Source organism: Aegilops tauschii, chromosome 3 (assembly GCF_002575655.3).
Source record: "Aegilops tauschii subsp. strangulata cultivar AL8/78 chromosome 3, Aet v6.0, whole genome shotgun sequence".
NCBI lineage: Eukaryota > Viridiplantae > Streptophyta > Magnoliopsida > Poales > Poaceae > Aegilops > Aegilops tauschii.
Window position 1 is genome coordinate 415,524,150 of NC_053037.3, and position 72,089 is coordinate 415,596,238.

The following is a 72,089-nucleotide window of genomic DNA, read 5'->3' on the forward strand; positions in this document are numbered from 1 at the left end:
TAGAAGAGAGTAGATGGTAAGTTCACCAAGTATCATCGCATAGCATAATCCTACCCGACGATCCTCCCCTCGTCGCCCTGTGTGAGAGCGATCACCGGGTTATATATGGCACTTGGAAGGGTGTGTTTTATTAAGTATCCGGTTCTAGTTGTCATAAGGTCAAGGTACAACTTCGGGTCATCCTGTTACCGAAGATCACGGCTCTTCGAATAACTTCCCTGCAGGGGTGCACCACATTGCCCAATACGCTCGATCCCTCTGGCCGGACACACTTTCCTGGGTCATGCCCGACCTCGGAAGATCAACACGTCGCAGCCCTACCTAGGCACAACAGAGAGGTCAGCACGCTGGTCTAAATCCTATGCACGTAGGGGTCTGGGCCCATCGCCCATTGCACACCTGCACGTTCCGAGGGCGGCCGGTGAGCAGACCTAGCAACCTCCATTACAAAGGAAGTTGCGTTATGCGGTCCAACACGGCGCGCGCCACTCAGTCGCTGACGTCAAGAAGGCATCGGCTGATACCACGACGTCGAGTGCCCATAACTGTTCCCGCATAGTTGGTTAGTGCGTATAGGCCAGTTGCCAGACTCAGATCAAATACCAAGATCTCGTTAAGCGTGTTATTTTGAAGTAACCGCCGACGCCGACCAGGGCCAGGCCCACCTCTCTCCTAGGTGGTCTCAACCTGCCCTGTCGCTCCGCCACAAAGTAATAGTCGGGGGCCGTCGGGAACTCTGGCCCACCACTACCTGGATGGAGCCACCTGTCCTTTCAGCCCCCACATCGGTATCACATGCGGGTACTCTACGAGCTGACCCGACTTTAGTCACCACCTGTATAGTATGTATGTATGTAAAAACCCGAGATCACCTCCCGAGTGATCACGACCCGATAGTATAGCATGGCAGACAGACAAGAATGTAGGGCCACTGATGAAATACTAGCTTCCTATACTAAGCATTTAGGATTGTAGGTAAAGGTAACAACAGTAGTGGCGAAGACAGGCTATGCAGAAGAATAGGATTAACCGAAAGCAATAACATGCTACACTACTCTAATGCAAGCAGTAGAGAGAAGAATAGGCGATATCGGGTCGATCAAGGGGGGGGGGGCTTGCATGGTTGTTGTGGCAAGAAGGAGGGTCGTCGATGACGTAGTCGTACTCAGTGGCATCAGCGCCGATCACGGGGTCTACCGGAGAAAAAGAGGGGGAAGGAAATAGTAAATATATGGAGCAAACATAGCATCACAAAATATAACAAGGCAATACGCGGTGCTAGAGGTGACCTAACGCAGTAGGAGGTGATACCGGCGAAGGGGGGAAACATTCGGGAAAGTATCCCCGGTGTTTCGCGTTTTCGAACAGACGGACCGGAAGGGGGAAGTTGCATGTTCGCTATGCTCGGGATGTGTGGTGGACGAACGGACTACGTATCCGGATTCGTCTCATTGTTCTAAGCAACTTTCATGTACAAAGTATTTTCATCCGAGTTACGGTTTATTTTATATTAATTTAAAAAGGATTTAATCATTTTCAGGAATTAACAAATTTAATTTAATTCAAAAATAGGTCTACTGCATCAGCATGACGTCAGCGGTCAACTGTGACCGTTGATTGGTCAAACTTACAGGTGGGGCCCGTTCGTCATGGACAGAGTTCAACTAAACATGATTAATTAGCTTAACTAGGTGATTAGGTTAATTAAACAGAATTAATTAGGTTAATTAATTCTCTTAGTTAATTAATTAACTAATTTAATTATTATATATCTTTATTCTTTTGTTTTCTTTTGTTCTTGGGGCTGGGTCCCACTGTCATAGGCAAAGGGGGCCTAACGGAGCGGTGGTTAGCGGGTGCGGTGCTCGGCCATAGCCCGGCGTGTCAGGGCGCCGGCGGCCGCGATGCTTGAGACGGGGAGGCATGGGAGGAGCGGCCAGGCACAGGTGGGGCGCCAAGGGCGCGACCAGTGCGGGTGGAAGTGGTGCTCGTAGGCCACGGCGGCAACGCCCGCAGCATTTGAACTAACGCGAGATTAACAACAATAACCGAGCTGACATGGCATCATTATCAAAGGTTTACTGTAGCTTAATTACCCGGGCGTCACATGTAAACATCTTGGCATGATATAATTCAAATATATGATTTATATTCTAAGCAAGTGAGCAGAGGGCAATCGCATATATGATGTGTCAACTAAGGAGATGGCATTCAATATTGTGTATATGATGTAAAAGCTAAGCATTGCAATACAACATATGCATGATATGAGTAATATAACCCTGCCAAGTTTGAGCATACACCTCAGGGGGATAATAGGACTGGTCATCTGCCTCTGAATCCTCCTCTGAAGAGCTATTTGTAACCAGCAAGATATCTGCTTCAGCAGGTAGCATTGTCTGCTCTGAAGACCTTGTTTTCACTCCAGATTTCTCCATCATGGCTGATGCACAGGAAGAGCAGTTGAATATACAAACATTATCGACAAATGCAATGAGAAATACAAAAAAAGGACGGCATGATATAATTCACATATATGACGCTTGGCTAAACAACATGGCATTGCATAATTCACATATATAATGCCTTGCAACAAGATAGCATTGCATAATTCACATATATAATGTCTTGCAAAAAGATGGCATCGCATAATTCACATATATGGTAATTAGACACTAAACAGGTGGCATTCACACAAAGCATGTCTAAACTAAGCAAATGGCATAGCAATGCAAGATATCATATGCACGATATGAGCAACATAACCCTGCCAAGTTAGAGCATGCACCTCGGGGGGGGGGGGGATATGACTGGTCATATGTCTCTGAATCCTCCTCCGAGGAGCTATCCTAACCAGCAAGACATGCGCTTCGTCAGATAGCATTGTCTGCTCTGAAGACCTTGTTTCCACTTCAGATTTTTCCATGACCGTGCCGAATGGTTGATGCACAGGAAGAGTAATTGAATGTACTAAAATTGTTGACAAATGTAACACGTAATAAAAAAAATGATGGCATGATATAATTCACATATAAGATGACTGGCTAACCAGGGTGGTATTGCAAAATTCACATATATGATGCTTGGCTAAACAAGATGGCATTGCATGATTCACATATACGATAAAGAAACTAAACAGATGGCATTGACACAAAGCATGTCTAAACTAAGCAGATGACATATTTGATGTATACAGTAAGCAATGCAAGGCACCATATGCATGATATTACCAACATCAGCATGCCAAGTTAGAGCGAAGACCTCAGGGGGTAAATAGGAGTGGTCTTCTCCTTCTGAATCCCCCTCAGAACAGTTATCTTCCTCTTGATTACGATCCGAAATGGGTGGAGGGGGGCTGCCTTTGCGCCCACCATGGAGCGACATCTGCATGAAATTTTATTGCCACGCAAGGCTCGTCTCTTTTGCTCTACATGTTCAGTTCCATTGTGTACAATAACTGACATACATAGGAATAAAACATAGTGAGATTATGTAAGGAGTGCATGCACAAATCCAGAGTGATGGTAGCAAACTATGGATAGACCCAAAACCAATGATAGCAGGCAGATAATAGCTTTAGTTAAAAAATACAGATAATGGCTCCTTTAATGTTTGTTTGCACCCAACATAAAACTCATAGTAGACACCCGAGATTAACCAGATAGTAGACAGATAGTACTGATTGCTGCCCCAATATGTACCCCACAACCATTTAAAAACTCAAGTTTCAACATTAGTTTGGACCTGACTCGGAGTCTAATAGGTGAACACGACGATAAAGTAGCATGTCATCATATTAAGCGATGCATAACGTAAGCAGACACGGAAGAGTGCGACCTCTCTTGCGGACCCGTGTAGTCCTCAAGGTCATCTGCTCAGTTGATGATGGTAATGCAGTTGTCGTGGCTGCCGACGGCGGGGAAGAAGATCTGAGGCGGCTAAAGACAGTCTGGAGAGCGGATCCCTGCTGTGGTGAACCCTTCCATCGTTGGAGCAGCTGAGCTAGGGTGGAACACAGTGCAGCAGGAGCAGGACAAACCACACAAGGTTTTCTTTGACACATATCTGTAACAGAAGTAATTGTGTAAGGGCTTGTTTGAATTTGAGGATTCTAACAATGCAGGGAGAGGAAATAGACAGGGATAGGATAGGAATGCACGTGCAAAATAGAGAATTAGAAAACACAGGATTTCTGCCAATCTGGGTGTTTGATTCACAAGAATTGGAAGATCACAGGATGCAAAGAAGCATGGTGAGATTAAGTCAAACCACAAGAAAATGTACGGTTACAATGCTATTATGCTACTATCTCTTAGTCTTGTGCTTCATGAATAGAAATTTGAAAAGGAGGACAAGTGGAAATTAAAATTCCTACGGTTTTTCTTTCAAGGAGACACTAAAGGAACAAATCCTGCAGTTTTCCTTTGCTCAATTCCTTTGAACCAAATTCATGAATAGTAGTACCATAGGAAACATTCCAATTCCTATGTTTTTCCTTCACTTTTCCTTTCAAGCACAGGCGATTCTAGTAGGCAGTCTTGAGCAAGGAAAAGCCTGCACTCAAAAACTGTTTTTGTGCTACTTCTATTACTTTGGACCAAGGCCACTGCCCTACTAGGTCAACTCCCAGGCCCATCGACAAATGCACAGCTCAAATGCGCAGAGATAAATAATGATGGTGTTCAAGAGAGTCCATCACGGATAGCTAAGTTGCCTGGTACCTCACTGCTTGTCATATAGTAGGATAAAATAATCATATTTCACGTTACTACATGTGGTTAGTGGACAATATATATAACATGTAGAGTAAAAAAGAGATGCAACAAGTGTACAACCTCTTTGGCGAAGCCATGTCGATCTCAACGTGATCGGGTTGGTCGGTGAGGATGCTCCGGCGGACTTGGCTGTCGGAGGAGGGGAAGAAGATCTTAGGCGTCTGGAGATGGAGCCCGGGGTACTGCTCCGCTGTGATGGAGGGTTTCATCGTTGGAGCAGCTCCAGTGAGTTGTACGACGCCGAGGCTGAAGCAGGACAAGAGAGACAACGTTAACCTGAGTGGAATTCTAATAGCATCTCCAATAGATGATGTAAAATACATAACCACAAAGTGCTAGATGTAAAATACATTAGCCGCTCATCTCTGAACTTAACTGTCGAAACTGAATTTAACTGTCGAAACTGAACTTAACTGTCGAAACTGAATTTTGCTGTCGAAACTAATTTTACTGTCGAAACGGAACACACTAGTAGCAAAAAAGCCGAAGCAACATTAGCAGCAGCGTGTGCGAGAGCCGGGGCAGCTGGTCGTGTAGCAGCATCAGGTGAGGCTACACGCCAGTTGACTGAATTTTTCATCTTTGGTCAGTCGATTTTTCAGCCGTTGGATACGAAATCAAGGACCCGCAGTTCATCTTCAACCTCCACCCCCTGAGCTGGCAGCTACCACAGACCAAACCGCCGCCCTCCGCTGCCCGCGGTCGGCGGTGCGCCGCCCCGCCCGCCGCGAAACCACTCCCCACCGCCGGTCCGCCGCCGCCCCGGCCTTTCCTCTAGGCCCCCCCGTGCTGAGCTTTTTCTTCGACGATCCCCACGCCACCGCTCCACCACCGCCGGCGACCATCGCCCCCACCCTGAACCCTAAGATAGATAGTGGGGTACCTCTCCGGCAAGCCCCCCTCCCCATTGTGGCTGGTTCTTCCTTAACTCCGGTGAGCCCCCCCACCCCCTAAAAATGGACTGACCAAAAAGTCGATTCAATCGACTGAAGTGTAGCTAAATCGGAGCAGCATCGCAAGCAAGAGCAAGAGCGAGAGCAGCAGCGCGAGCAAGAGGACGAGCAATAGCAAGAGGAGACCATGCAGGGGACCGAGAGCAAGAGCAGAGCAGCAGCGCGAGCGAGAGCTAAAGCAGCAGCAGCTCCTACTGATGTGGGCGTCGCCGCCGAGGGAGCGGCGCCGTGGAGGAAGTGGCCGGCGATGCCGCCATGGATGGAGCCGCGCCGTGTCGGCTCGGGACTGAGTGTCGGTAGCACCGTGAGATCGAATCAAGAAGAAAATTCAGCGATTAGTGTACAACCTCTTTGGTGGCGCCGATTAGGCCTCAACTTCATCTGAGGAAACGGTGATGATGATGCTCTTCCGGTGGTGCAGGTGAAGACGGCGGTGTGGGAATGGAGGTGGCACGAAAGACAAGGGGAACATCGGGGCAGCTTCTTGGAGGTGGAGGACGGGGTGGCTGAATCGGCGGGACGACGAGATCGATGACGGATCCTCAGTCGGTACGATGGATGTGGGACATCGAGGTGTTGCTGTGGACGACATCGTCGGGGAAGAGGCTCCGGCTGGGTGGCGGACGGAGGAGGGTGTGGGGCTTCGTGGGTTTTCGCAGCCTCGGTGTACGAATGGGTGGGTGGATGGCATGGGAGTGGGGAACCATGGCTTAGGGACACGCTTGTCTGAAATGTGGGGTAAGTTACAAAAGTACCCCCACCGATTTGACCTAGGTGGCTCTTTCGGTTCAGGGGTATCACGGGCATTTCGCGTGTCGGGATTTCACAGGAGGTGGGAGTTTTCGCGCGCGTTGTAATTTTGGAATAGCAAGGCGCGGGTTGAGATGGAGGGAGTTGTCGGAGCACAACGAGACAAAGATATATCTTAAATATTTCGGGGTAACATGGCGCAGGTTGAAGAGGCGGGAGTTTCGCAGCACGATAGACAGAGACGCTAGCTTGAAATTTTGGCATAACAAGGCACGACTTGAAATTTCGGGAGAACAAGGTTAACGTGTATCCAAAAAAAGACAATTCGCACCTCATCACTAGAGAGAGCCATGTCCTGTTTTACTATATTACTAGAAATGCCTTCAAATACAACAAAAAAAACTAAAAAAATCGGGACAACAAACATAATGTGTACAGTACCAAAACAATTTGCACTTCCCTCAACAATAAAAAAACAATGTGTGTTGTCTAGAATATGGACTAAATTTGAGTACATTTTCCCTGTTTGAATGGGATTGTACTCGGGTTAGTTATACAACCATCTAAATATTATCTTCACAACACATGACATGAATATAGGAGAGGTAAATTCCTGTATAAATATGAACTACATGTACATAAGATCTCAAATTCAAATATATGTATCCATTTTATGTTGAATTCAAATCATAGTACATGTATGCTCTAGCTAGATGTTCAGAATCTAAACCATGTATGATATACTACGTACAATGTGTTTAACAAGCACAACACACACAAAAACACCATTTAGACTAGTAAGGCACACGTGCATTGCACACATGAGATTTGGCAACCAAATTATCAATAAATACCACATTATAGCATATAAGCTTTGAGTCATATATGCATGATGTAGATGTTCGTTTAATTCTTATAGTTCATTTCATTCAAAATCATCTAGTTTTTATAAGAAAGCTAATCTATTTTAATATTCATGGAATTGTGCATTGTAAGGCATAAAGTAAAAACAAACAATGGCAAATCATGTAGAAAAACATTTGGGCAATTCTGATACGGAAGATTCTAGAACAAAGAAGAAGTGCTTGTGTTTTGAGGTTTGTGCATTATGCTTAAGTTCAACCATGGAGTCTTCTAGATTGTACATGTGGCAAAATCTGGTGGAATCTAGATGATATCCAACGGCCAGTAGTGCTCAAATTTGCCATCTCTGCACCATCGGATTGGCCTCATCCAACGACCATCTTTCAAAATTAAAGTTATCCGCACACTACATAAATAATATAAAATATAATATATAGGGGTACATATAGATATGTGATGCGAAAGCCACCCATCATCTTCAATTAGAATAGTGTGTCCATGCGCGGATGCAATGTGGCCAAACGATGTCTGCCATCGATATCTCAAATTCAAATCAGTCTGACCTTGTTCAATGTGTACATAGTACAACATGCTCGTTTCCGAACCACACCGCGCATATCTCAGTTATATTCATGCATGCATGGGTTTCAAACACCATGATCTCTTATTCAAACATTTGAATTCAACTTTACATTGATTATGACCTCACCTAGTCTTTTACACCCACACAGTCGTCTTCTCTTTATAATTTTACCACCAACTTTCTCTTGTGCATGCATGCACACACACTACCAGTCGGCATTATCCATCGCACACATGCAATCTTTTTCTTCAGGTCGGTCTCCCATGCATGCACACACACACACACCTCCCCCTCTCCATCATATCGGGCATTCTTTATCTCTCACGTGCATGTGCAACGATCGATGTTCCTCTATGTGTGTGTATATATAGCTAGGTGTTTCATAGTTTTGCACACAAACCGATCAATCTATATATCTAGTGAGGTCTCACCCTATTTTCCACGTCCACATCGATCAATCTATACCTCTCTATATAGGATTACACAGCTAATACACCCACATTAATTACATATCCAACATCCCCTCTCATCATCCATGCCTTCCGCTTCATCTCTCAGATGCGCGCACAGACATCACTATATATCGAGGCTAATATGAATGTGATCATTAGACAATTTCTGGTAAAATGGTTTAAATAATTTCTGGTAAAATGGTTTAAATTGATGAATTGGCCCTCCTCGTAAAGGATTAGCAATGCTTGGCCCCCTAGCTCATTTATTTTTCATGGCTCCGCCACTGCGCGCAACAACGCACGTTCTCACCCCCTCTCTTTAAATATCGATCTCGCACTTGTGCACTCCTTCATAGTCTCCCTCCACTTGGCCCCTTGCACCATCTTCTAGCCCCCCACCTGATTTTGCCACATGTACAATCTAGTAGACTCCATGGTTGAACTTAAGCATAATGCACAAACCTCAAAACACAAGTGCTTCTCCTTTCTTCTAGAATATTTCGTATCATAACTGCCCAAACTTTTTTTCTAGTTGAATTGCCATTATTTGTTTTTACTTTATGCTTTACAACGCACAATTCCATGAATCATAAAATAGATTAAGGGCTTCTTTGATTCAAAGGATTCTCAAAGGAATTTTGGAGGATTCTATCCTTAGGAATTTTTCCTATCTTGGTTGTTTGATTCATAGGATTGTAAACCATAGGAATTTTTCCATACGATTCATTTGCACTAGATTTCATAGGAAACATCCCATCCACTCAAACCTCTTTGAAAGAATTCTGTGTTTTTTCTATGCACAATCAAACACTCGTACAATCCTGTAGGATTCAAGACGACATTCCACTCTAATCCCATGTTTTTCCTATTCCCGTGTTTTGGAAACCCTATGAATCAAAGAGGCCCTAGCTTCTTTTTATAAAAACTAATTTATTTTGAATGAGATGAACTATAAGAATTAAACGAAGGTCTACATCAGGCATATATGACTCAGAGCTTACATGCTATAGTGTGGTATTTATTCATAATTTGGTTGCCAAATCTGATGCGTGCAATGCACTTGTACCTTACTAGTACTTGGAGTATGTGCAAACCACGTAAATTAGAATTCCAATGACACGCTACACAATGTCTCTCTTATAGTTCATGAAGCCCCGTGGCACATGTGTAGGCGTTGTCGCGACCTCCTTGTGTGGATTGATCACAGTGACGTGCTGCTGGTTCCAGAAGAATGTACTCGTCCTCTCTGAGCCACACTGGCGGTACATGCACAAAGCGAAGATGTGCACGCACTCCTCGCACGCACTCATTCCCTCGCACGCACACACGGGTACACGGGGGGGGGGGGGACACATTTTTGTACGAAGATCCATCTCATGTGATAGTTTGACGCGTGTAAAGTCCTTCACTTCATTGATGGTCAATTAATACAGCACATGCAAATTGAGGGGACGTGAGGGCGGAAGAAAGACATTACTACTCCACTGCGCGCTTGCGAGTAGTTAAACCATGGGTTGCTAGTACTTCCATTGGTCTCCTTTGTATTTTGTGCCAATTTTTGACCATATTTGTAAGTAACATAATATTTATGCATGTCATAAAAAGTGGCACAAAAAAGGGGGCCAATAAACCAGGACACATGCAGCATGATCAGTTTTTGCCAGGGCTACTGTTGGTGGCCTTTGTATTTAAATATGGACGGAGTGGAGTAGTACTATCTTTATCTTAGCCTCATAGGGCTCTCCTAGCGCCTAGGCTCGCCTCCCTGCCTCGCCCACCGGATCCCGCCATGGAGGATCCCGCCATGGATAATCCCTTAGATCCCAGGATCCCGCGGGCTACCCTCTCGCTGCGGCCCGCAGCACTGTCGCCTTTGAGCAAAACACACACGTGTATTAGAGGGGATCCATTGCTCTGGAATCACAGATCGGTGGTGCCAGAGGACATGCTAGGGCTGCATTTCTGGTGGTGGGCAGCAAGGGCAAATCAGATCGAGGAAGCATCACATCGATTGGAGAGAAGTTCCAAGGAGCTGCACCTGGCGCAGCACAAGGCGGAGGCGCAAGTCGATCTCAGGGGAGAGATACTGAGGGATGTCAGCATCTAGCAGCGTCGCGTTGATTCCGAGCTAGGGCTAATGGCAGAGATCATATTCACTGAGTCGACTGCGAAGGAAAGAACGCGCATGCATGCACAATGGCATGAGCAGCCGGTGCAACTGTTCAAATGGGCGGTAGGAGAAGCCAAATCCAGGGACCAGTTGCGGCGGCGCCGCTGGGCATGCATCATAGGTGAGGTGATCTACCCTCCTTCCCCGCTAGCGATGCAGTGACCTAGCCGGTTGCTGCTGAAGTGAACTTGCAACGCCATGTCGGTTTGCAACCTTGACAATCACTCCATCTATATGTATTGTATTCCTGTGAAAATACTTGGTCGTTTGGAAAAAGATGGTAATTGATTTATCACTAGTTTTAGAATGCTTGGTTGTGACAATCAACCCAAGCCACAACCAGAAGTCTCCATCGCGTAATACTTTACGGTCGGTCACACCAACAGACGGTCAGTCGCACCTGCGTCTCAGCGAAGGGACACGCAACGGCTTGGTCTGACATGTACGACGAGTTACATCACTGACTTGTGCGACCGCATTTGAGCAGTGTAGTACTCCCTCTATCTCAGTTTACAATTCTTGCACGTGTACCTAGGTCGTTAATTTGACCAACTTAATAAGAGGCATACATTACAAAAAATATATCATTACAAACTTCAAATATTCTATTTTTTAATGATATGTTTTTTATGTTAAACAATTTATTTTATATAAGTTACATTGACGACCTAGATACACGTGCAAGCCTTGTAAACTGAGATGGAGGGAGTACTTGAAATTTATGTTCCACTAAACTCATCGGGAGCCGTTTCGGGCCTCGAAACCAAAACCATCAATTAATCTTTACCTTGTTCCAATCACATTCCAAAGTATTAGTGCTAAATTAAGTGCAAGCCTGCTCACACCTACTAGTATGTACCAAACCTGAACGTGTTCCCACTATGCAGGTTTTAGTACTAGTGCTAGTACTTAGGTTATAAAAAGGGGAACTACCTTACCGAAAATTACTCTACCTTCCTCCTCATAAGTCCTTCTTCGTCCGTCCTTGCCATGGCCGGTGTGCAGAGCTCTAGGTCGAGAACTACTCATAACAAGGGAGCGGCAACCAAGGCTGTGGAAAAAAAGGGCTCGCCGCCACGCAGAGACCTCAAAAGATCTCTCACGGGCAGGCGATGGCTCCCAGGAGCACCCTAGCCGCGGAGGCGAACTTGCCGAGCTGGCGGCGCTGGAGTCGTTATCCCTCGATGGCATGCCTGATCAGCTCAATAAGCAGAAGGAGTTCATCCACGGCTTGGTGGAGCTGCTGAAGGAGAGCCTCGACGACATGCCCGCTGAGCTCAATGCGCAGGGGGAGTTGACCGCCGGCTTGGTGCTGCTGCTAAAGAAGAGCATTGCCTCGGAGAAGAAGGCGACCGGCGAAATCCTGCAACTTCAGGAGGACAAGGTGAAGCTCTGCCACGAGCTCGACCTGCTGAAGGAGGAGAACGCCGGCTGGAAGAAGCTACATGAGAATAGTAGTTCCTCGATGAAGATGCTGCAGGCCCTTGTCATGGAACAGAAGGAGGAGTTGGCGAAACTCTGCATCGAGCACCCGGCTACTGTCAAGGTATGTAATGCGGCCGTGGAACCGATGATGAAGGCTCGCGTCGAGAAATCCTGCGTCATGGACAGAATGAAGGAGATGGCAGAGGAGACGCGCAAGGAGATGGAGGTTGTGGAGGTGATGAAGAAGCAGTTACGACTCCGCGGCCAGCAACCCTTCATGTAGTGAGAGCCGCGCCCCAGACTTGTGTGTGCATCTTCCTTCTTTTTTGGGGTGATTATTTTCCTTCTTATTTTGCTCCTGTGTTTCTTCTTTTGCTTCGGGTGTTTCGCTGCATGTGTCACGTTCTTTGCGAGGCATGAATAGAACAATGCTAACAATTAGATGACTAGCAAATTAGATCATTTTTTATTGCCACTAGCAAGATGCCCGTGCATTGCACGGAACATCAAGATGCATTTTTTTACAAAACACCTGTTGTGATTGACCCATGCAAGAGTAATCCCATGTGTAAAAACTAATGATATCTCGAGAATTTTATCAGAAAAATGGTATCTCGAGAATTTCATCGAAAAAATGATATCTCGAGAAAGATGAGAGATAAGGTGAGGAAGAGTGGGGCGTGGTGGTGACTGGTGGTCGGACTGCGCGGAGGCATGGGGATGGACGGCGCCGGCAGGCGGCAGCGGCCACCATGCTAGATTGTTCCAGAGACTTCCTTTTTTAATTGCTCAGCAATGAGGTTGTGGGCGATAAGGATGAACGAGGCAAGGCCTTATCTGTAAATGTGGAGAGAGGTGCGGGTATCTTCTGCAAAATTGTCATAGTTTGCGTCCTATCCGTCATATATAGATCGGACGGTCTATATTACAAGATGGCAGGCACACCTCATCACCAACTTGGTTTTTATAATCCCTACTCTTATAAAAACCGAGTTGGTGATGATGGTGTGCGTGTCATCCTGCAATATAGACCGTCCGATCTATATCTGATGGATAGAAAGCAAACTATGACAATTTTGCAAAAAGATACCCGCACCCCTCTCCACATTTGCAGATAAGGACTTCCCTTGTTCATCTTCGTCTCCCACGAGATAAACAACTCGTATAAATGCATCTTGATTTTCCATGCAACGCATGAGCCTCTTGCTAGTAATATATAATAAGAGTAGAGAGTAGAGATATGGCACTGGGCTGCCGTGTTTCGTGCTCCTCCGTCGTACTCCAGTGGAAAACTTGAGTATACCGCACGGTTCTTTGCTCCTCCTCAGGTCGTCAGCACATTTATACGAGCAGTCAAATCACAAGGCCCCGCCTTCCAGCAGTAATGAGCCGTCAAATCACAAAGGCCCTCGCCTCTCTTGAAACTGACCTAGCTAGACTGCCCCGCCCTCTAGCAGTAATGAGTCGTCAAATCACAAAGGCCCTCGCCTATCTTGAAACCGGCCTAGCTAGACTGCCCCGCCCTCTAGCCTTTTAAAAAATGTATACTTTTGTGCAGTAGTAGGATTGATGGATTGCGCCATGGAGCAAAACTAACAAGATGAAATTAAAGAAAAAGGTGGTACATATAGAGAGCGCTCGTCGCCAAATTATGCATATAGTACTATTAAAAAAATCTAGTACGTGCTTAAATGGGGTGCTAAATTCTATTAAAGAAATTATCATACCTATTTTTTCTTGGGTTCTTATTATTTATGCCACTAGTTGTGTATCACTACTCAGTTTTGCCATTAGAAGTTACAACTACTCAAAAATGCCAATGATCCGTGAGATGCCTGCTCAAAAATGCAATTAGATATCTCAAAAATTCCATCGTTAAGTTAGATGTTTGCTCAAAAATGCCATTAGACATTGTGATTTTCACGTCAAATCCATTGAACATGTTACGTGACAAAAATAAGCCAATTCTCACAATGATAAGTGTGGCCCCGCTTGTCAAGAGTAACCAAGCGAACAATTTTACAGGAAAATAAGAACATTATTGGGATCAAGTAGGCTCCACACTTTATTTTACTGTAGTGAGATAGAGGGAGAGCTGGTATGTTGGTCCATCGGTATTTATGTCATTATAACATGGAAAAAGAGATTTGATTCACAATAATGGTGTCCAGCACAACACACCCCTCAAATAAAACTAAGCACCCTGAAATTCTTTGACAAAACTAAGCACCCTGAATTTTTTTGACAACTAAACTGCTGGCTATATGATGTTGGCCATATATATTGTACGTATATAATGTGAAGAAACGAGTGGTAGTACTATACCAACTAAAAGATGAACTGTAAGAAATACTAGTATGTATGTACTGAAGAGTTAAAGTAACGAAAAGAAACATAACATAGTTCTGCTGGGGGCTCAGCACAACACACCCCTCAAATAAAACTAAGCACACCTGAAATTAAACTAAGCAACTAATCCGGTAGACACTGCATTAGAACCACCATGAGCAACGACACTGCCACCTTACTCGGAGTGCTCATCCACGTCCTCGACTTCATCCTTGTCCCTCTTCCTCTTGGCCGATACTTCTTTGCTTGAACCGCACACTTGGCTCTTTCTCTTCATCCAACCCTAGTAGATATTGAAACAAAGGTAACCATCCATTGCAGCGTAGTGGATGTGGTCTATATCTAGTACATTCCACTGCCATGCACGATGAAACGTGTGCGGAGGTTTCTTCAGTTTACCGTATGAAGGATGAACCATGGCTCCTGCCAGGGTCAGCATTGAAGGCTGATCACGGGAGGACACCAGCCCATTATTTAGGAGGTCGAAGGGGTTGCCTACAATGAGGCCTATGCGATCCAGGAATCTTCTGTCGTTCGTAAAGACTATCGTAACGAATTTGACTCGGCCGCCCTTGAGGAAGTTCTTGAATTCCTCGCACTCAACGTCGGCATGGCATATGTGGTAGACAAAGCATAAGTCATGCATGCAAACCTGGATCACGGCGGGCTTCTTCTTCTCTTCCTCCTTTAGATTCTTCTCTTTTCCAAGGACTGTGGTATACTCAACATCTAGCCCAGCGACCCACTCATCATTTGAGTTTTCAAACATGCGTCTGAAGCGAGCAAGGCATCCTTTCACCGTCGCGGAAGAACGGGTGTAGATGACGTCGAACTAATCGCCGGTGATGGTTCTAACCATGTACTCACCGCTGATCATGGAGATTTGGGACGCCATGGATTTGGGAGGAGGGTTAGGATTAGTGGAACTGCCGTAATGTGAAAGGACAGGACGACTAGGAGCGAACTGCCGTAATGTTAAAGGACGTCCGGGGACGAGTAGGAGCGAACTGCCAGCGGTTTTTCGATTATAAAAATGTTGAGTGGGGCGTGCGAACGGCAGGGTAGTGCATTTCCTGGTGGATAAATGGATTCATGCACAGTACTATGGGGGCCCAATGAGATGTCATGTCTACTCGACGCCCAATTAAATGGCTTTTGATGTCATGTCAAGCGTCGGGAAAATTACATGTGATACGAAGCTTTCCATTCTCCCATGATACGGGCTTCCGAGAGCCCTTGGATCTGAGATCGAATGGTTGCATGGCGTGATTCTAGACATATGGGTGAATATCCTATCCTGGAGGGTTATTTTGCAAATTTTCAGCAACTTAGCATCCGACCATTCGATCTCAAATCCAAGGGCCGCCAACAGCCCGTATCATGGTTGTGCCTACCACGACCGTCGCCTCGCTCGCACAGTCGCGCCCTTGGAGATTTAACACGGTGCGTTAGGCTATCTGATGTTGGCATGTCATACATAGTCATCACTTAGTCACTCATACCACAATAAGGTTAGCTATAAGGTTGGCTATAAGAGTATTTTTTTACTTCTCTCTATCTCTTTCTTCGTAGTATTTATTGCATTTGCCAAGGAGTGACCTGTTCCAATGAAATGGTGCTTAGATGAGGTGCTATGGGCATTAAATGGCTTAGCAACTCAAGTCCCCAATGCATAGGTGCTTAGTTTTTTGTTGCTAAGTTTGCTTCATTTAATTAGCTATAGACTCAAAATTTCCTTTTCACCTAGGTACACGCGCCTAGCACCGTTTCTTCCTGGGGTCACCAAACTAGTCTCTCTCTTCTTAATTAACTTGCCACATCAGACTTTATGCCTATGTGGCAGGCTTAGCACTGATGTCCACTACACAACCTTCTTCTTGTAGACGTTGTTGGGCCTCCAAGTGCAGAGGTTTGTAGGACAGTAGCAAATTTCCCTCAAGTGGATGACCTAAGGTTTATCAATCTGTGGGAGGCGTAGGTTGAAGATGGTCTCTCTCAAGCAACCCTGCAACCAAATAACAAAGAGTCTCTTGTATCCCCAACATACCCAATACATTGGTAAATTGTATAGGTGCACTAGTTCGGCGAAGAGATGGTGATACAAGTGCAATATGGATGGTACATATAGGTTTTTGTAATCTAAAAATATAAAAACAGCAAGGTAACTAATGATAAAAGTGAGCACAAACGGTATTGCAATGCGTTGAAACAAGGCCTAGGGTTCATACTTTCACTAGTGCAAGTTCTCTCAACAATAATAACATAATTGGATCATATAACTATCCCTCAACATGCAACAAAGAGTCACTCCAAAGTCACTAATAGCGGAGAACAAACGAAGAGATTATGGTAGGGTACGAAACCACCTCAAAGTTATTCTTTCTGATCGATCTATTCAAGAGTCCGTAGTAAAATAACACGAAGCTATTCTTTCCGTTCGATCTATCATAGAGTTCATACTAGAATAACACCTTAAGACACAAATCAACCAAAACCCTAATGTCACCTAGATACTCCAATGTCACCTCAAGTCTCCATGGGTATGATTATACGATATGCATCACACAATCTCAGATTCATCTATTCAACCAACACAAAGAACTTCAAAGAGTGCCCCAAAGTTTCTACGGGAGAGTCAAGACGAAAACATGTGCCAACCCCTATGCATAAGTTCATTGAACCCGCAAGTTGATCACCAAAACATACATCAAGTAGATCACGTGAATATCCCATTGTCACCACAGATAAGCACGGCAAGACATACATCAAGTGTTCTCAAATCCTTAAAGACTCAATCCGATAAGATAACTTCAAAGGGAAAACTCAATCCATTACAAGAGAGTAGAGGGGGAGAAACATCATAAGATCCAACTATAATAGCAAAGCTCGCGATATATCAAGATCGTATCACCTCAAGAACACGAGAGAGAGAGAGAGATCAAACACATAGCTACTGGTACATACCCTCAGCCCCGAGGGTGAACTACTCCGTCCTTGTCATGGAGATCGCCGGGATGATGAAGATGGCCACCGGTGACGGATGCCCCCTCCGGCAGGGTGCCGGAACAGGGTCCCGATTGGTTTTTGGTGGCTACAAAGGCTTGCAGCGGCGGAACTCCCGATCTATTCTGTTCCTCGATGTTTTTAGGGTATATGGACATATATAGGCGAAGAAGTCGGTTAGGGGAGCCACGAGGGGCCCACGAGGGTGGGGGCGCGCCCAGGGGGCAGGCGCGCCTTCCTGCGTCGTGGCCACCTCGAAGCTTCCTTGACTTCAACTCCAAGTCTCCTGGATCACGTTCGTTCCAAAAATCACGCTCCCGAAGGTTTCATTCCGTTTGAATTCCGTTTGATATTCCTTTTCTGCGAAACACTGAAACAAGGGAAAAAACAGAAACTGGCACTGGGCTCTAGGTTAATAGGTTAGTCTCAAAAATAATATAAAAGTGTATAATAAAGCCCATAAACATTCAAAACAGATAATATAATAGCATGGAACAATCAAAAATTATAGACACGTTGGAGACGTATCAAGCACCTGTAGGATCAAGTACAATAGTGGGCTATAAGCCCGCTTTACATGGCATTTTTGCATATGCGGGGGAAAGAGGCAAGGAAAAAGTGGAGGAGTGGGCTCTCATGCAAGAGCCAGCCTCTACATGGTGGAGCATCGGGAGAGGCACTTGTATGGTGGTGGTCAGGAACCGGGAGACTCGCGCCGGTCGTACCACCACAGTTAAAATGATAATGGCAAGTCAAATCACGAGGACCCACCTATCCAGCGGTAACTCACTGTCAAATCACACAGCTCTACGTTTGTAGCAGCCTACTCCCTCATCTTCTCGCGTCTGTGTCGAACCGACTAGGCGGAACTGCCCCACCTACCGCGCGGGAAAAGCCCCGCCCTCGACTTTTAAATAGTACAGTATACTAGTTTTGTATCCATGGATTACGCCATGGAGCAAAGCCTCAAGAAAACATCGGTACACATGTACGGAGTATACAGCACGCCCGTCGCGTTCGCGTCGCACCCCAGACGGTCGGTCGGTCTGGCACGCCGCTCTTCGAATGGAACGCGCGTCATATTGCGTTTGCACACACATGTGGGACCACAATTGAGAACCGACCATAGGCACACTCCCCGGCCCCGCAAGTCGGGTGAGTTAATAGAAGAGAGAGACGAGCGATAGTACTAGAGAAGTGTTGTACAGATGTTGGTGCCTCTGAAGGAAATATGCCCTAGAGGCAATAATAAAGTATTATTTATTTCCTTATATCATGATAAATGTTTATTATTCATGCTAGAATTGTATTAACCGGAAACATAATACATGTGTGAATACATAGACCAACAGAGTGTCACTAGTATGCCTCTACTTGACTAGCTCGTTAATCAAAGATGGTTATGTTTCCTAGCCATAGACATGAGTTGTCATTTGATTAATGGGATCACCTCATTAGGAGAATGACGTGATTGACTTGACCCATTCCGTTAGCTTAGCACTCGATCGTTTAGTATATTGCTATTGCTTTCTTCATGACTTATACATGTTCCTATGACTATGAGATTATGCAACTCCCGTTTACCGGAGGAACACTTTGTGTGCTACCAAACGTCACAACGTAACTGGGTGATTATAAAGGTGCTCTACAGGTGGCTCCAAAGGTACTTGTTGGGTTGGCGTATTTCGGGATTAGGATTTGTCACTCCGATTGTCGGAGAGGTATCTCTGGGCCCACTCGATAATGCACATCACTATAAGCCTTGCAAGCATTGTGACTAATGAGTTAGTTGCGGGATGATGTATTACGGAACGAGTAAAGAGACTTGCCGGTAACGAGATTGAACTAGGTATCGAGATACCGACGATCGAATCTCAGGAAAGTAACATACCGATGACAAAGGGAACAACGTATGTTGTTATGCGGTCTAACCGATAAAGATCTTCGTAGAATATGTCGGAACCAATATGAGCATCCAGGTTCCGCTATTGGTTATTGACCGGAGAGGTGTCTCGGTCATGTCTACATAGTTCTCGAACCCGTAGGGTCCGCACGCTTAACGTTACGATGACAGTTATATTATGAGTTTATATGTTTTGATGTACCGAAGGTTGTTCGGAGTCCCGGATGTGATCACGGACATGACGAGGAGTCTCGAAATGCTCGAGACATAAAGATTGATATATTGGACGACTATATTCGGACACCGGAAGTGTTCCGGAGAAGTTTCGGATAAAACCGGAGTGCCGGAGGGGTTACCGGAACCCCCCGGGGAAGTATTGGGCCTTGGTGGGCCTGAGGGGAGAGAGAGGGCAGCAGCCCAGGAGGTGGCGCGCCCCCTCCCATGAGGAGTCCGAATTGGACTAGGGGAGGGGGGCGCGGCCCCTCTTTCCCTCTCCCTCTCCCTCTCTTTCCTTCCCCCTTCTCTCTTCCTAGTTGGACTAGGAAAGGGGAGTCCTACTCCTACTAGGAGGAGGACTCCCCCCCTCTCCTTGGCGCGCCCCAAGGGCAGCCGGCCTCCCCCCTTGCTCCTTTATATACGGGGGCAGGGGGGCACCTCTGAACGCAAAATTGATATACGATATTTTAGCCGTGTGCGGTGCCCCCTCCACCATATTACACCTCGATAATATCGTTGCGGAGCTTAGGCGAAGCCCTGCATCGGTAGAACATCATCATCGTCACCACGCCATCGTGCTGACGAAACTCTCCCTCAACACTCGGCTGGATCGGAGTTCGAGGGACGTCATCGAGCTGAACGTGTGCTGAACTCGGAGGTGCCGTGCGTTCGGTACTTGATCGGTCGGATCGTGAAGACGTACGACTACATCAACCGCGTTGTGATAACGCTTCCGCTTTCGGTCTACGAGGATACGTGGACAACACTCTCCCCTCTCGTTGCTATGCATCACCATGATCTTGCGTGTGCGTAGGAATTTTTTTGAAATTACTACGTTACCCAGAAGTGGCATCCGAGCCTGGTTTTATGCGTTGATGCTATGCACGAGTAGAACACAAGTGAGTTGTGGGCGATATAAGTCATACTGCTTACCAGCATGTCATACTTTGGTTCAGCGGTATTGTGAGATGAAGCGGCCCGGACCGACATTACGCGTACGCTTACGCGAGACTGGTTTCACTGTTGCGAGCACTCGTTGCTTAAAGGTGACTGGCGGGTGTCTGTCTCTCTCACCTTAGTTGAACCGAGTGTGGCTACGCCCGGTCCTTGTGAAGGTTAAAACAGCACCAACTTGACAAACTATCGTTGTGGTTTTGATGCGTAGGTAAGAACGGTTCTTGCTAAGCCCGTAGCAGCCACGTAAAAACTTGCAACAACAAAGTAGAGGACGTCTAACTTGTTTTTGCAGGGCATGTTGTGATGTGATATGGTCAAGACATGATGCTATATTTTATTGTATGAGATGATCATGTTTTGTAACAGAGTTATCGGCAACTGGCAGGAGCCATATGGTTGTCGCTTTATTGTATGCAATGCAATCGCCATGTAATTGTTTTACTTTATCACTAAGCGGTAGCGATAGTCGTAAAAGCAATAAGTTGGCGAGACGACAATGATACGACGATGGAGATCAAGGTGTCGAGCCGGTGACGATGGTGATCATGACGGTGCTTCGGAGATGGAGATCACAAGCACAAGATGATGATGGCCATATCATATCACTTATATTGATTGCATGTGATGTTAATCTTTTATGCATCTTATCTTGCTTTGATTGACGGTAGCATTATAAGATGATCTCTCACTAAAATTTCAAGATAAAAGTGTTCTCCCTGAGTATGCACCGTTGCGAAAGTTCTTCGTGCTGAGACACCACGTGATGATCGGGTGTGATAGGCTCTACGTTCAAATACAATGGGTGCAAAACAGTTGCACACGCGGAATACTCAGGTTAAACTTGACGAGCCTAGCATATGCAGATATGGCCTCGGAACACGGAGACCGAAAGCTCGAGCGTGAATCATATAGTAGATATGATCAACATAGTGATGTTCACCATTGAAACTACTCCATCTCACGTGATGATCGGACATGGTTTAGTTGATTTGGATCACGTAATCACTTAGATGATGAGAGGGATGTCTATCTTAGTGGGAGTTCTTAAGTAATATGATTAATTGAACTTGAATTTATCATGAACTTAGTACCTGATAGTATCTTGCTTGTCTATGTTAATTGTAGATAAATGGCCCGTGCTGTTGTTCCGTTGAATTTTAATGCGTTCCTTGAGAAAGCAAAGTTGAAAGATGATGGTAGCAATTACACGGACTGGGTCCGTAACTTGAGGATTATCCTCATTGCTGCACAGAAGAATTACGTCCTGGAAGCGCCGCTAGGTGCCAGGCCTCCTGCAAGAGCAACACCAGAAGTTATGAACGTCTGGCAGAACAAAGCTGATGACTACTCGATAGTTCAGTGTGCCATGCTTTACAGCTTAGAACCGGGTCTTCAACGACGTTTTGAATGTCATGGAGCATATGAGATGTTCCAGGAGTTGAAGTTAATATTTCAAGCAAATGCCCGGATTGAGAGATATGAAGTCTCCAATAAGTTCTACAGCTGCAAGATGGAAGAGAATAGTTCTGTCAGTGAGCATATACTCAAAATGTCTGGGTATAATAATCACTTGATTCAACTGGGAGTTAATCTTCCGGATGATAGCGTCATTGACAGAATTCTTCAATCACTGCCACCAAGCTACAAGAGCGATGAACTATAACATGCAAGGGATGGATAAGACAATTCCCGAGCTCTTCGCAATGCTAAAGGCAGCGGAGGTAGAAATCAAAAAGGAGCATCAAGTGTTGATGGTCAGTAAAACCACTAGTTTCAAGAAAAAGGGCAAAGGGAAGAAGAAGGGGAACTTCAAGAAGAACAGCAAGCAAGTTGCTGTTCAGGAGAAGAAATCCAAGTCTGGACCTAAGCCTGAAACTGAGTGCTTCTACTGCAAGCAGACTGGTCACTGGAAGCGGAACTGCCCCAAGTATTTGGCGGATAAGATGGATGGCAAGGTTAACAAAGGTATATGTGATATACATGTTATTGATGTGTACCTTACTAATGCTCGCAGTAGCACCTGGGTATTTGATACTGGTTCTGTTGCTAATATTTGCATCTCGAAACAGGGGCTACGGATTAAGCGAAGATTGGCTAAGGACGAGGTGACGATGCGCGTGGGAAATGGTTCCAAAGTCGATGTGATTGCCGTCGGCACGCTACCTCTACATCTACCTTCGGGATTAGTATTAGACCTAAATAATTGTTATTTGGTGCCAGCGTTGAGCATGAACATTATATCTGGATCTTGTTTGATGCGAGACGGTTATTCATTTAAATCAGATAATAATGGTTGTTCTATTTATATGAATAATATCTTTTATGGTCATGCACCCTTGAAGAGTGGTCTATTTTCAATGAATCTCGATAGTAGTGACACACATATTCATAATGTTGAAGCCAAAAGATGCAGAGTTGATAATGACAGTGCAACTTATTTGTGGCACTGCCGTTTAGGTCATATCGGTGTAAAGCGCATGAAGAAACTCCATACTGATGGACTTTTGGAATCACTTGATTATGAATCACTTGGTACTTGCGAACCGTGCCTCATGGGCAAGATGACTAAAACACCGTTCTCCGGAACTATGGAGAGAGCAACAGATTTATTGGAAATCCTACATACAGATGTATGTGGTCCGATGAATATTGAGGCTCGTGGCGGATATCGTTATTTTCTCACCTTCACAGATGATTTGAGCAGATATGGGTATATCTACTTAATGAAACATAAGTCTGAAACATTTGAAAAGTTCAAAGAATTTCAGAGTGAAGTTGAAAATCATCGTAACAAGAAAATAAAGTTTCTATGATCAGATCGTGGAGGAGAATATTTAAGTTACGAGTTTGGCTTACATTTGAAACAATGCGGAATAGTTTCGCAACTCACGCCACCCGGAACACCACAGCGTAATGGTGTGTCCGAATGTCGTAATCGTACTTTATTAGGTATGGTGCGATCTATGATGTCTCTTACTGATTTACCGCTATCGTTTTGGGGTCATGCTTTAGAGACAGCTACATTCACTCTAAATAGGACACCATCGAAATCCGTTGAGACGACGCCTTATGAACTATGGTTTGGAAAGAAACCAAAGTTTTCGTATTTTAAAGTTTGGGGTTGCGATGCTTATGTGAAGAAACTTCAACCTGATAAGCTCGAACCTAAATCGGAGAAATGTGTCTTCATAGGATACCCAAAGGAGACTGTTGGGTACACCTTCTATCACAGATCTGAAGGCAAGATATTCGTTGCTAAGAATGGATCCTTTCTAGAGAAGGAGTTTCTCTCGAAAGAAGTGAGTGGGAGGAAAGTAGAACTTGATGAGCTAACTGTACCTGCTCCCTTATTGGAAAGTAGATCATCACAGAAATTAGTTTCTGCGACACCTACACCAATTAGTGAGGAAGTTAATGATAATGATCATGAAACTTCAGATCAAGTTATTATTGAACCTCGTAGGTCAACTAGATCGAGATCCGCACCAGAGTGGTACGGTAATCCTGTTTTGGAGGTTATGTTAGTAGACCATGACGAACCTACGAACTATGAAGAAGCGATGGTGAGCCCAGATTCCGCAAAATGGCTTGAAGCCATGAAATCTGAGATGGGATCCATGTATGAGAACAAAGTATGGACTTTGGTTGACTTGCCCGATGGTCGGCAAGCCATTGAAAATAAATGGATCTTCAAGAAGAAGACTGACGCTGATGGTAATGTTACTGTCTATAAAGCTTGACTTGTTGCGGAAGGTTTTCGACAAGTTCAAGGGATTGACTACGATGAGACCTTCTCACCCGTAGCGATGCTTAAGTCTGTCCGAATCATGTTAGCAATTGCCGCATTTTATGATTATGAAATTTGGCAAATGGATGTCAAAACTGCATTCCTGAATGGTTTTCTGGAAGAAGAGTTGTATATGATGCAACCGGAAGGTTTTGTCGATCCAAAGGGAGCTAACAAAGTGTGCAAGCTCCAGCGATCCATTTATGGACTAGTGCAAGCCTCTCGGAGTTGGAATAAACGCTTTGATAGTGTGATCAAAGCATTTGGTTTTATACAGACTTTTGGAGAAGCCTGTATTTACAAGAAAGTGAGTGGGAGCTCAGTAGCATTTCTGATATTATATGTGGATGACATATTGCTGATTGGAAATGATATAGAATTTCTGGATAGCATAAAGGGATACTTGAATAAGAGTTTTTCAATGAAAGACCTCGGTGAAGCTGCATATATATTAGGCATTAAGATCTATAGAGATAGATCAAGACGCTTAATTGGACTTTCACAAAGCACATACCTTGACACAGTTTTGAAGAAGTTCAAAATGGATCAAGCAAAGAAAGGGTTCTTGCCTGTACTACAAGGTGTGAGATTGAGTAAGACTCAATGCCCGACCACTGCAGAAGATAGAGAGAAGATGAAAGATGTTCCCTATGCTTCAACCGTAGGCTCTATCATGTATGCATGCTGTGTACCAGACCTGATGTGTGCCTTGCTATAAGTTTAGCAGGGAGGTACCAAAGTAATCCAGGAGTGGATCACTGGACAGCGGTCAAGAACATCCTGAAATACCTGAAAAGGACTAAGGATATGTTTCTCATTTATGGAGGTGACAAAGAGCTCATCGTAAGTGGTTACGTTGATGCAAGCTTTGACACTGATCCGGACGATTCTAAATCGCAAACCGGATACGTATTTACATTGAACGGTGGAGCTGTCAGTTGGTGCTGTTCTAAGCAAAGTGTCGTGGCGGGATCTACGTGTGAAGCAGAGTACATAGCTGCTTCGGAAGCAGCAAATGAAGGAGTCTGGATGAATGAGTTCATATCCGATCTAGGTGTCATACCTAGTGCATCGGGACCAATGAAAATCTTTTGTGACAATACTGGTGCAATTGCCTTAGCAAAGGAATCCAGATTTCACAAGAGAACTAAGCACATCAAAAGACGCTTCAATTCCATCCGGGATTTAGTCCAGGTGGGAGACATAGAAATTTACAAGATACATACGGATCTGAATGTTGCAGACCCGTTGACTAAGCCTCTTCCACGAGCAAAACATGATCAGCACCAGGACTCCATGGGTGTAAGAATCATTACTGTGTAATCTAGATTATTGACTCTAGTGCAAGTGGGAGACTGAAGGAAATATACCCTAGAGGCAATAATAAAGTATTATTTATTTCCTTATATCATGATAAATGTTTATTATTCATGCTAGAATTGTATTAACCGGAAACATAATACATGTGTGAATACATAGACAAACAGAGTGTCACTAGTATGCCTCTACTTGACTAGCTCGTTAATCAAAGATGGTTATGTTTCCTAGCCATAGACATGAGTTGTCATTTCATTAACGGGATCGCCTCATTAGGAGAATGACGTGATTGACTTGACCCATTCCGTTAGCTTAGCACTCGATCGTTTAGTATATTGCTATTGCTTTCTTCATGACTTATACATGTTCCTATGACTATGAGATTATGCAACTCCCGTTTACCGGAGGAACACTTTGTGTGCTACCAAACGTCACAACGTAACTGGGTGATTATAAAGGTGCTCTACAGGTGGCTCCAAAGGTACTTGTTGGGTTGGCGTATTTCGAGATTAGGATTTGTCACTCCGATTGTCGGAGAGGTATCTCTGGGCCCACTCGGTAATGCACATCACTATAAGCCTTGCAAGCATTGTGACTAATGAGTTAGTTGCGGGATGATGTATTACGGAACGAGTAAAGAGAATTGCCGGTAATGAGATTGAACTAGGTATCGAGATACCGACGATCGAATCTTGGGAAAGTAACATACCGATGACAAAGGGAACAACGTATGTTGTTATGCGGTCTAACCGATAAAGATCTTCGTAGAATATGTAGGAACCAATATGAGCATCCAGGTTCCGCTATTGGTTATTGACCGGAGAGGTGTCTCGGTCATGTCTACATAGTTCTCGAACCCGTAGGGTCCGCACGCTTAACGTTACGATGACAGTTATATTATGAGTTTATATGTTTTGATGTACCAAAGGTTGTTCGGAGACCTGGATGCGATCACGGACATGATGAGGAGTCTCGAAATGGTCGAGACATAAAGATTGATATATTGGATGACTATATTCGGACACCGGAAGTGTTCCGGAGAAGTTTCGGATAAAACCGGAGTGCCGGAGGGGTTACCGGAACCCCCGGGGAAGTATTGGGCCTTGGTGGGCCTAATGGAGAGAGAGGGCAGCATCCCAGGAGGTGGCGCGCCCCCTCCCATGAGGAGTCCGAATTGGACTAGGGGAGGGGGGCGCGGCCCCTCTTTCCCTCTCCCTCTCCCTCTCTTTCCTTCCCCCTTCTCTCTTCCTCGTTGGACTAGGAAAGGGGAGTCCTACTCCTACTAGGAGGAGGACTCCCCCCCTCTCCTTGGCGCGCCCCAAGGGCAGCCGGCCTCCCCCCTTGCTCCTTTATATACGGGGGCAGGGGGGCACCTCTGAACACACAGTTGATATACGATATTTTTGCCGTGTGCGGTGCCCCCCTCCACCATATTACACCTCGATAATATCGTTGCGGAGCTTAGGCGAAGCCCTGCATCGGTAGAACATCATCATCGTCACCACGCCGTCGTGCTGACGAAACTCTCCCTCAACACTCGGCTGGATCGGAGTTCGAGGGACGTCATCGAGCTGAACGTGTGCTGAACTCGGAGGTGCCGTGTGTTCGGTACTTGATCGGTCGGATCGTGAAGACGTACGACTACATCAATCGCGTTGTGATAACGCTTCCGCTTTCGGTCTACGAGGGTACGTGGACAACACTCTCCCCTCTTGTTGCTATGCATCACCATGATCTTGCGTGTGCGTAGGATTTTTTTTGAAATTACTACGTTACCCAAAAGCCTCGACGATCCCTGCATGACACGGAAGATCAGTTCGTCCATGCATGTGACCAGACTCCACCAGACACGCCTGGATTGGCTATCGTCTACACATCGTGCAGGCTGTGTTGTACAGGGCTGTAGTTCTGGTGAGAAATATAAAACAAGGTTTCTTGTCATCTCGCAAAATTAGGTGTCATGTGCTTCGGATCACTACGAGGGTTAAACAGCGACAACTGAGTTCCTCCAAGGCGCTAGTCATGGGGGGCACATGCACGAAGACTACTCGGCTGCCATCTTGGTCAAGCCAGCTATGTTAATTAGGACATCTATCGCTGGACCCCTTTTCTACGAGTTCATCTTCAATATGAGCTTTGATCCTCGTCTAGTTTGTTCGTCGGGATTCATGTTGTCTCCTTTGGGCAGTAAGGTTATGTTTTCTTGTCATGTGGCATTTTTTATGTTATATGTTATAATCTGGTGCTTCAGATGAAAATGACGACAACTGCACCTTCGGGGCATGTGCATGAAGACTTCTCGACAGTCATTGACGAGGTCAAGCCGGCTCCGGTAGACAAAAGAAAACTAGTAGTACTCCACTATATAGGCAGGAGCTTCCGCGCTTGCTTGCTAGTGTTGCTCTCTTCACACTGTCTCTTCCTTTCCAGATCTAAACACGACAGTGGTGGCCACACACTCTCTCTCTCTTTGCTCACCGCTGGTCACAGATCCAGCCGGATCCTCTCCACCGGGGAAGGTGAGAAGGTGAAACGTTCACGCGGTCATCCTCGGCGACGCTATTACCACTGCCGGCGCGTCCCGATTGGCATGCCTTGCCGTTCTTTCCCAAGCACCGCTGGCTAGGGAGGGCCTCCGACCCCTTCTTCCTCGTTGCCATAGTGTGGGCAAATCCGGCCTCCCGCCGCCCACCTAGTGACATCCCGGCGACCCTCAGGTATAACTTCCTTCGAAACCGGCCTTTCTCTACTTCCCAAGCTCCTGACGTCGCTGCATTTGTATCTTTTACTATTTCTCAGGCCCCCTCGTAGATAGGATCGATCGGCTGTTCGAAAGCCACCTAAATTTTTACTGTTAAGAGGTAAAACTAGTTCATGCACTTGAATCTAGTACTACTTGGTTCAAACAAGGAAGAAAGGGGGTGGGGGTGGGGGAGATTTGTTACCTGAATCTAGGACTTGATTGAAAGAGGAAATAATGGGGGCAAAAAGTAGCAGAGACTGGCTATCCAACTGGTCTCTAGGTCTAATAGGGAAATAAAGGGAAACGCAGTACAAACTCAATATAAACCCGATCTATTGGTTGAAAAAGGAAAGAAAGTGGGGACTGGGGGACAAGTCAACAGAGTAAGTCCAGCACTAGATTTGCTAGCCTCACACAGTATAAGGTGGCTATACCGAACAAAAATGGGACCAACCCAGATATCATGTTCTGATGTTTGTTGCCCCGAGCCACTCTTATGTAATGCCACTGGTAAAATGTAGCAGTCGCACTGCTAAAAGTAAGGACATGTTAAACCAATGTTGTTTTCAATGTAATGCCTCTAGTAATATGAATCAATGGCACTTTTTTTTCATGTCCGGCTAAATTTCCCATTAAGATAGGTTGCTTCTTTTCGTTAGAAATGCAACTGTCCTGGTCCGCCTACCCTCCCGTGCCCAAATACCGACTCTGTAGCAGCTGTTAATGTAATGTTGCTGGTAAAATGAAGCAATGGCACCGTTAAAGTAATGTTGTATTTAATGGTTGTCATAGTTAATCCCAATGCCCACACTAATATCTAGCAATGCTGCTGCTTTAGAAATTGCTACCGTCCTTGTAGGATTGCCATTCATATAAGGAACATGCTTATTTTCATTTGATGTATGTTTCATCACTTGTTTGTCACCCTCCTTTCCCCGTTTTTTGTGCAAACAGAGACATACATTTCACGCTTGATCTTAGTTGAACTGCACAAATGATATCCAAATTATAGTTGAACATTCCAGGAGCTTCACAACCAACCTTGATGTTGCTCAATTTTATTGCAACTAATGAAGATGAAGCTCTGTGGGCTTAGTTTTCTGATGGAAATGGAACCGGGGCTGGAGCCCTTTTCTTAAAAAGAAGAAGAAGATGCTAGCTCATGGGACATTGCCTCATTTAGGTGAAATGCACCAAAAGGTCCCATGAATTGAATCATCCATGTTGGTGACTGGTGTCATCCCTTCTACGATGGTGTTGACTGCAGATATGGTTCCCATCACGAGGTATGTTCCTTTTTGGTCAGACCTTTTGCCAAAGATCCTGCATGTTGAGTCTGCTCTTATGCTACTGTTTTGGCACTGCCATGATAAAGCAGTAATGTTATTATTTTGCACCTTAATCTAGTGGCACTATTAATTTGAGGCAATGTTTTGGCACCACTAGTGCCACTGATTTTTTTTATATATCGAAAGAGGGGGTTTCCTCCGATTTCATTAAAGAAATCCAACCATAGAGAACCATTATCCGACAACATCTCAATGTAAATGGGTAGTTATGCAACTACTACTAGAACGGACTGAGTACTAGCAGGAGACAAGTTTGCCACATAAGCTAGGCAGGTAGGGGGACACAGCACCAGCTCGACCAAGTTTGGATTACAACCCAAATGCTACCATAGAAACATCAGGGGGAAGATAGGGACTGAAAGAGCCAGCTTCAGCATCCCAGTCTAAGCATCCTCGGCCTCCATCCTTCCGATGCACGGTACACCTCGTTTGCCACTTGCTCGACCCTAGTGCCACTGATAAAATGAAGTAATAATATAGTTAAAATAGAGCGAGTGTCCTCTCTATCATCTCATTTCCAATGTTGATAAAGAAAGTGCTTCTCTTTGTTAGTATATGTTTCATCAACTAGTCCCATTGTTAATGTTTAAGCGTTTCTGCAAACTAGGGTGCTTAATTTTAGTTGATCTGCACAAAAATAGAGATTGGAATGTCTCAAGGCCCCTCCTTGTACTACCGCTGTACACTGATGTTCATCACTGGCAGAAGGTGTATCGGGGAGACTTGAGTCGATTTCCAGTATGAGGCGTACCGTATGAGGCGTCGCAAGGCCCATCTCGCCCTCGCGGCATGGCATACTATGCTACTATCACAATATTTTCTTCTATTTATTAGTGTATGTTTCATCAACTAGTGCCACTATAATGTAATCACGCTTTTTCATTATCTGTGCAAACAGGGTTATTCAGCTGCATTTTGGTGGAACTGCACAAATGTACGGATGGAACCGGCATATATGCAGAGTGCAAGGTGCCAAGTAAAAATTACCGACACCAACCCTGCTCCATCTAAGCATTGGCATCCACCACCACCAGTGGGATGTGTGGCGCTCACTGTGGATGGATCTTTCTCAACAGCAAATCCTCTAACCAAATACTAGTAGCTTAGACTTCAAAAAAATACTAGTAGCTTATATTGGCAGTTTTCTAGGGAGTACTCTTTTCTGAAAGAAGCACCGATCTATTTTTCTTTACACAGTGTCACAACTTTGACCCAAAGGTCCAGAGCTATTTTAGGGTGATTGGCGTAGTACTCGGAGACTGACTGTAAGCATGATTTTTATTAGTTGTCACACTGATTGCAAGCATGAGCAGATGGAAGATTAGGTTAGTGCGAAGCTCACCTTAAACCCTATCGACGCCGTTGAAACGAGGCAAGAATCGAGGGAACCGTGGAGAACAGCGGGGAAGTGGTCGCGCCATCCGGCCTCCTCTTGCGGTGCGAGAACGAATACTCCTGTGGCTCCGGCTGTCTCTGCACCCTCACGAACGGCACACCGTACTCGATCGATTCGTTATCCTCTGGGTGCTCGACATTCGACTTGTATGCCCACCACCTCCGCCTGACGTTTTCCTCGGGCGAATCTGCCTGCTCCATCGCCCAGAGGAGATACTCGATGAACTCGAAGGACTGCGGCGTGACTGCCGCCGAGGAGTACATCGCCGCCCTCATCGTCGCCGTCTCACTCTTTCGCATACATTGCCACATGGCCCTCACCGTCCTCGAAATCTCCCACTCATTGTCAAACCAAGTAAGGATCTCCTTCAACCTGGCTAGCTTTGCCTGGTCGCCGCCGGCGATCTACCTGATTCGCTGCTGCATCCTCTCCATAGATGTCCTTCTGAGTGGTCTGGTGCTAGCTTTGGAAGATGAGAGGAGAGACGGTGGTCTTGCAATAGAGAAGAGGGAGAGGCGAGACGGTGGTTTTGTAATGGAGATGATCGAGAGGAGAGGGGGTGGTTTTGCAATGGAGAAGAGGGAGAGGCGAGACGGTGGTTTCAGAATGGAGATGATGGAGAGGAGAGGTTTCCCTGCCATTTGGTCGCTGACAGGTGGGCCCCGCGCTTTGTGGGACCCATGTGTCAGTGTCTCAATGGCAGGATGGGCTACGTCAGGGGATCCTCGTCCGAGGAGAGAGGAGGTGGTTTTGCAATGGAGAAGAGGGAGAGGCGAGACAGTGGTTTTGGAATGGAGATGAGAGGAGGTGGTTTTGCAATGGAGAAGAGGGAGAGGAGCGTGCGGCTGTGATTTAGGATTGGACGAGAGGACCGGCGCGCTGTGACTGAATCAAAATCAATCTACCCTTCAATTAAGAAAGCGACCCCACATTAACTAGTCTCCCTTTTATTCTGGGTCATAATTGAGCATGATTTTCACACATAAAATATATGTTATATGTTGCAAAAATAATATAATTTGAAAGTACATTCAGATACGAACCAAATGATACAATTTTTGGTGACATGCATTCACATTTTGCTTGTCAAATACAGTACATGGTCAAACTTTGACCCAAAATACGCAAAACAAAAAAATACTTCCAAGACCAACGCCGCTCCTCTCCTGTTCCAATCTAAATCCAGCACCGCTCCTCTCCTCTTCCATTTTAAAAACCACCGCCCCTCCTCTGCTGTTCCAATCCAAAACCAGCGTCGCTCCTCTCCCATTCTAATCCGAAACTAGCGCTGCTCCTCTCCTCTTCCATTCAAAAACCACCGCCGACGAGTGAAGGTGCTGTGGAGAAGTAGATCGATGGAGGAGTACAACCGATACATGAGGATCGCACACGGTGACCCTGTGAAGCTAGCTAGGATGTTGGAGATATAGTCTTGGTTTGACAACAAGGACCAACTAGCGGCGACGGCGACATCCCTGGCCAAATATCTGCAACAGAGCGAAAAGGCGGTGATACTCCCGAAGGGAGTCACGCGGGAGTACATAGAGCTGCTCCTCTGGGCCATGGACCAAACGAATTCATTGAATCCGATCGTGAGGGAGCGGTGGTGGGAGTATCGATCCCAGATGGAGCATCCACCAGAGGTTGAAGGATCGAGTATCTACAGGGTGCCGTTTGTGAGGGTGTCATGCCAGAGTGAGCCGGTGAAGCCTTCGTCGACCGAACCCAACTGCAAGAGGAGAAAAGCAGTTGGCCCGACGACGCTTCCCCGCCATCCTCTCCCTCGCTGTTCACATCGTCTCACGGGGCGGTTGTCTGCCGCCGAGGAATAGGAGGGGACTGCCCCCCAGCCCAATAGTCGGGCAGGTTGTGAATTGTTAGGAGGATCTTAGGGTTGTCAGTATTTGCAGGTTGTGAATTGTGTATTTTGAGAGTACTTTCAGATATGAATGTCTTTTGAATTTCAGATATGCAGTATTAAGCATATGAAGTATTTTATGAATTCTAGATATCTATTATTAGCACTTAAAAAAGTAGTTTGATAGGAGTATAAAAGTGCAGACAATGTGATTCTCAGAGAAGAAACTGCAAGTTTTAGTTTCAGATAAGAAACTGCAACTTTCAGAGGCAGAGCATTTATATTAACATGGACTTTTCAAACAGGGTTAACATCATGTTGGAAGTTTTATTCATGGTCGAAAATGGAACTACCAGCCAGTTAACATCATGCTGGTCAACATTCATGCATAGCACATCTTCATATGATGCACAGTCAAAAAGATATGCTATTTTCAAAATGCCCACACAATGTCGAGTGTGTGAATAACAGATAAAACGAGGGATGAAGTTTTGGCAAGTGTTGGACGTGGTGTGCGTAGATGACAATGGGGACCCACATGTCAATAATAGCAGAGGCAAAAAATTTGGAGATATTTTCCTTGCATCAGGTGGAATCGAACCCGGGTGGAACAGCTGTCGGGTAGTGTCACTTGGCCACTGGGCTAGTTCAGTACTTACGTTACAAATAAGGCAATGCCTCAGGTGGTCCGATCTCCTCCCGCGCCTTTGTGCGCTCGTATTTTTTTGAGGGCCGACATGTATCGGCCGGCCTATGGACCTCCCATCCGAGGTTTTATTTTTCCTGAAACATCGGCAACCCAATTTATGTATTTTTTTGAAGAAAACACAGAGGTCTGTTCTATTTTTCTATATAAGAATAGGAACGCCTGGTCCAACTTATGTTTCCGTTCTAACTATATTATATATATTTAAATTATTTTATATGTTATTGTTATTGTCATCATATATTTAACAGATACTTACATATGTAAGAAAACAATATCCGACATCTTATTAACTTATAAAAATAATTTCTTAACAATTAAATCCTGGATTTTTTGGCAACGAAAATCCTCGTGATTTGTGTACAAAAGCTTGGTAAGATTTAAGGACCAATGTAATAATAAATCACTTATTATTTAAATATATTTATAACAAAATGCTCAACCCCTGTTTATTTTTTGATAACATTGCTGCGCCCAACCCAACATTATAATTGGAATCAACCCAGGAAAATCGTGTATTTCGAGAAAGTGCAAATGGCCTGTAATTTTTTTGGAAAAAAATAAATGGGCCGCATGGATGCTACATTATTTGTTCACCCAGCCCAGCAAATGGACTGTAATTAAAAAAAGAGATCAAATTGACTGTAAATTCTGAAAAACTGGGTTGAATACGTGCCACATTTTTGGAGGCTGAAATGTGGGCCAATAGGTCGAAGCCAACGCAAGTCGTTGTCAAGTTAGTTAACAAATGATCTGACGTCGTTAGTCGTTGGATTTACATCCAACGACCGGCATCCATCTTCAATCTCTCGTCTTCTTCTTCCAGCGCCACCGGGACCACCTGCTCCCACCTACTGCTGCTAGCAGCTCTGCTTAGCATGCTTCGCTGTGAAGCGCTACCCCACCGTTGACCAGGCCATCCCTCCACCCCTCCACACCTCCTGTTCTTCTCCATCGATTGCCGAACCACACCGCACCAGAACCAGTTAACCCTCGTACACCTCTCCGTCTGCGACTCTACTCCCGCGTCTTCCCATCTCCGGCTCGTTGCTGTCCGGGGCCTCGCCGTCGTCCACCACCTTGGATGCGCTCGGCGCGGAGTGGTCAACGTGGTCAACGAATGACATCCATCGGAAGTAGGCTGTGCATGGAGAGGCTGACAGCTGGGTCCACGGCCGCACGCAAGGAAATGCCTCCTTATTACGCGCAAAATAATGATTCCTCCACCTGACAGCTGGGACCCATCGGAAGGGCCTCTGTATTTCGCGAAAAAACATCCCCCCCGCTGACAGGTCAGACCCAACAGCTATATCTTCGCACGCAAGGAAGTGCGTCCATATTACGGGCAAAAAAATGATTCGCCCCCCTAACTGCTGGGACCCACCGGCTACATCTTCGCACGCAAGGAAGTGCCTGAGAGTCGGGACCCACCTGGTCGAAGCGTACTTAGCGTTATCATTCTGGTCATGAACATGTACGTACATACGATCGGTATGTCTGCAGGCTGCAGCGATGAACCGTGGCCGTGTAAGGAAGGGCACGTGTCATAGTAGAGGCGCACACGTGTCGTTGTAGAGGCGCGCATGTAGCATGTACACGTACGTACAGCGGCCAGGGTACGTACATACAGGCGGGGTCTAGAACGCCCACTCGCGCATACGTACAGCCAAGTCTCGTGTACATGGCTGGGTCGGAACGGAGAAGCTGCATCGTCGTCGTGTTCATGGGGAGGCAACGGAATGCGTCGTGTTCATCGGGAGGCAACGGAACGCGTGCTGTTCATCGGGAGCCAACCGGCTTGGATGGAACAGCCGATGGAAACGAGGCCTGACATACCGTAGAACAGAGGAAACGGCCTTGTGTTCGACCGGCCACGGTCGAAACAGGATCCTGTTCATCGGGAGGGGTCTGGCGTACCACAAAGCGGAGGAAACGGACTTCTCTTGGACCTCCTACGGCCTAAACGGGGTCCTGTTGATCAGGAGGGGTGTGGCATACCGCAAAAAGGAGGAAACAGACTTGTGTTGGAGCGCTACAGTCAAAACAGGGGTCATGTTCATCAGGAGGGGTGTGGGGTACTGCAAAACGAGACTCCACGGGATACTGTTCATCTCCACCGTCGACCTCCTCCAGCCTCCACAGGCTATTGTTCATGTACCGTCGACCTCCTCCATCCTCCACCTGCGACTGTTCATCCACGGGCTCCTGTTCATCTAGCCTCCACCGCGCGCTCCTCCACCGGCTACTGTTCAACCAACCCTCTCCACGGGGTCCTGTTCAACAACCCCTCCATGGGATACTGTTCATCTAGCCCTCCACCGACTACTGTTCAACCAGCCCTCCACGGGGTCCTGTTCATCCAGCCATCCACCGGCTCGATCGATCGGGGTACTGTTCATCCAGCGGCAACGGCCTCTACTACCACAGGGTCCTGTTCATCCAACCCCCCACCGGGAACTGTTCATCCAAAGCCCCCAACAACGCTCACTGTTCACCAAGGGAAGGAGGCAGCAGTGTTCGATCGGCTTCAGTTAGCAGCAGTAGCGAAGGAATCGCTCGATCGGGTTCAGTTAACAGGCATCGATTGATCGCTCGGGTTCAGTAACGCATAGCCTGCAGTGCAATTGCTCGGGTTCAGTTAGATCCCAACGCCTCGCACCCACGCGCCTACGTGTACGAGAGAAACGCGCATCGCTCGGCCCTGACCACCCACCATAACCGGGAACTCCCCGATATTTTTCGCGCCCTCGCTTCTACCACGGTTTTCTCTGTCATGGACGGCCCAAAGAATGTCATGCAGCTGCGTCTCCGGCCCGCCCAGGACGAAAATCCCATTTTCTGTAATGATTTTTTGTCATAGAAGTATCCCACCACATCTATGATGATACCAGGTTTTGTCACAATTATTGTCATAGAAGTGTCATAAGCATGACCGAATTTTTTTTCGTTCGGCCCAAAATGTCACGGATGTGTCGTTTTTTAGTAGTGGATCCTAGCACCGGCGGCACTCCGGCGCCACCGAGACAGAGGGGGAGAGAGCCCCCCTCCTTCTTCTTCTTCTTTGGCCTCCCCCCTAGATGGGAGGAGACTTCCCCCTCTGGTCCATGGCCGCGGAGGGGCGGGAGCCCCTACGAGATTGGATCTCCCTCTCCGTTCTCTTCTGTTTCGCGTTCCCTAGATCTGGCTGAAAACCGTTTCTTATATTCCCGAAGATCCGTAACTTCGATTGAGCTGAGATTTTAACACGATCTTTTTTCCAAACATAAGCTTCCTTGCGCCCGAAGTAGAGCCCCAACCGACGTACGAGGTGAGCACAACCCACCATGGCACGCCTGGCGCCTCTTGCGCGCCTTGGTGGGTTGCGCTCACCACGGGCCTCCATTTATGGTGATTCCAACTCCCAAAAATCACATATATTCCGAAATAATTCTCCGTGAAATTTTATTGCATTTGGACTTCGTTTGATATGGATACTCCGCGATACAAAAAAACATGCAGAAAACAGGAACTGGCACTTGGCACTGGATCAATAGGTTAGTCCAATAAATCATATAAAAAGTTGCCAAAAGTATGTAAAACTTGTGTAATATTGGCATGAAACAATAAAAAATTATAGATACGACGGAGACGTATCAGAGGTCTCCTTCATGAACTTTGTAGGCTTTCGAATGTCGAACGATACAACGAGCCTCATTGTGGTCATTAGGGAGCTCCCGCCTATTAAGGTAGGCCAGGAAGGGTTCGGTCCATGGAGCGATTACCGCCATGATTACATGGCCGGAAGGCGTTGGTTCTGTGCCTGAGCCCCCGATGATATCCGAATCATGTTCGGCATCCAGGGGTGTGATCGGCGCCGAACTGGTATTTCCGCTCTCGTCCTGCCATACCACAGATGGCTTAAAGAGCCTTTCCACGAAGGTGTTAGGCGGGACGGGGTCGCATTTAGCGCCCATTCGAGCAAGGATGTACGCTGCTTGGTTACTGTCTCGGGCCACGTGATGAAATTCGAGCCCCTCGAACCGAGCTGATATTTTGAGTACGACGTTGTGGTAAGCTGACATCTTTGGATCTTTTGCATCGAATTCTTTGTTTATTTGGGATATTGCGAGGTTTGAATACCCACGCACCTAAGGCGGTGTATGCCCATAGAAACAGCCATCCGGAGACCATGCAGTGGTGCCTCGTATCCGGCTGCGTTATTGGAGTCCGTATACATGATTTGCAATACGTAACGGACTGTGTCCCATGTAGGGGATGTTAGGATGACACCGGCCCCCAATCCGGCTAACATTTTGGAACCCTCGAAGTACATGACCCAGTTGGAGTATGTGTCGTACTCTTTAGGGAGTTCGGCTTCCGTCCATTCGGCGACAAAGTCGGCCAACACCTGAGATTTGATAGCTCGGCCGGGTTTGTACGTTATTTCAAATGGTAAGAGCTCGATCGCCCATTTTGCAATGCGGCCGGTGGCGTCTCGATTGTTTATGATGTCATTGAGTGGTACCTCGGAGGCCACTGTGATCGAGCACTCTTGAAAGTAATGTCGCAGCTTCCGAGATGCCATGAAAACCGCATACGCTATCTTTTCATAGTGCGGGTATCGGGATTTGCATGGTGTGAGAACCGTCGATACGTAGTATACGGGTTTTTGGAGTGGGAATTTATGTCCCTCTTCCTCTCGTTCAACGACGAGTACTGCGCTCACCACCCGGTGAGGTGCAGATATGTACAGTAGCATAGGTTCGCCGATGTTCAGTGCGGCAAGGATTGGGTTGTTTGCTAGCAGAGGTTTTATTTCCTCCAACCCGGCTGTTGTCGCGTCCGTCCACTCAAATTGGTCGGTACGTCAAAGCAGACGATATAGCGGCAATGCCTTCTCTCCCAATCTTTAGATAAAGCGACTCAAGGCTGCTACGCACCCTGCTAGTTTGTGGACCTGCTTTCGGTCTGTTGATATTGCCAACTGTGACAAGTCTCGGATTTTGACCGGATTTGCTTCGATTCCTCTATTGGAAACAATGAACCCGAGCAACTTTCCGGCCGGAACGCCGAAAACGCATTTTTCCGGATTGAGCCGTATGTCATATGTTCGAAGGTTATCAAATGTAAGACGTAAGTCGTCCACCAATGATTCGACATGTTTAGTTTTGATGACTACATCATCGACATATGCCTCCACCGTCTTGCCAATTTGTTTTCCTAGGCATGTTTAAATCATGCGTTGATAAGTGGCGCCGACGTTTTTGAGTTCAAAAGGCATAGTGTTAAAGTAGAAATGCCCGTACAGAGTGATGCGTTGCGGCCTGATCGGATTCCTTCATCTTAATCTGATGGTACCCGGAGTATGCGTCGAGGAAACACGGTGAATCATGTCCTATAGTCGCATCGATGATTTGGTCAATGCGGGACATTGGGAAGAGGTCCTTGGGGCAGGCCTTATGGAGGTCTTTGAAATCGACACAAAGGCGCCAGGATTTGTCCTTCTTTGGTACCATGACCAGGTTTGCTAGCTAATCCGGGCATTTTATCTCTCTAATGAACCCGGCTTCCAGTAGTTTGGCTAGCTCCTCCCCCATAGCTTGTTGCTTGGGTTCGGAAAATCGCCGTAGCGTTTGCTTAACTGGCTTGAACCCCTTTATTATGTTGAGGCTGTGTTCGGCCAGTCTGCGTGGGATTCCTGGCATATCTGAAGGATGCCAGGAAAGATGTCCCAATTTTCATGCAGGAATGCTCTTAGAGCGGCGACGACCGTCGGATCCAGCTGTGCTCCAATGGCTGCTATTTTATTAGGATCCGTCGGGTGGACTTGGAATTTGACTATTTCGTCTGCTGGATTGAAAGAAGTGGACTTAGGCCTTTTATCGAGGATTACGTCATTTCTATCCACTTTGGAACGCAGAGCGGTGAGCTCCTCAGCCGCAAGGGCCTCAGATAGTGCCTCGAGGGCCAGGGATGCGGTTTTATTTACGGCGCGGAGTGCTATGTCCGGATCACTGGTGATAGTGATAACTCCGTTGGGCCCAAGCATTTTGAGCTTCATATACCCGTAATGGGGTATGGCTTGAAAGCGTGTGAATGTGTCTCGCCCCAACAGGGCGTGATATCCGCTATTGAAAGGTGACACATGGAAGATTAACTCTTCGGACCTGTAGTTCTCCGGTGTTCCGAATACCACATCAAGTTTAATTTCCCCCGAACATCGCGCTTTGCGACTAGGGATAATGCCTCAAAAGGTTGTACTGCTCTACTCGATGCGGCTCTTGTCTATTTGCATTTTATCAAGCGTGTCCTTGTAGATGAGGTTCAGTCCGCTGCCACCGTCCATGAGTACTTTAGCGAGACGTAAGCCGTCGACGATTAGAGTTAGGACCAAAGCGGCTGGTGCGTGGACTCATCGAGCCCTTGGTTCGTCGTTGGCAGTGAAAGTTATCGCCGTATCATTCCAAGGATTTACTGCGGCTACTTGGTTAACTTCGGCGAGGTCGCGGAGCGCCCTTTTGTGCTGATTATTTGAAGAAAAGGTCTCGAAGACCGCAAATACGTTGAGATCGTCACCCTATGAAGAGGGCTTCTCTTGGGTAGTTTTGGTGAGGATAGCCTCACCGCTCTTAGCCACCTGCCGGAGTATCCAACACGTCCGAAGGCTGTGTGTTGGTTTGGTATTCGACGTTGTGTGTATCTGACAAGGCTTGTCGAGCCATTCCTCAAAGACAGTTCTATGTCCCGCTAAGGGCTTGATTTTCTTGCCCATGGGATGAAGATTAGGTGCCCCGCGAGGGTGCATCCTTTTTGCCCGTCCGGTGGGAGGCCTGAAGGCGGGCGGATCCCACCGGGCTATCTGGGCTTTCCAGGCGCTTTCCATTGCGCAATACTTCTGTACTATGTGTGCCAAATCTGCAAAGTGCAGTATGCGGCGTCAGTTGAGGGCATTGAGGATTCCCTCGTCCGTACAGTTGCGGAAAAATGTTGAAACCGCATCACCGTCACAACAATCTTTGATCTTGTTTTTAACAAGGAGGAACCTGGCCCAATAGTGATGGACCGTTTCCTGAGGTTGCTGCCGCACAAACATTAAGTCGCATATGTCCGGAGGGCCGGAATTGCTTGGTGAATATTGCCCGTGGTGGGTGCGAGGGATTAAATCCGAACCCTAACCCACTGTGGGATCCGGAGTTTGAAGAATTTCTGAGGTCACCGGCCCAGGATCCGGGGTGTCCTGGGGGTTTTCAGGCTCAATGCCTGGTTCTATGTTCGGAGGGCGGAGGGTCTCTTCCCGAAGATGGGTGTCCGGCTCGAAAGGCTCGGAGATCCGAACATAGCTTGTTCTCAGTGTAGGGGGAGAGGTGTCTGCGGCTTGCTCCTCTACAACCGCTACCTGGTGGGTGATCGGCGGAGATCTGATTTTCCTTTCATCGGGTTTAAGCCCAATCCGACCATAGTCTGTTGTGACCCACAGCGCGGCGATGCGATCCATTAGTTCGTTCAAAGACAAGATATCCGCCGGATTCATCTTATCGGAGTGTTCGAGGCCAATGCAGAGAAGGTTATTGGCAGTTTGGGGGACCGCCTTGGGCTTAATGGCTGAGCGGGCGCCCATGATAAGACTGTTGAGCTGGAGGATCTGCCCCGGAGCCACGACCCTTCCAGCGGTGATTTTTTCATTGATGACAAGGCGAGCCATCGATCCTTCTATTGACGACACAGAGGAACTTTCAATGAAAACACCAATGTCGGTGTCAAAACCAGCAGATCTCGGGTACGGGGTCCTGTGCGTCTGAGGATCAAGGGTAACAGGAGACGGGGGACACAATGTTTACCCATGTTTGGGCCTTCTTAACGGAGGTAATACCCTACTTTCTGCTTGATTGACTATGATGAGTATATGGGTTACAAGAGTCGACCTAACTCGAGATCATAATGGCTAAACCCTAGATGTCTAGCCAGTATGATTGTGATGATCTCTACGGACTAACCCCTCCGGTTTATATAGACACCGGAAGGGGCCAGGGTTGTACAAAGTCGGTCTACAGAGAAAGTAAACTACATGACTAGCCGCCAAGCTTGCTATCCACGCCAAGGAGAGTCCCATCAGGACACGGGGAAAGGCCTTCTATCTTGTATCTTCATGGCCCATTACTCCGCCCATGTCACATAGCCCGACCATCCAAGGAACCCTTAATCCAGGACTCCCTCGGGGGCCACTACGAGGAGCTGCACGAGCGCAGAGTGGAGGCGGTTGCACGGGGAGTGCGTGGCAGCGGCGCTTGCGGAGAGGAGCATAAAAAAAGGACTAGGAGATGAGACAATATGCAGTCGACGACGAGGGTGCCCCTGGTATGCCCCGGTGCTAATGCGGCTACAAGAGTGTCGTGCTCCGGGATACGGCATGCTGGCCACTGACTCGATGTCGGACTTGGGCTACTCCACCGCCATGGCCCGCGACCTAGTGACGACATGGCCAGCACCAATGACCCGCACTGGTACGGCGAGTTTCCAATGCGGTCGTACGTGGAACAGAGGAAGGGGATCCTGGTGCAACCACGTGGAGTTTGACGGCAAGAAGTGACCGTGGAGTTGGAGGCATCGTTCCCGGCGGCGCCCTCGTCATGCTGCTCATCTACACCGAGTTCATCTCGGACCGGCCGAAATGAAACTTTTGGTCCCACCGATTGGCCCTAGCCATTGCACTAAGTACAACTCGGTCTGACCGAAAGCAATTTCTTCGTGAAACCCTAGCATCTCGGAGTCACCGAACTACAACTCGGTCCAACCGATTTTGCATGTTTAGACTCTGTTTGTGCTTTGGTGTCACCGAGATTATCATATCGGTAGCTCAGAAATGCCTTCTACAGAAAACTAAAACTAAGTTTTTGATGCAATTGTTTTACAAAACCAGCTGCACTTTTGTGATTCTCATCCACCCTGACTATACCTATCCATTCACAGGGTCTGTTTGCAATATGTCAAGTGCAAGTGACAGTCAGAAAAGATCAGAGGAACAGGTTAACCTCAGTCACGGCACTAGTCCCAGCAGCAGCTATGATGATGGCAGTAGAAGCACTCCTAGCAACTTGCCAAAATCTGCTACCAGACAAAGAAAGAAGAGAAATTCTGATAGTGAGGATGAAGATTTCGTGGTTGAGGAATAGGTAACTTCTAAGAAGAAAGTGCTGAAGAAATTGTTAGGGAACGCTGTATTTCAAAAAAAAATCATACGATCACGTGAGATCTATCTAGGAGATGCATAGCAATGAGAGGGGGATAGTGTGTCCACGTACCCTCGTAGACCGAGAGCGGAAGCGTTTAGTAACGCGATTGATGTAGTTGAACGTCTTCACGATCCGACCGATCCAAGCACCGAACGTATGGCACCTCCGAGTTCTGTACACGTTCAGCTCGATGTCGTCCCTCGAACTCTTGATCTAGCGAAGTGTCGACGGAGAGTTCCGTCAGCACGACGGCATGGTGATGGTGAAGTAATCCGCGTAGGGGTTCGCCTAAGCACTACGTGAATATGACCGGAGGCATAAACTGTGGAGGGGGCGCCGCACACGGGTAACAATGTTTGTTGTGTGTTCTAGGAGCCCTCCCCACATATATATAGGTGGGAGGGGGAGGGGAGCAGCAAGGGCGCGCCCAAGTAGGAGGAATCCTACTTGGGGGCCTTGTCCAATTCGGCCTCCCCCCCTTCCAAAAGTGTTGGAGGGGGAAGGAAAGAGAGGGGGGAGCGAAGGGAAGGGGAGGCCGAATCCTCGTATTTCCTTTCTCTCTTCCCCTCCTTCCTTCTCCTCCTATTTGGCATATATGGGGCGCACCATCCCACTAGGGGCTGGTCTGTCCCACCCTTGGCCCAATAAGGCCCATAAGTTTGCCGGGGGGGGGGGTGCCCGAGAGGGGGGAGCGAAGGGAAGGGGACGCCGAATCCTCCTATTTCCTTTGTCACTTCGCCTCCTTCCTTCTCCTCCTATTTGGCATATATGGGGTGCACCATCCCACTAGGGGGCTGGTCTGTCCCACCCTTGGCCCAATAAGGCCCATATCTTTGCCCGGGGGGGGGGGGGGGTGCCCGGAACCCCTTCCGGTGTCCCGATACATACCCGGTACCCCCAGAACACTTCCGGTGTTCGAATACTATCGTCCTATATATGAATCTTTACCTCTCGACCATTTCGAGACTCCTCCACATGTCCGTGATCTCATCCGGGACTCTGAACAACATTCGGTCACCAAATCACATAACTCATTTAATACAAATCGTCATCGAGCGTTAAGCGTGCGGACCCTACAGGTTCGAGAACTATGTATACATGACCGAGACACATCTCCGGTCAATAACCAATAGTGGAACCTGGATGCTGTTATTGGCTCCTACATATTCTACGAAGATCTTTATCGGTCAAACCGCATAACAACATACATTATTCCCTTTGTCATTGGTATGTTACTTGCCCGAGATTCGATTGTCGGTATCGTCATACCTAGTTCAATCTCTTTACCGCTAAGTCTCTTTACTCGTTTCGTAATGCATCATCCTGCAACTAACTCATTTGTCACATTGCTTGCAAGGCTTATAGTGATGTGCATTACAGAGAGGGCCCAGAGATACCACTCCGATACATCGAGTGACAAATCCTAATCTCGATCTATGCCAACTCAACAAACACCATCGGAGACACCTGTAGAGCATCTTTATAATCATCCATTTACGTTGTGATGTTTGATAGCACACTAAGTGTTCCTCCGGTATTCGGGAGTTGCATAATCTCATAGTCAGAGGAACATGTATAAGTCATGAAGAGAGCAATAGAAATAAACTAAACGATCATAATGCTAAGCTAATGGATGGGTCTTGTCCATCACATCATTCTCTAATGATGTGATCCCGTTCATCAAATGACAACTCATGTCTATGGCTAGGAAACTTAACCATCTTTGATTAACGAGCTAGTCAAGTAGAGGCATACTAGGGACACTTTGTTTTGTCTATGTATTCACACATGTATCAAGTTTCTGGTTAATACAATTCTAGCATGAATAATAAGCATTTATCATGATATAAGGAAATATAAATAACAACTTTATTATTGCCTCTAGGGCATATTTCCTTCAGTCTCCCACTTGCACTAGAGTCAATAATCTAGTTCACATATCGCCATGTGATTTAACACTAATAGTTCACATCACCATGTGACCAATACCCAAAGGGTATACTAGAGTCAATAATCTAGTTCACATCGCCATGTGATTAACACCTAAAGAGTACTAAGGTGTGATCATGTTTTGCTTGTGAGAGAAGTTTAGTCAACGGGTCTTCCACATTCAGAGCCGTATGTATTTTGCAAATTTTCTATGTCTACAATGCTCTGGACAGAGCTACTCTAGCTAATTGCTCCCACTTTCAATATGTATCTAGATTGAGACTTAGATTCATCCGGATCAGTGTCAAAGCTTGCATCAACGTAACCCTTTACGATGAACTTTTTGTCACCTCCATAACCGAGAAATATGTCCTTATTCCACTAAGGACAATTTTGACCGCTGTCTAGTGATCCACTCCTGGATCACTATTTTTCCCTCTTGCCAAACTCATGGTGAGGTACACAATAGGTTTGGTACACAGCATAGCATACTTTAAAGAACCTATGACTGAGGCATAGGGAATGACTTTTCCTTCTCTTTCTATTTTCTGTCGTGGTCGGGTTTTGAGTCTTTACTCAACTTCACACCTTGCAACACAGGCGAGAACTCCTTCTTTGACTGTTCCATTTTGAACTACTTAAAAAACTTGTCAAGGTATACACTCATTGAAAAAACTTATCAAGCATCTTGATCTATATCTATAGATCTTGATGCTCAATATGTAAGCAACTTCACCGAGGTATTTCTTTGAAAAACTCCTTTCAAACACTCCTTTATGCTTTCCAAAAAATTCTACATCATTTCCGATCAACAATATGTCATTCACATATACTTATCAGAAAGGCTGTAGTGCTCCCACTCACTTTCTTGTAAATACAGGCTTCACCGCAAGTCTGTAGAAAACTATATGCTTTGATCAACTCATCAAAGCGTATATTCCAACTCCGAGATGCTTGCACCAGTCCATAGATGGATTGCTGGAGCTTGCACACTTTGTTAGCACCTTTAGGATTGACAAAACCTTCTTGTTGCATCATATACAACTCTTCTTTAAGAAATCCATTAAGGAATGTAGTTTTGACATCCATTTGCTAGATTTCATAAAATGTGGCAATTGCTAACATGATCCGGACAGACCTTAAGCATCGCTACGAGTGAGAAAATCTCATCGTAGTCAAAACCTTGAACTTCTCGAAGACCTTTTTGCGAGCTTTGTAGATAGTAACACAACTATCAGCGTCCATCTTCCTCTTGAAGATCCATTTATTCTCAATGGCTTGTCGATCATCGGGCAAGTCAACCAAAGTCCACACTTTGTTCTTCATAGATGGATCCCATCTCAGATTTCATGTCCTCAAGCCATTTTGTGGAATCTGGGCTCATCATTGCTTCCTCATAGTTCGTAGGTTCGTCATGGCCTAGTAACATGACTTCGAGAATAGGTTTACCGTACCATTCTGGTGCGGAACGTACTCTGGTTGACCTACGAGGTTCGGTAGTAACTTGATCTGAAGTTTCATGATCATCATCATTAACTTCCTCACTAATTGGTGTAGGAATCACTAGAACTGATTTATGTGATGAACTACTTTCCAATTCGGGAGCATGTACAATTACCTCATCAAGTTCTACTTTCCTCCCACTCACTTCTTTCAAGAGAAACTCCTTCTCTAGAAAGGATCCATTCTTACCAATGAATATCTTGCCTTCGAATCTGTGATAGAAGGTGTACCCAGCAATCTCCATTGGGTATCCTATGAAGACACATTTCTCGAATTTGGGTTCGAGCCTATCAGGCTGAAGCTTTTTAACATAAGCATCGCAGCCTCAAACTTTAAGAAATGACAGCTTAGGTTTCCTGCCAAACCACAGTTCATACGGTGTCGTCTCAACGGAGTTAGACGGTGCCCTATTTAACGTGAATGCAACTGTCTATAATGCGTAACCCCAAAACGGTAGTGGTAAATCGGTAAGAGACAACATAGATCGCACCATATCTAATAAAGTACGGTTACGATGTTCAGACACACCATTATGTTGTGGTGTTCCAGGTGGCATGAGTTTGTGAAACTATTCCACATTGTTTTAATTGAAGGCCAAACTCGTAACTCAAATATTCGCCTCTGCGTTCAGATCATAGAAACTTTATTTTCTTGTTACGATGATTTTCCACCTCACTCTGAAACTCTTTGAACTTTTCAAATGTTTCAGACCTATGTTTCATTAAGTAGATATATGCTCAAATCATCTGTGAAGGTCAGAAAAGAACGATACCCGCCGCGAGCCTCAACACTCCTTGGACTCCATACATTAGTATGTATTATTTCCAATAAGTTAGTTGCTCGCTCCATTGTTCCGGAGAACGGAGTCTTAGTCATCTTGCCCATGAGGCATGGTTCGCAAGCATCAAGTGATTCATAATCAAGTGATTCCAAAAGTCCATTAGCATGGAGTTTCTTCATGCGCTTTACACCAATATGACCTAAACGACAGTGCCACAAATAAGTTGCACTATCATTATTAACTTTGCATATTTTGGCTTCAATATTATGAATATGTGTATCACTACGATCAAGATTCAATAAACCATTTATATTGAGTGTATGACCATAGAAGTTTTTATTCATGTAAATAGAACAACAATTATTCTTTGACTTAAATGAATAACCTATTGCAATAAACATGATCCAATCATATTGATGCTCAACGCAAACACCAAATAACATTTATTTTAGGTTCAACACTAATCCCGAAGGTAAAGGGAGTGTGCGATGGTGATCTTATCCTTGGAATCACTTCCAAAACACATCATCACCTTGCCCTTAACTAGTCTCTCTTTATTTTGCAACTCCTGTTTCGAGTTACTACTCTTAGCAACTGAACCAGTATCAAATACCGAGGGGTTGCTATAAACACTAGTAAAGTACACATCAATAAAATGTATATAAAATATACCTTTGTTCACTTTGCCATCCTTCTTATCCGCCAAGTATCTAGGGTAGTTCTAGTTCGAGTGACCATTTCTTTTGCAGTAGAAGCACTTAGTTTCAGGCTTGGGTCTAGCTTTGGGCTTCTTCATGGGAGTGGAAACTTTCTTGCCATTCCTTTTGAAGTTTCCCTTTCTTTCCCTTGCACTTTTCTTGAAACCAGTGGTCTTGTTAACCATCAACACTTGATGCTTATTTCTTGATTTCTACCTTCACCGATTTCAGCATCGCAAAGAGCTCGGGAATCATTTTTGTCATCCTTTGCAAATTATAGTTCATCACAAAGTTCTAGTAGCTTCATGATAGTGACTTGAGAATTCTGTCAATCACTATCTTATCTGGAAGATTACCTCCCACTTGATTCAATCGATTGTAGTACCCAGACATTCTGAGTACATGCTCACTAGCTGAGCTATTCTCCTCCATCTTGTAGGCAAAGTAATTGTGAGAGGTGTCATACCTCTCGACACGGGCATGAGTCTGAAATACCAATTTCAACTCTTGGAACATCTCATATGCTCCATGTCATTCAAAAACATTTTTGAAGTCCCGGTTCTAAGCCGTAAAGTATGGTGCACTAAACTATCAAGTAGTCATCATACCAAGCTTGTCCAACATTCATAATGTCTGCATCTTCTCCTGCAATAGGTCTGTCACCTAGCGGTGCATCAAGGACATAATTCTTCTGTGCAGCAATGAGGATAATCCTTAGATCACGGACCAAGTTTGCATCATTGCTACTATCATATTTCAACTTATTTTTGTCTAGGAACATATAAAAAATAAACGGGGAGCTACATCGCGAGCTATTGATCTACAACATAGTTATGCAAATACTATCAGGACTAAGTTCATGATAAACTAAAGTTTAATTAATCATATTACTTAAGGACTCCCACTTATATAGACATCCCTCTAGTCATCTAAATGATCACGTGATCCATATCAACTAAACCATGTCGATCATCACGTGAGATGGAGTAGTTTTCAATGGTTAACATCACTATGTTGATCATATCTACTATAGGATTCACGTTCGACCTTTAGGTCTCAGTGTTCCGAGGCCATATCTCCATATGCTAGGCTCGTCAAGTTTAACCCGAGGACGCTGCGTGTGCAAAACTGGCTTGCACCCGTTGTATGTGAACGTAGAGATTATCACACCTGATCATCACGTGGTGTCTCGGCACGACGAACTGTCACAACTGTGCATACTCAGGGAGAACACTTATACCTTGAAATTTAGTGAGGGATGATCTTATAGCTACCGCCGTACTAAGCAAAATAAGATGCATAAAAGATAAACATCACATGCAATCAAAAATATGTGACATGATATGGCCATCATCATCTTGTGGCTTTGATCTCCATCTCCAAAGTACCATCATGATCTCCATCGTCACCAGCATGACACCATGATCTCCATCATCTTGATCTCTATCAATGTGTCATCACATGGTCGTCTCGCCAACTATTGCTTTTTGCAACTATTGCTATTGCATAGCAATAAAGTAAAGCAATTACATAGCGATTGCATCTTATGCAATAAAGAGACAACCATAAGGCTCCTACCAGTTGCCAATAACTTTACAAAACATGATCATCTCATATAACAATTTATATCTCATCACGTCTTGACCATATCACATCACAACATGCCCTGCAAAAACAAGTTAGACGTCCTCTCTTTGTTGCAAGTTTTACGTGGCTGCTACGGGCTTCTAGCAAGAACCGTTCTTACCTACGCATCAAAACCACAACGATTTTTCGTCAAGTGTGTTGTTTTAACCTTCAACAAGGACCGGGCGTAGTCAAACTCGATTCAACTAAAGTTGGAGAAACTGACACCCGCTAGCCAGCTGTGTGCGAAGCACATCGGTAGAACCAGTCTCATGAACGTGGTCATGTAATGTCGGTCCGGGCCGCTTCATTTAACAATACCGCCGAATCAAAGTAAGACGTTGCTGGTAAGCAGCATGACTATTATCTCCCACAACTCTTTGTGTTCTACTCGTGCATATAACATCTACGCATAGACCTTGCTCGGATGCCACTGTTGGGGAACGAAGTATTTCAAAAAAAAAGAATCATACGATCATGCAAGATCTATCTAGGAGATGCATAGCAACGAGAGGGGGAGAGTGTGTCCACGTACCCTCGTAGACCGAAAGCGGAAGCATTTAGTAACGCAGTTGATGTAGTCGAACGTCTTCATGATCTGACCGATCCAAGCACCGAACGTATGGCACCTCTGACTCCTGCACACGTTCAGCTCGATGACGTCCCTCGAACTCTTGATCCAACAAATTGTCGAGGGAGAGTTCCGTCAGCACGACGGCATGGTGACGGTGATGGTGAAGTAATCCGTGCAGGGGTTCACCTAAGCACTACGTGAATATGACCGGAGGCGTAAACTGTGGAGGGGGCGCCGCACACGGCTAACAATGTTTGTTGTGTGTTCTAGGCGCCCCCTACCCATGTATATATAGGTGGGAGGGGGAGGGGAGCAGCAAGGGCGCGCCCAAGTAGGAGGAATGCTACTTGGGGGCCTTGTCCAATTCGGCCTCCCCCCTTCCAAAAGTGTTGGAGGGGGAAGGAAAGAGAGGGGGAGAGAAGGGAAGGGGAGGCCGAATCCTCCTATTTCCTTTCTCTCTTCCCCTCCTTCCTTCTCCTCCTATTTGGCATATATGGGGCGCACCATCCCACTAGGGGCTGGTCTGTCCCACCCTTGGCCCAATAAGGCCAATATCTTTGCCGGGGGGGGGGGGGGGGGTGCCCGGAACCCCTTCCGGTGACCCGATACGTACCCGATACCCCCAGAACACTTACGGTGTCCGAATACTATCGTCCTATATATGAATCTTTACCTCTCGACAATTTCGAGACTCCTCATCATGTCTGTGATCTCATCCGGGACTCTGAACAACATTTGGTCACCAAATCACATAACTCATTTAATACAAATCGTCATCGAATGTTAAGCGTGCGGTCAATAACCAATAGCGAAACCTGGATGCTCATATTGGCTCCTACATATTCTATGAAGATCTTTATCGGTCAAACCGCATAACAACATACGTTATTCCCTTTGTCATCGGTATGTTACTTGCCCGAGATTCGATTGTCGGTATCATCATACCTAGTTCAATCTCTTTACCGGCAAGTCTCTTTACTCGTTCCGTAATGCATCATCCCGCAACTAACTCGTTAGTCACATTGCTTGCAAGGCTTATAGTGATGTGCATTACCGAGAGGGCCCAGAGATACCTCTCCGATACACGGAGTGACAAATCCTAATCTCGATCTATGCCAACTCAACAAACACCATCGGAGACACCTGTAGAGCATCTTTATAATCACCCAGTTACGTTGTGATGTTTGATAGCACACTAAGTGTTCCTCCAGTATTCGGGAGTTGCATAATCTCATAGTCAGAGGAACATGTATAAGTCATGAAGAGATCAATAGCAATAAACTAAACGATCATAATGCTAAGCTAATGGATGGGTCTTGTCCATCACATCATTCTCTAATGATGTGATCCCGTTCATCAAATGACAACTCATGTCTATGGCTAGGAAACATAACCATCTTTGATTAACGAGCTAGTCAAGTAGAGGCATACTAGGGACACTTTGTTTTGTCTATGTATTCACACATGTATCAAGTTTCCGGTTAATACAATTTTAGCATGACTAATAAACATTTATCATGATATAAGGAAATATAAATAACAACTTTATTATTGCCTCTTTGGCATATTTCCTTCAGAAAGAGTATGCGGTAGCTGCCACCACCAAGCCTGGTATTCAAAAGAAAGCATCTGCCAAGAGAGCTCCAACTTCCAAAGTCAGGCAGTCCAAAGTTGCTCAAGAGCAAGCAACTGCTGCTGCACCAAGAGGTGCTGGTGAGAAGAAGATTGAAAGGAAAAGAGGTGGATGGTGCAAGCTAGCTGATCCAATGGCTGAATTTGAAAGGCACTCATCTGAAGAAGAAGAGGAGGAGGAAGAGCAAGCAGAAGCACCCCCTACCAAGACAGAAAAGCTCATGAGTGATGCTATGAAGTCTGTTGCTGCTCCCTCCAAGCTCAAGCCCAAAGTTCCAGCTCAAGCACCCAAGTCCATAGCTCCAAAGAGATCCACCAGAAACATATCAGCTGTTGAGAAGAACAAGGCCCCAGTGCGAGGGGTCCAAGAGGATGACGAGCCACTAGTGCTCAGGAAATTGAAGCCAAAGATTCCAGACCACAATGATGATTATCCTATTGCTGAGAACATGAAACTGAGAAAGGATGCATGTCTGAGATAGTGAAGTAAGAATGATCCGTATGCTATAAGGAGGAGGACTGCTATTGATTACCATTTCCACACTAGAGAACAACAGGATTTCTATGAGACAGTTCTGCTTGACAAGAAGCCCATTGTGTGTGACATGGAGTGGGTTGATTGGAAGTACATTGATGACAATGAAGATTACTTTCCCCATGTTCACGAGAGCTTCAGGCTTAATGGAGTAGATGCTTTTGTTGGACAGAAGCTAACCAAGTGGAATGGAGATGATTATGTAGTTTTATTCCACTGCACACTTCTATCCAGATGGAAAGATAGCGTGGATGACTGAGGGCACCAGATACCAGTCATCTATCTCTAAGTGGGCTGAGCTCATCAATGCTTAAGAAGAACAAGAAGATGATCTTGATGTGTACAGCAAACCCAGAAAGGATCACAACTCTATGGCTCATATGTATAAGCCAATTCCAGATGAAGCATTGGAAACTCACAAATTTGGCTCCATATATTACTTGCTTGCTGGATTGACCACCACCAACACCATTCTGAGGCATACCCTCTTGCCTAAGTTTGGAGATCATAGAATGATACGTGGTCACTCAATCAACCTGCTGCATCTGTTTGGTGTTCCCCAAAAGTTCAAGGTCATGAGTTTGATAGTTGAGACAGTCAAGAGGACAACTGCCGACCAAAAGAGGTCATGTGGATATGCTCCACATATTTAGATGTTGATCAATTCCAAGGTTGGAACCGGAACATATCTACTAGACAAAGAGCATTTACCTCTTTGGCAGAATTTGAGGACAATGAAGTTGTCATGGATGCTTCCCATCCTACTTCTGTTGAGGCTCAGGAGAGCATTGAGAAGGCAAAGGCTACTAAAGCAGCAAAAACAGCAACTGCTCCAGGTGCATCAAGTGCGAATCTCAAGAAAAAACAAGATCAGCTCACATATCTGCTAGAAGCTACCCTGAGGATTGAGAAGAGTCTGGCCAACTTGACTAAGAATCAAGAGAGCTTAGAGAGGACTGTGGAGGATAAAATGTACAACCTTGATGTGAAGGTCACAGAGATTCAGACTATAGTTGGGAAGCTGAGAGATGATGCCGAGGGCAATGATGGTAGAACTACAACAGACAGATTCCAGACAGTGCCAAGGGCACAGAGGTCTTCCGCTGAGCCAGTTGCAGACTTGAGACCTGCTCATTCTGCTCCTGCCACCACAACCACTGTTGCCTCTCCAGTGTCAACTCCACTAGCTCCACATACATAAGCTGAAGCATTTTCAGATGGACTCCTCTCAACGCCGTCTATGTGTTGGGGAACGTAGCAGGCAATTTCAAAAAAATTCCTATGCTCACGCAAGATCTATCTAGGAGAGGCATAGCAACGAGAGGGGGAGAGTGTGTCCACGTACCCTCGTAGACTGAAAGCGGAAGCGTTTGACAACGCGGTTGATGTAGTCGAACTTCTTCTCCTTCCCACCGATCAAGCACCGAACGTACGGCACCTCCGAGTTCTGCACACGTTCAGCTCGATGACGTCCCTCGAACTCTTGATCTAGCAAAGTGTCAAGGGAGAGTTCTGTCAGCACGATGGCGTGGTGACGATGATGGTGAAGTGATCCGCGCAGGGCTTCGCCTAAGCACTACGTGAATATGACTGGAGGCATAAACTATGGAGGGGGGCGCCGCACAAGGCTAAAAATGATTCGTCTGTCTTCTAGCGGTGCCCGCCCTCATATATATAGGTTGGAGGGGAGGAGAGGAAACCAAGGGGGGACCCCAAGTAGGAGGAATCCTACTTGGGGTCCTCCTAATTCCGCCTCCCCCTTTCCTGTTCCTATTCGGAGTAGGAAGAGAAGAGGGGGAAGGGGGAATCCTATTCCCTTTTTTCCTTTCCTTCTTCCCCTTTCCTTCTCCAATTTGGCCAGCCCATATGGGGGGGGGGCAGCAGCCCCTTTGCGGCTGGTGTGTTTCCCCTCTTGGCCCATAAGGCACATATCTTTTGCCGGGGGTGCCCGGAACCCTTTCCGGTGACCCGATAAGTACCCGGTGCATCTCGAAACACTTCCGATGTCCGAATACCATCGTCCTATATATATATATATATATATATATATATATATATATATATATATATATATATATATATATATATCAATCTTTACCTCTCGACCATTTCGATACTCGCCGTCATGTCCGTGATCTTATCCGGGACTCCGAACAACATTCGGTCACCAAATCACATAACTCATATAATACAAAATCGTCATTGAACGTTAAGCGTGCGGACCTTACGGGTTCGACAACTACATAGACATGACCGAGACCCCTCTCCAGTCAATAAACAATAGCGGAACCTGGATGCTCATATTGGTTCCTACATATTCTATGGAGATCATATCGGTCGAACCGTTATGACAACATACGTTATTCCCTTTGTCATCGGTATGTTACTTGCCTGAGATTCGATCGTCGGTATCTTCATACCTTGTTCAATCTCGTTACCAGCAAGTCTCTTTACTCATTCCGTAATGCATCATCCCGCAACTAACTTATTAGTCACATTGCTTGCAAGGCTTATCATGATGTGCCTTACCGAGAGGGCCCAGAGATACCTCTCCGATACTCAGAGTGACAAATCCTAATCTCGATCTATGCCAACCCAACAAACACCTTCGGAGATACTTGTAAAGCATCTTTATAATCACCCAGTTACGTTGTGACATTTCATAGCACACAAGGTATTCCGCCGGTATCCAGGAGTTGCATATCTCATAGTCAAAGGAATATGTATATGACATGAAGAAAGTGATAGCAATAAAACTGAACAATCAATATGCTAAGCTAATGGATGGGTCTTGTCCATCACATCATTCTCCTAATGATGTGATCCCGTTCATCAAATGACAACACATGTCTATGGTTAGGAAACTTAACCATCTTTGATTAACGAGCTAGTCTAGTTGAGGCTTACTAGGGACACTGTGTTTTGTCTATGTATCCACACATGTATGAAGTTTCCGGTTAATACAATTCTAGCATGAATAATAAACATTTATCATGATACAAGGAAATATAAAATAACAACTTTATTATTGCCTATAGGGCATATTTCCTTCAGTCTCCCACTTGCGCTAGAGTCAATAATCTAGTTCACATCGCCATGTGATTTAACACCAATAGTTCACATCTTTATGTGATTAACACCCATAGTTCACATCGCCATGTGACCAACACCCAAAGGGTTTACTAGAGTCAATAATCTAGTTCACATTGCTATGTGATTAACACCCAAAGAGTACTAAGGTGTGATCATGTTTTGCTAGTGAGAGAAGTTTAGTCAAAGGGTCTGACACATTCAAATCCGTATGTATTTTGCAAATTTCTATGTCTACAATGCTCTACATGAATCTACACTAGATAATTCCTTCCACTTTCAATATGTATCCAGATCGGGACTCAGAGTCATCCGGATCGGTGTCAAAGCTTGCATCGATGTAACTCTTTACGACAAACTCTTTATCACCTCCATAACCGAGAAATATTTCCTTAGTCCTCTAAGAATAACTTTGATCGTTGTCCAGTGATCCACTCCTGGATCACTAAAATAGGTCTGGTATACAGCATATCATACTTTATAGAACCTATGGCTGAGGCATAGGGAATGACTTTCATTCTCTTTCTATTTTCTGCCGTGGTCGGGTTTTGAGTCTTACGCAACATCATACCTTGAAACACAGGCAAGAACTCATTGTTTGACTATTCCATTTTGAACAACTTCAAAATCTTGTCAAGGTATGTACTTATTGAAAAATATTTATCAAGCGTCTTGATCTATCTCTATAAATCTTGATGCCCAATATGTAAGCAGCTTCACCGGGGTTTTTCATTGAAAACTTCTTATTCAATTATCCTTTTATGCTATCCAGAAATTCTATATCATTTCCAACCAACAATATGTCATCCACATATAATATCATAAATGCTACAGAGCTCCCACTCACTTTCTTGTAAATATAGGCTTCACCAAAAGTCTGTATAAAACCATATGCTTTGATCACCTTATCAAAGCATATACTCCAACTCGAGATGCTTGCACCAGTGCATAGATGGATCACTATAGCTTGCATACTTTGTTAGCACCTTTATGATTGACAAAACCTTCTGGTTGCATCATATACAACTCTTCTTTGAGATATCCATTAAGGAATACAGTTTTGACATCCATTTGCCAGATTTCATAATGTGGCAATTGCTAACATGATTCGGACAGACTTAAGCATCGCTACGGGTGAGAAAGTCTCATCGTAGTCAACTCCTTGAACTTGTCGAAAACCTTTTGCGACAAGTCGAGCTTTGTAGACAGTAACATTACCATCAGCGTCAGTCTTCTTCTTGAAGATCCATTTATTCTCTATGGCTTGCCGATCATCGGGCAAGTCCACCAAAGTCCATATTGTGTTCTCATACATGCATCCTATCTCGGATTTCATGGCCTCAAGCCATTTATCAGAATCTGGGCTCATCATCGCTTCCTCATAGTTCATAGGTTCGTCATGGTATAGTAAGATGACTTCCAGAACAGGATTACCGTACTACTCTGGTGCGGAACGTGCTATGTTCGACCAACGAGGTCCAGTAGCAACTTGATCCGAAGTTTCATGATCATCATCATTAGTTTCCTCTCTATAGTTGGTGTAGGCATCACGGGAATAGATTTCTCTGATGTGCTACCTTCCAAATTGAGAGAAGGTACAATTACCTCATCAGGTTCTACTTTCCTCCTACTCGCTTATTTCGAGAGAAACTCCTTCTCTAGAAAGGATCCATTCTTAGCAACAAAGAGCTTGCCTTCGGATCTGTGATAGAAGGTGTACCCATCAGTTTCTTTTGGGTATCCTATGAAGACGCACTTGTCCGATTTGGGTTCGAGCTTATCAGATTGAAGCTTTTTCACATAAGTGATAGCCCACATGTATAGGGGATCGCAACAGTTTTTGAGGGTAAAGAATTCAACCCAAATTTATAGATTCGACATAAGGGGAGCCAAAGAATATTTGAAGGTATTAGCAGCTGAGTTGTCAATTCAACCACACCTGGAGATTAATTATCTACAGCAACGTGATCAGTAGCAAAGTAATATGATAGTTTTGATAATAGTGACAGTAGTAACAGTAACGGTAACAGTGATCGCAGTATTTTTGTAGCAAGTGCAACAGTAAAGATAGCAGTAGTAACTTAGCAAGAACAATATAAGATAAATTCGTAGGCATTGGATCAGTGACTTGTTGGATCCGACCAGAAGGTGGAGGGCCTTGCCCAGGTCCTTATCTGACGAGGCATCCGAGCGCAGGCGGAAGTCGTCCCCGAGATTCCACAAGGGGCGCGAGCGCGCCTGGAGCGGGGCTATGCGCTGCGCCAGGAACTCCTTGAGTATCATGGCCCCCGTCAGCTTCTCCGCCTTCGGGTCGTCAGGCTTTAAGTCGGCGGTCATCATCTCCAGCACATGCTTCGCCCGGGGGTTGGCGAGCTTCGCGCTGAACCAACCCTCGTGAGGCGAAGGCATCCCCGTCGGCAGCGTCAGCCGAGGGTGGGAGCATTTGGCATCCATGAGGACCCACTTGTTCCTGAAGCCCTCGGCCTTCTTCCCAGCCTTTGAGATCGCATTGGTCCCGTTAGGCGCGACGAAGTTGGCACACCCCGAGCAATGGCTCTCCCTATTCCGGAGGTAGAACAAGTGGCGAAGCAGCGCCACGGACGGCATCACCCCCATGAACGCCTCGTAGTAGAAGGCGAAGATCGACAAGAGGAGAACGGAGTTGGGATGAAGATGGAGAGCGTGGAGGTTGTAGTGGCTGAGCACAACATAGAAGAAATCGGAAAAAGGAGGGACCAGCCCCACGAAGACACTATTTAAGGAGAAGGGATGAAAGGTACTGCCCGGAGCCTCAGGGTTGGCGGAGTCGGCTCGCAGCGCTGCCTCTCTTCCCTCGTCGTCGTCGCCCACCGTCATTCGGCGCGCATCGGCAAGCTTCTCCTCCGAGACCGTGGGTGCGCTCAAGGCCGGCTCGTACCAGGCGGGTGAGCGTGAGGCCTTAGCCTTGACAGGCGCCACGGATGCGAGCTCGGGGAGGATTTCCGGCAGATCGGGAGTCTTTGGAGGCGAGAAGGAGGAAGGGGATCTGGAGCAAGGCGAAGGAAGGCAATCAAAGCTCTATGGCACGCACCACCCTTTATAAATAGGACTAGCCACCACCATAGGAGGCAGCGGATCATGGATTGGAAACTCATCTTGGACCGGATCCATTCCACCAAGACCATCCTCACCAGCTCATAGAGCTCAAGAACACCTCTCTTCTAGAGGCTGTTCACCCATTGTACTAAGTTCATCCTCAGCCCACGAGGCAATCCACCACCACCACACTGGAGTAGGGTATTACACCTCACGGTGGCTCGAACCAGTATAAATCTTTGTGTCTCGTATTCTTTGGGTTCGTCGAGCTAGGCTGTGGAATCGTTTGGTAGACGAGCTGGGGAGAGAGAGTCTTTCGTGCTCACCCTAGAGATCGAACCTCTCAAGTGTCTGCGGAGCCCTGAATCCGACATTTGGCGCGCCAGGTAGGGTTGCGCCGAAGCTTTCCCTCTGCCTATCCACGCTCCACTGTTCCACCACTTACATGGCAGATGCTCGTCGAGCCCGTGTGGAGCGCCAGGCCGCTCTCAACGCTCGCGTCGCCCAGACGGCGCCTGTCGGTGGGCCTCCCCGTCCCTCTCCATCACCTCCTGCCAACGCGCCACTGGCCCGGCGGGGAACGAGCAACAGGCCTCATTGCTGCACCCCTCCGTGCGGCGGGACGGACGCGCCGCCACCCCTTCGCTGACTCCGGCCGGTTCATCATCCCATGCTCGCCGTGGGCCCGCGCACGTGCAGGACGCACTGCTCATGGCGCGCGAGCTCCTACGCTACCGCCCCGTTGATGACCTCTACGAGGACTAGTTGGACCGCATCGCCGAGCTCGTCCGCGCTGCCAGGGGCTCTCCTGCGCCGTCCCTCTCGCTGCCTCGACCGCCTCTAGATGTCACCATCACTCCTAGATGCGCGGCCCCACGGCGCGACCTACCCTTCAGGGCGCCCGCGCATGATGAAGGAAGCTGCCAGGAGGTCCCTCAGCCGCAAGAAGACGCTCCTGCGCTCCCCGCACCACCGCGTCAAGACCGTGCGCCACCTACGGTGGTGGCGTGCAGATACCAAGACCAGGCTCCGCCCCCGCGACAGGCTCCAGTGACTACAGCAGGCTGCCACACATTCACTCCTAAGCTGCGTAGCGTCGTCTGGCCGGGGAAGTTCAAGCCCGACCTGCCACCGCGCTATGACGGCACCCCCGACTCTGCTGAGTTCCTGCAGCTCTACGAGCTGAGCATTGAGGCAGCCAACAACGATGAGAAAGTCATGGTGAATTGGTTCCCCATGGCCCTCAAAGATGGCGCGCGCTCGTGGCTCCTGAACTTGCCTGCGGGATCGATCTCCTCCTGGGGCGAGATGCGCGAGCGTTTCGTCGCCAACTCCCAGGGCACTCTCGACCGCCCGCCGTCCGCGGGTGACCTACGGCGCATCAAGCAGCAGCCGGGAGAGACCCTGCACAAGTACATCCAGCGCTTCAGCAACGTTCGCCTCAAGATCCCCAAGGTGACGAATGAGGCCATCATCTCCGCGTTCTATGACGGCGTCCGCGATGTCAAGATGAAGGAGGAGCTCGCCATCCACGAAGACCTATGCACGGATCTGGAGATATTCTACATGGCTACCAAGTGCGCGAGAGCTGAGGAGGGGCGCCTCTCCCTCCTCGAGCTCCCTGCTGCCGACCGAGAAGACAAGAAGGCTGTGACGCCCGGATAATTAAGCTACAGTAATCCCTCGTTAACGATGCCACGTCACCCCATTACTGTTGATAAACTCTCGATGGTTCAGGACCGAAACAAATTCAAAATTTAAATAAAAGCAAACAACAAAAGTTTTCAGATGTTAAAACTAAAATGTTCGGATCGTGACAAATATTGCGTAGGTAGTTATGGTGAAGAAACAACATTTTTATAAAAAGTTTAAATGCACTTAAATGATTAAAACAGTAGGTAAAACTATTAAATAAATGCCTTTGATATTTTATAAAATCATAAACTATTTTATCTTGAGGTAAAACTTTTTAGGGTAGTGGGTTGTTTTGGAACACTAATTTGGAGCTATTGTCATGTTTTACTGAACTAAGAATAAAGTGTAACTAAAATAAAACAGAAAAGGAAAAAGAACTAAAACTAAAACAAACAAAAAAAAGAAAACAAAATAAAAACAAAAGCCCCCCCAACTGGACCTGGCCCAACTGGGCCAACCCCAGGCCCAGCCGGCCAGCACCATCCCCCCCCCCGGCCGAAAGGCCCAGCTCCACCCTGGCCCATCTGGCCTACCTTATCCCCTCACCCCCACCGACAGCCACCCCCACTCCCCCCCGAAATATCTCCCCTGCCTCCCCACGATCTGGATCGGGGAGGGCTCGACCCCGCCGCCGCTGCCTCACCTCGCCCCCGCTGCCGCCGCCCGGTGCCGCCCCGACCCCGTCGACGCCATCACCCCGGATCGCCGTCGCCGTTACCTCCTCGCCCTCCTCTCCCTCGCGCGACACCACCAGAAGCCGCGACCATGCCTCATCGCCGTCCCGACGCCCTCGCCCGAGGACCTCGCCGGAGCTCCCTCGCCGGCCTGCCTCCACTCCGTCCGCGCCGTCCCCGTTTCCCCCACCTCGAGCATGCTGCCCCGTCCCTACAGCCCCGCCGTGAGCGCCCTCCTCCTCTCTCCTCTTCCCCTGTCACGGCGCGCCCGAGGCCGTGCTCGCTCGCGGCCTCCCCGCGCTCGTCGCGCCTCCTCTGGATGGCCATCGCGCCCGAGCCGTTCCCCGTCGTCGCCTCGCCGTACACGGCCGCCCGCCGCGCCTGGCCGCGCACCGCGCCGCCGTTGCCTCCCATCGGCGTTGGCCTCTGGCTTCGCCCCGCACCCTCGCCCCCGTACGCGCCCGTGGCCGCGCGTGGCCGCCTCTGCCCGTCCCCTGCTGCGGCTCTGCTCCGGCCAAGCCGCCGCACGCCGTCGCTCGCCCCGCCTCCGCCTGCCGCGGCCGGCCGGCGAGCCTCGCCTCGCCGCGCCCCGACGGCCTTCGTCCGCCGCACCCCCTCGCCAGCCCCGTTCGGGCGGACGCCCGACGCCCGGCGCCCGTTGCGCCCGAACCACCTTGGCCTATGGGCCAATGACCACTGGGCCAGTGCCCTCTGGGCCACTGCCAAACGGGGCCCAGCCCCAGAACGAATAATAATAATAATAAAAATTAATAAATAAATTAATAATAATAATAATAAGAATAAATTAATTAATAAAATAAATTAATAATAATAATAAGAATAAATTAATTAATAAAATAATAAATAAAATAAATTAATAATAATAATAATAAGAATAAATTAATTAATAAATTAATAAATAAAATAAATTATTAATAATAATGATAGGAATAAATTTAATTAATAAAAATTAATAAATAAAGAAAATAAAAATAAAAAAATTTTAATTAATTAATTAACTAAATTAATTAAGTTAATTAATCCTGTTTAATTTAATTAAACAGTAATTATTTAGCTAAGCACTAATTAACCTAAACAGTGAATGACAGGTGGGTCCCACTGGACCCACATGTCAGTTTGACTTAGTCAACCCCTGTTGACTGCTGATGTCAGCATGACATCATGCTGATGTCATAAATCCAAGTTTCGAATTAAATTAAATAATTAATTAAATTCCAGAAATTAATAAAATCTTTAGAAAATCGTATCTTTTAATCCGTAACTCGGATTAAAATATTTTCAACATGAAAGTTGCTTAGAACGACGAGACGAATCCGGATACGTAGTCCGTTCGTCCACCACACCTCCCTAACCTATCGAACTCGCAACTTTCCCCCTCCGGTCCATCTGTCCGAAAAACGCGAAACATCGGGAATACCTCCCGGATGTTCCCCCCCTTCACCGGTACCACCTACTGTCGCGTTAGGACACACCTAGCACCGCTCATTGTCATGTCACGCATCGTCATGCTTATGTTTGCATTGTATTTACTGTTTCTTCCCCCTCTTCTCTCCGGTAGACTACGAGACCGACACTGCTGCTGCCCAGTTCGACTACGGAATCGACGACCCCTCCTACTTGCCACAGCAACCAGGCAAGCCCCCCCCTTGATCACCAGATATCGCCTAATCTTCTCTATACTGCTTGCATTAGAGTAGTGTAGCATGTTACTGCTTTCCGTTAATCCTATCCTGATGCATAGCCTGTCATTGTTGCTACAGTTGTTACCCTTACCTGCTATCCTACTGCTTAGTATAGGATGCTAGTGTTCCATCAGTGGCCCTACACTCTTGTCCGTCTGCCATGCTATACTACTGGGCCGTGATCACTTTGCGAGGTGATCACGGGTATATACTATATACATTTATACATGACACATGTGGTGACTAAAGTCGGGTCGGCTCGAGGAGTACCCGCAAGTGATTCTTATGAGGGGGCTGAAAGGACAGGTGGCTCCACCCCGATAGAGGTGGGCCTGGGTTCCTGACGGCCCCCGACTGTTACTTTATGGCGGAGCGACAGGGCAGGTTGAGACCACCTAGGAGAGAGGTGGGCCTGGCCCTGGTCGGCGTTCGCGGATACATAACACGCTTAACGAGTTCTTGGTATTTGATCTGAGTCTGGCCATTTGGTCTATACGCACTAACCATCTACGCGGGAGTAGTTATGGGTATCCCAGCGTCGTGGTATCAGCCGAAGCCTTCGTGACGTCAGCGACTGAGTGGCGCGCGCCGGATTGGACTGGAACGCCACTAGGCTAGGTCTGCTTCCGGCCGCGTACGCAACGTGCAGGTGTGCATAGGGCGATGGGCCCAGACCCCTGCGCGCTTAGGATTAGACCGGCGTGCTGACCGCTCTGTTGTGCTTAGGTGGGGCTGCGACGCGTTGATCTTACGAGGCCGGGCATGACCCAGAAAAGTGTGTCCGGCCAAATGGGATCGAGCGTGTTGGGTTATGTGGTGCACCCCTGCAGGGAAGTTTATCTATTCGAATAGCCGTGTCCCTCGGTAAAAGGACGACCCGGAGTTGTACCTTGACCTTATGACAACTAGAACTGGATACTGAATAAAATACACCCTTCCAAGTGCCAGATATAACCCGGTGATCGCTCTCTAACAGGGCGACGAGGAGGGGATCGCCGGGTAGGATTATGCTATGCGATGCTACTTGGAGGACTTCAATCTACTCTCTCCTACATGCTGCAAGATGGAGATGGCCAGAAGCGTAGTCTTCGACAGGACTAGCTATCCCCCTCTTATTCTGGCATTCTGCAGTTCAGTCCATTGATATGCCCCTTTACACATATACCCATGCATATGTAGTGTAGCTCCTTGCTTGCGAGTACTTTGGATGAGTACTCATGGTTGCTTTTCTCCCTCTTTTCCCCTTTCTATACCTGATTGTCGCAACCAGATGCTGGAGTCCAGGAGCTAGAGATCCCGAGGATGATGCTACAAGGAGTTCGGCTTCGAGGAGTAGTTAGGAGGTCCCAGGCAGGAGGCCTTGCCTTTTCGATCGTTGCTACTTTGTGCTAGCCTTCTTAAGGCAAACTTGTTTAACTTATGTCTGTACTCAGATATTGTTGCTTCCGCTGACTCGTCTGTGATCGAGCACTTGTATTCGAGCCCTCGAGGCCCCTGGCTTGTATTATAATGCTTGTATGACTTATTTTTGTTTTAGAGTTGTGTTGTGATATCTTCCCGTGAGTCCCTGATCTTGATCGTACACATTTGCGTGCATGATTAGTGTACGGTCAAATCGGGGGTGTCACAAGTTGGTATCAGAGCCGACTGCCTGTAGGAATCCCCCTTTCCACACTCCTTGGCCGAAGTCGAGTCTAGACATTAAAAAACTTTTACTAACATGGCTGTGTGTCTTACGGGCCCACGTCGCCATTGGGTGGTATTAGGATCTTTTACTCCTTGTCTATACTCTGGGACTCTGATCTCTCTTCTATTCGGGTTAAGTGAATTTTACTAAATCTAACATTAGGATCTCGTTATCACTTTCACCCGGAGAGCCCCTTATCACTGATGATCGTCTGCTGCACGTGAAGACCCTGAAGATACTCTCCGCTGATAACCCGAGAACTTGTGTTCATCGCTTTTGCAATTCCCTTTCATCGATAAACTCCTATGGATAACCACGTATACTCGCCACTCATACAATGTTTCCCAGTTGATCTTGTTATTACAAGATACCCCGAAATTCTCTCTGTTGTTCCGAGAATCCTTTGAGCTTACTGCCTTGCTGTTCTTTGTCACCTGAATACCCCTACGGATAATTCTCGCACTTACCGAGTATCCGGTCATCCCCAGTTGATTCAAGTATTCCACAATAGTCTTCAAAATACTATTCGATCTTCCTAAAATCCTCAGGAGCCTATTGCTCTTGAAATTCTTGTTTGCTTGCATTATGGTTAATCCCATAAGTCTCGTAATCTTATTGGCATCTCTTGTCATTATCATTTTGAGTCCGTTGATTCAATTTGTTGCGAATGCTCGCAATCCTCAATCATATCCTATAATTCATTCTTCCGGCTCAGACGTCATTTAAAACGTGAGCTGGATCTCGACCTATCAAATTGCCATCGATTGTACCCCTAAGCCTACTCAACTTATCCATCCTTGATCAGAGCGTTGCTTCTGACCCCCTGATTTGGAAATCATAATTCTTGTGCTTTTGAACTTTGAGTTAGTTAGTTGTTTCTATAATCAGATCTCCTTGCATTCTTCTTCCTCTGGTTGAGTACCGATGCTCACATCAGATCCCTTGGGGACCATCGGTTCTTTTGTCGTATTTTATCCGACAGTGTCCTTCATATTGAATAGCCCTGTGAGCCTTTCCATGGGTATATAATGCCTTTGGTAAGTTGTATCATCTGTTTTTGAACAATGCTCTTCTTTCGAGCTTGTAATATTTACTCCGAACTTTGTGGTATAGGTTCCTAAGATGCCTTGAAGGGTTGAACCTATGCCTTTCATAATATGTGTGAACTCGAAAGTTTTCATGAGTCATACTCTTCTGGTATTTTGCCAGATCAAAATTTTCAACACTGCAACTTCATCAAACGCGAGAAGTGAATGAAAGGTTATGCATTGAAGAAGTGGGAGTCGACCTTCAACTTTGCGTTCATGCCCATGGACACGATGTAGATCTTATCATTAAAGCTTTTCTTAAATTAATTATTCCCTTGGTATAAGTTCATCTTATATCTGGGATCTGGCCTTTTGCAATCGTGGTTCCGACCATGTTCTCCTTTAAGCACCATTTCTCGTACAAGTTAGGCACTTGTCTTCTGCAGAGCAATACCGCAGTCCAACCTCTACTTTGGTTTGTCGTCGAGTATTACCCCCCTGGTATCTCGAGATTATCACGGAACGACATAACTTCTTATGAGTTCTCCATCAAGTATTACATTCTCATTGACTCCAATTTTTCACGGGCTCCGAGTTATTAAACACTCAAGGACATCGATAACTGAATCGAGTCCGCATCACGATTAAACAACTCTTAGTAATCTCCTTTGTTTACGAGTTCGTACTCGATCACGTCATCCCTAGCCTGCTCGGCTATGTCATTATCGTGCCGATTTTAACTGTGCTACCTGGTCATTATTCCCGGAGCACCACTTTCGACGCTGAGCTAAGCTAACGTCGATTTTCCTCGTCATATCATTTCGCCTTGAACAACAAGCTTGATTTAGAGTTTGTGTCGTACCCCTGGTTCCAATAACTTTTTGCTTCATCATTCCTTTGACTTAATGTCATCGCCGATCGATTACCTCGTCATAAATTCTCGCTACAAATGTGTCGTGAACATCATCAACATTTTGAGCTCTTCCATGATATCTATCGAATTCTGGATGAGAAATACCATCCTTGCCCCTCGATGAATTGTGTTATCATCGACAACATTCTTGCCTCCCCCCAACACAAACTTGTTCATATTTTGTGTTGTATCTTGATTTCCCTGCTATCCAACCTATGTTATGTTCTACCGTGGAGTATTACCATCTTTGATGTCAAGAATGTCGTGAGCATTGCTCCACCTCTTAGAAACTCTCTATATGATGATATTTCTCACTAACAACATTCTTCCTTGGTCCCGGTGTTGCTTTTAACTAGGATACCAATATGCTAACGATGTTGTTTGAGTTCTGTACTTCTATCAACCCTATTGCTTTGAAGTTAACGATCGACAATTCATTCTTAGACTGTTGGTTATTGATTCGTCACTCTAACGTTGATCTTGCTACCTAAGCCCATATCTCGCGTGCACCGTCAACCAATGTTTAATCGTGTATGTTTCCTCGAGCATACCTCATTATATCATTTGAACTGACAAAAGCTATCTCCTTGTTCACATAATTGTGGAAATCCATCTTCTGGAAATCTCGATGAATTGTCGCTGAGTCCATCAGCCACCTCCTAACCCTCCCCTTAAATTAATGATGAACTTTTGTTTCAGAACTAGCTTCCATGGTTCCTTTCCCGAGAAATTTTACGATGTCTTATCGTCAATTTGTGTCGCACCTTTTTCTTCTCAGGCGATCTAAGTCTGAGGTATCGTGACACCAATCAGATCTGAATCTCAGTCAGATATGATGGTTGGAACATATTTCCAAGAGTTATAACATTGGTCTCTACATAAACCGGTAAGGTGGTGTCTTTGCCTAGCACCCCTAGCCAGAGGACCTTTTGTTTTAATTTCCTTTTTAGCAAGGTTAGCTGTTCTTCCATGAGGAAATTGTAAGACTTATTCTATAAGTTGTTCCTGATGGATCCTTTTGTTTCCAAAGTCTGATCTTCACCTATTGACCATGTCAATGCTATCTCGAAGCATGTCTATGGTACTCCGATTTTCAACAGGAACATTTGAAGCCCAATGCTAAATGTTTCCTGCTCAATTATCCAAACACAGTTGCATGGGTAATGCCATGAAATTTCTCTCCCCTACCTAAAGAGTTTTCTACATTATATCCTGTCACGAATATCATACTCAGCTTGTCCTTGGGAAGGATATAACCTTGAAATATGTGTTTAAACACATTTTCCTTTCCATTCTTCTGTTTAATCTGATAATCATATTTTCCTTTCCATTGTGTGGTTTAACCTTTCTGGTGAACTATATGATCTAAGCAGTAATATTCTCCTGCTTATGTAAACACCTCGGTGTACAACTCTGTCAGTAAGACCCTGTTATTATTGTTGGTGACATTTCGGTAAGCACCGATGGACGAGAACTTTGCCTAATGGTCCGCCTCGTTTCAACGAGCAGGAAAATGGTTCTCTTCATCCCTCGCCCTTGGTACCGACGATGTTGCTGACATATAACTGACAGGCTACCCTCTGCCATGCCTTGCTATCATGATCGTGCAAGATATCACCGCCCTTCCTATTTTAACACACATGGTGGGCCCATAACCCACAGTTCCACTGGATCGAAACCTGACTCTCCTGTGCACCCCCTGTTCCCAAATTTATTCATCGCGTGTGGCCTCGTATGTAATTCACGGGCCACCGTCCCAAGTGATCAATTCTGGTATCGGACAAAATACTTATCCCCGTTGCTCTGAACCCCTTTTCACTCTGTTTCAGGCAATGAACGATTGCCTATCCGCTCGAAACTTCTTATTGCACTGTCCTACTCTGCTCTCGATGTGTTTCATTTGTTCAACTCGAGAGATACTCATATGTTCATTCTTGGGATAACCCCCCAGATGATTTTCCCTAATAACATCCTATCGTTGCAGAGCTGCCCCTTACCTATTCGTAAGTACGATGGAGTTCCCCGAAGAACGGACGACAACATCATCATGATGCATAGGAATAAAAAAATTGAAGACATCAATGAAAGGGATTAACTTCTTCGAGAAGATCCGTTATAATTTCGTAACCAGAACTTTCCCCCTTACCCCACCTCCTAAATCTCGGGACGAGATTTCTTGTAGTGGAGGAGAATTGTGACGCCTGGATAATTAAGCTACAGTAATCCCTCGTTAACGATGCCACGTCACCCCATTACTGTTGATAAACTCTCGATGGTTCAGGACCGAAACAAATTCAAAATTTAAATAAAAGCAAACAACAAAAGTTTTCAGATGTTAAAACTAAAATGTTCGGATCGTGACAAATATTGCGTAGGTAGTTATGGTGAAGAAACAACATTTTTATAAAAAGTTTAAATGCACTTAAATGATTAAAACAGTAGGTAAAACTATTAAATAAATGCCTTTGATATTTTATAAAATCATAAACTATTTTATCTTGAGGTAAAACTTTTTAGGGTAGTGGGTTGTTTTGGAACACTAATTTGGAGCTATTGTCATGTTTTACTGAACTAAGAATAAAGTGTAACTAAAATAAAACACAAAAGGAAAAAGAACTAAAACGAAAAAATAAAAAATAAAAAATAAAAACAAAAGCCCCCCCAACTGGACCTGGCCCAACTGGGCCAACCCCAGGCCCAGCCGGCCAGCACCATCCCCCCGGCCGAAAGGCCCAGCTCCACCCTGGCCCATCTGGCCTACCTTATCCCCTCACCCCCACCGACAGCCACCCCCACTCCCCCGGAAATATCTCCCCTGCCTCCCCACGATCTGGATCGGGGAGGGCTCGACCCTGCCGCCGCTGCCTCACCTCGCCCCCGCTGCCGCCGCCCGGTGCCGCCCCGACCCCGTCGACGCCATCACCCCGGATCGCCGTCGCCGTTACCTCCTCGCCCTCCTCTCCCTCGCGCGACACCACCAGAAGCCGCGGCCATGCCTCATCGCCGTCCCGACGCCCTCGCCCGAGGACCTCGCCGGAGCTCCCTCGCCGGCCTGCCTCCACTCCGTCCGCGCCGTCCCCGTTTCCCCCACCTCGAGCATGCTGCCCCGTCCCTACAGCCCCGCCGTGAGCGCCCTCCTCCTCTCCCCTCTTCCCCTGTCACCGCGCGCCCGAGGCCGTGCTCGGTCGCGGCCTCCCCGCGCTCGTCGCGCCTCCTCTGGATGGCCATCGCGCCCGAGCCGTTCCCCGTCGTCGCCTCGCCGTACACGGCCGCCCGCCGCGCCTGGCCGCGCACCGCGCCGCCGTTGCCTCCCACCGGCGTTGGCCTCTGGCTTCGCCCCGCACCCTCGCCCCCGTACGCGCCCGTGGCCGCGCGTGGCCGCCTCTGCCCGTCCCCTGCCGCGGCTCTGCTCCGGCCAAGCCGCCGCACGCCGTCGCTCGCCCCCGCCACCGCCTGCCGCGGCCGGCCGGCGAGCCTCGCCTCGCCGCGCCCCGACGGCCTTCGTCCGACGCACGCCCTCGCCAGTCCCGTTCGGGCGGACGCCCGACGCCCGGCGCCCGTTGCGCCCGAACCAGCTTGGCCTATGGGCCAATGACCACTGGGCCAGTGACCTCTGGGCCACTGCCAAACGGGGCCCAGCCCCAGAACGAATAATAATAATAATAAAAATTAATAAATAAATTAATAATAATAATAATAATAAGAATAAATTAATTAATAAAATAATAAATAAAATAAATTAATAATAATAATAAGAATAAATTAATTAATAAAATAATAAATAAAATAAATTAATAATAATAATAATAATGATAGGAATAAATTTAATTAATAAAAATTAATAAATAAATAAATAAAGAAAATAAAAATAAAAATAATTTTAATTAATTAATTAACTAAATTAATTAAGTTAATTAATCCTGTTTAATTTAATTAAACAGTAATTATTTAGCTAAGCACTAATTAACCTAAACAGTGAATGACAGGTGGGTCCCACCGGACCCACATGTCAGTTTGACTTAGTCAACCCCTATTGACTGCTGATGTCAGCATGACATCATGCTGATGTCATAAATCCAAGTTTCGAATTAAATTAAATAATTAATTAAATTCCAGAAATTAATAAAATCTTTAGAAAATCATATCTTTTAATCCGTAACTCGGATTAAAATATTTTCAACATGAAAGTTGCTTAGAACGACGAGACGAATCCGGATACGTAGTCCGTTCGTCCACCACACCTCCCTAACCTATCGAACTCGCAACTTTCCCCCTCCGGTCCATCTGTCCGAAAAACGCGAAACATCGGGAATACCTCCCGGATGTTCCCCCCCTTCACCGGTACCACCTACTGTCGCGTTAGGACACACCTAGCACCGCTCATTGTCATGTCACGCATCGTCATGCTTATGTTTGCATTGTATTTACTGTTTCTTCCCCCTCTTCTCTCCGGTAGACTACGAGACCGACACTGCTGCTGCCCAGTTCGACTACGGAATCGACGACCCCTCCTACTTGCCACAGCAACCAGGCAAGCCCCCCCCCTTGATCACCAGATATCGCCTAATCTTCTCTATACTGCTTGCATTAGAGTAGTGTAGCATGTTACTGCTTTCCGTTAATCCTATCCTGATGCATAGCCTGTCATTGTTGCTACAGTTGTTACCCTTACCTGCTATCCTACTGCTTAGTATAGGATGCTAGTGTTCCATCAGTGGCCCTACACTCTTGTCCGTCTGCCATGCTATACTACTGGGCCATGATCACTTTGCGAGGTGATCACGGGTATATACTATATACATTTATACATGACACATGTGGTGACTAAAGTCGGGTCGGCTCGAGGAGTACCCGCAAGTGATTCTTATGAGGGGGCTGAAAGGACAGGTGGCTCCACCCCGATAGAGGTGGGCCTGGGTTCCTGACGGCCCCCGACTGTTACTTTATGGCGGAGCGACAGGGCAGGTTGAGACCACCTAGGAGAGAGGTGGGCCTGGCCCTGGTCGGCGTTCGCGGATACATAACACGCTTAACGAGTTCTTGGTATTTGATCTGAGTCTGGCCATTTGGTCTATACGCACTAACCATCTACGCGGGAGTAGTTATGGGTATCCCAGCGTCGTGGTATCAGCCGAAGCCTTCGTGACGTCAGCGACTGAGTGGCGCGCGCCGGATTGGACTGGAACGCCACTAGGCTAGGTCTGCTTCCGGCCGCGTACGCAACGTGCAGGTGTGCATAGGGCGATGGGCCCAGACCCCTGCGCGCTTAGGATTAGACTGGCGTGCTGACCGCTCTGTTGTGCTTAGGTGGGGCTGCGACGCGTTGATCTTACGAGGCCGGGCATGACCCAGAAAAGTGTGTCCGGCCAAATGGGATCGAGCGTGTTGGGTTATGTGGTGCACCCCTGCAGGGAAGTTTATCTATTCGAATAGCCGTGTCCCTCAGTAAAAGGACGACCCGGAGTTGTACCTTGACCTTATGACAACTAGAACTGGATACTGAATAAAATACACCCTTCCAAGTGCCAGATATAATCCGGTGATCGCTCTCTAACAGGGCGACGAGGAGGGGATCGCCGGGTAGGATTATGCTATGTGATGCTACTTGGAGGACTTCAATCTACTCTCTCCTACATGCTGCAAGATGGAGATGGCCAGAAGCGTAGTCTTCGACAGGACTAGCTATCCCCCTCTTATTCTGGCATTCTGCAGTTCAGTCCATTGATATGCCCCTTTACACATATACCCATGCATATGTAGTGTAGCTCCTTGCTTGCGAGTACTTTGGATGAGTACTCACGGTTGCTTTTCTCCCTCTTTTCCCCTTTCTATACCTGATTGTCGCAACCAGATGCTGGAGTCCAGGAGCTAGAGATCCCGAGGATGATGCTACAAGGAGTTCGGCTTCGAGGAGTAGTTAGGAGGTCCCAGGCAGGAGGCCTTGCCTTTTCGATCGTTGCTACTTTGTGCTAGCCTTCTTAAGGCAAACTTGTTTAACTTATGTCTGTACTCAGATATTGTTGCTTCCGCTGACTCGTCTGTGATCGAGCACTTGTATTCGAGCCCTCGAGGCCCCTGGCTTGTATTATAATGCTTGTATGACTTATTTTTGTTTTAGAGTTGTGTTGTGATATCTTCCCGTGAGTCCCTGATCTTGATCGTACACATTTGCGTGCATGAT